A 72089-nucleotide genomic window follows, 5' to 3' on the forward strand; every position below is an offset into this window, starting at 1 on the left:
GTCCCACCCTCCAACCTCCAATGAAAGTGACCAGACACTTACACAGAATATAGAGCAGTAGAGCAAAGTCCTTCAGGCCACTAAGTCTGTGCTGATCCTGATACCATGTGAATATCTGCTTGTACAGGGTCCACATCTCTTCATTGTCTGCCTGTTCATGTGTCTGTCCAAATGGCTCTGGATCATAGCCATAGTTTGTCAAAATTTTAGATGCAATGCCGAATCAGTATTGCCAAAGCCTGAAGCCTGGACGTAGTCATACAAGTAATTCCATCTGTAGTTTTTTATAAAATTCAGCATGACTTCCTTACTTCTGGATTCTAGTAGTCTAATATTAAACTCAAGCATAATGTACACTTTGTTATGAGAAGTCTTCCCAACTTGCCCTGCCACCTATAAATTATAGTCCTGTACCTGACACTTTTATTATACTTGCAACAGGGGTAGCCGGTGCTTGGGAACATCACAGCATTTTTCAACTTGATGTTTTCCTTAAAGTCATAGCAGGCAGTTGTAAAAAAATATATCACCTTACCTTCAGCATCACTGGGTTATTAATTCTGCAAGCTCTAATTTATTGACTGAAGAGAATACCTTTGCCACAAATATCAGGTGAACTTCAAGAAGGATATTGCTTCCAATTCCTTCTTGTAAGGAAAAATATAACTGACCAAATTGTTCTCTGAAATATCACAAGAAATCCAGCAAAATGGGTTAAATAATCTGAAGAGCTGCTACTACATTAGGCAGCCACCTACTGGTAGATGTTCTACATGACAAGCAACATTACCGTCAAACAAAAATTAGGAAATTCACTGCACTCCGACTGGCAATTATAGAAAGGAAATGGTGTCATATATTCCATATACACAGACTTGTCAGTAAAAACAGTGAGATTATTTGTCTTGCCAACTATCCCATAAGTATATATTGGTGTTCACTTTTGCAAGGGATTTTGACGATTGGTTTTAAATATGCAATTAACACAAACCTGAATGAACTAAATCATCCACATCAATGAATAATTGTTTCAATTAACAGGCATTAAAAAAGACTTGAAAAAGAATTCCAACAGAATATTCATGACAGAAATTCAGCGGAAGTTGTGAGAGAAATGATTGCTCATTACCACTTACAAAATTTCACCAGGAGTTAAAAAAGTTTGAAAGTCATTGGATCAAGCACAGAAAAGGGGATGCAACTGCAAGTTTACACATTCCAAAAGATTCAAGTGAAAATAGAAAAATGGTATATTACAAATCAGTTAACAATTTATATATTGGAAGAGGGGTCACATTAAATAATAACAACCCAGAGTTAACAGCCAGAGTTAAAGTGAGGGACTTTCCTTTTAGTCTTAAAGATGGTTCCAAACAAAGATTCTGTGATCTCTGCAGCAAGGATTTCTGCCTTGAGGCTATTGGCCTGCAGTTCAATGTTATCATGGTGATCAACAGCTATTCATTTTAAAGAGTTCCCACCGAGAGTAAACCTAGAAGCAATCTTTATTTACCTTTTGAAACATATTTTTGCAGACTTCTGTATCAAAAGAGTTCTTACTTTAAAATTCATAAATTCCAAAAAAGTACTGAAATAAGCTACAATACAAATTTCATATATGTTTCTGTGGTCAGACAATTTGCCAAGAATTACTAATGGGTTAGTTTGTCTTTCTCACACTTCAAGATGGTGGCCCATCCAGTCACAGAGGCCTCTCCAGCTCTAGCAAATGGTGTTATTGTTCTCCCTTTACATCTTTCTTATGATAACAAGACACTGTTGGATATTACACATGCAATTTTTTATACTGAGGATATTTGAAACTGGACACCAGGCGGTTATTCAAAGGGAAGAGCAGCTGCATCTCTAAACGAACCAATCACAATGGAGTGAATTTCGACCATCAGAATAAGGAACACCCCCATAGGACATATGCTGACTTTGCACCAGAGGTGAGAACACATTAGACCTGGTTTATACCAACACAGGAAGCTGCTTCCCATTGGATTCTCTGAAGACTTACCCGTGGTGCTAATTCCTGCACACCAACCACTGATTAAATCTGTCAAACCAGTTTGAAGGGAGATAAAGACTTGGACAGAGGATAATCTCAGTGCTTCATGTAATGTCCTGGTTAAGATTTTTACTGTTGGGGGTCTCGTCATCATCGAGAATGGCAGCTTAAGTCACTAGCTCCTCCGGAAAAACGCGTATTAAGCCCCGTTAACCCATCAAATATAGTATTTTTCGAAAGTATTTGAACTGATAAAAGGGAAAAGAATGGAAATAAAAAAGCGTCACTGCGGAGTCTGCAGCCGAGAGGAGTGCAGCGAGCGGCTCTCCTACCCGACCACATGTTAGCAAGGCGGACGCTGGGTCTCGTTCAAGCGAAGCGGCAAATATGATCGAAATTTTGAAAGAAATCAGGGAGTTCCAGAAAGATATAAAACAGCAGCTACATGATATGAAGTCAGAGCTCGCCAATGTCAGTCAAAAAATAGTGGTGGCAGAGACTCGAATTGAGAAGCTGGAAGATCGCATTCAAAACATGGAACGGATACTAAGTAAGATGATAAAAATATTAAAACAAGAAGGTAAACTGCTTGACCTGGAGGGAAGATCACGGCAGAAAAATATCAGAATATACAATGTTCCCAAAGGAGCGGAGGGCTTGTCTATGACAGTTTGTCGGAAAGTTGCTGCGGGATGCGCTGGAGCTTCCCCGACTATGGAGCTGGAAATTGAGAAAGCGCATCGTGCGCTCATCCCGAAGCCTATCCGAGATAGAACAGATAAGCCACGCTCAATAATAATAAAATTCCTTTGATACAGTACCGAGGCAGAGATTCTACTAAGGGCCTGGGGTAAGAAGTGGGTGTTTTTAGACGATAAATTAATATATTTCAACCAAGATTACACCCCCCTGCGGTGCTACAGAAATGTAAAGAATACTCTGAAGTAAAGCAAATACTAAAACAAGAAAGGATTAGATTTCAAACTCCGTACCCTGCTAAACTTTGAGTGTTTTATCAAGATGGGATCCTACTGTATCAGACATTGGAAGAAGCAACTACAGACATGAAGGCCAGAGGGTTGCCCGTCAGCGTGATCAAACCGATGGAAAACCTGACAGAGGAATTATCCCACTCCGCTTGGGAAATAGTGCGAGAATCGAGAAGGCAGGAGACGGGAGGAGGCCGAGAGAAGTATATCAGGAAGAGACCGGGAGTTTTCCAAAGACAGCCCTCATCCCCTCCAGAACAGCCATAAGGTTTGGCTAACTTTAAAAATGTTGAGAAGCTGAATGGAAGCAAAAGTAGACGGTGATATTTCTATCTCGAGAAATACTTATTATAATGTGGATTTTATATTACTTAGCTGTTATTCTTTATTCGCTCACTTACTCCTTTTTCCCCACCAAAATGAGAATATATATGTGTGTGCATATATGTGTATGTATGTAATATATATGTGTATATATATGTGTGTGAGTGTGTGTGCATATATGTATATATAGGAGGGGTACACAGGGAAATCTTTTCTGTGTAATGGATTTGTTCACTGATTTTTATTAATACTGCAATGGGGGCCCTCAGCTCACAAGTAGGAGGGATTATCCCCTACAGCTAGACATTTCCTCTAGCTCAATGCAGGGTCATCTATCAGAGACCTCAGACTTGGAATCATACATTCATTGCCATTATTGTTATTATTTGCGTTTCTTGGTTCTTATTTGTTCAGGGAGTAGATCGATTAAGTTTTATTCTGCTAATTTCGATGATACGTTGACAGATAAATACAGATGGCTGACAAAGTAAAATTCATTTCTTTTAATGTCAATGGGCTATTAAATCCAATCAAATGTAACTGAATTTTATCCAAAATGAAAAAAGAACAAGCCCATGTAGTATATTTACAGGAAACTCATTGAAGTGATAATGAGCATAGAAAACTAAAGAGAATGGGCTTCACTAATTTGTTTTCTCCTCATATAAATCAGGACATAGGAGAGGAGTTGCTATTCTTCTCTCAAGTAAGCCAAATTTTGAAAAAGTATTCAAAATGGGAGATAAAGAGTGCAGATATATTCTGGTAAGGGGGAATATAGACAGAAATTCAGTTACTCTATTGAATATATACACACCCCTGGGAAGTGATATTGGTTTCTTTCAGAAAATTACTGATATTATGGTAGCTGTAACAGAAGGTCTCCTTATAAGTGGGGGATACTTAAATTTACAATTACAACCAAACTTAGACTCTTCCAATAGAAAAACCTATGAAGCAAAATCCTTACATAATAAAGTTAATACACTTTTTGAGGATGTTGGTTTAATTGATATATGGAGGAACCTTCTCCCCGACAGAAGGGATTACATTCATTATTCTGCTCCCCATTCTGTATATACAAGAATAGACTATTTCATAACATTTGGAAAAGACAAAGACAAAATAAACACCTGTGGAATTGGGACAATAGATGTAAGTGACCATGCACCTATATATTTATCTGTTGATTTTGACCTACAACTAAAGAATACTATTTGGAAACTAAATTCAAGTCTACTCAATGATCCATACTTTAAGGAACAAATTTTAAAAGAAATAGGTCTATACTTAGAATTTAATGATAATGGAGAGGTTTCACCTCCCATTTTATGGGATACTCTGAAGGCTGTCTTAAGAGGGAAAATTATAGTGATATCTTCGTATAAGAAAAAAATAAGGAATAAAACATTAGAGGAATTACAAAATAGGCTGAAGGAACTAGAGAAAAAACACATATTGAATTTGGCACATTAAGGGAAATTTTAAAAATTAATAATTAAATTAATAGTTTGGCTACTCAAGAAATCAGGAAAAATTTGATGTTTCTGAAACAGAGACATTATGAAAGTGGATCAAAGTCTATGAAAATACTGGCGTGGAAACTGAAAAAAAAAAGATAACAGAAAATACAATTCATAGAATTAGGGATCCAAGAACAAAAATGATTAAAAAAAAATAAGCTAAGTGAAATTCAAGAAGCTTTTGAAGTGTTTTACAAAACTCTATATTTCAAAGTTCCAGGGGGAAGCATAACCCAAATTGACACCTTCTTGAATTCTCTAGAGTTACCCACTTTAAGTGAAGAACAAAATAGAACGATGACTGCTGACATAACTGAAGTTGAATTAAAAGCTGCAATTAGTAGGCTTAAATTAAGCAAGTCACCAGGATCAGATGGGTAAACAGCAGAGTGGTACAAAGAATTTTAAAATGAGTTAATTCCAGTTTTACTCCCCACACTGAACTGGGCTCTAAAAAAGGCACAAATGCCACCCAGTTGGAAAGAAGCAATAATCTCAGCTATACCAAAAGAAGGCAAGGATAAAATGGAATGCTGGTCATTTGGACCAATATCCGTTCTTAACGTAGATTATAGATTATTTACCTCCATCATGGCCAAATGATTAGAGGAGTTTCTACTCATACTGATACGTAACGATCAGACAGGTTTTATACGACAACGCCAAACACAAGACAATATACGGAGGGCACTTCACGTTATAGATCATATACAAAAAAATAAAATTGAAACAATAGTGATAAGCGTGGACACTGAAAAGGCATTTGATTCCATTAATTGGAATTTTCTTTATAGAGTTTTACTTAGATTTGGTTTCCAAGACACAATTATTAAAACTATACAGACACTATATGACAACCCTACTGCTAGGATTAAAATCAATGGATATTTATCAAATAGTCTTACCCTAGAAAGGGGCACGAGACAGGGTTGTGCACAGTCACCGCTACTCTTTACATTATATCTGGAACCATTAGCTCAATACATCAGACAAAATGAAGGTATCAGGGGAATTACTATTAAAGGGACAGAGCATAAATTGGCTTGTTACGCAGATGACCTTTTGATCTATCTAGGGCAACCAACATACACTTTACCTAAATTGATGCAATCCTTTGAACAATATGGTCAATTATCAGGATATAAGATCAACATAGATAAAACACAATTACTTTCATATTACTTTAGCCCACCAAGAGAAATTGAAAGTAGATATCCCTGGGCATGGCAAACAGAGTTTTTCAAATATTTGGGCATCATTATGCCAAAAGATTTGGCAAAATTATCAGAATGTAATTATCAGCCTTTATATAAAAAAATTAAGGAAGATGTGGCAAGATGGAACCTGATTCCTTTTTTCAGTCTCAATTCAAGGATTGAGTCTATTAAAATGAATATACTGCCCAGACTGTTATATCTCATTCAGACCCTACCAATAGAGATTACCGTAGATGCCGGATTATAAGCCGCTACTTTTTTCCCACGCTTTGAACAGCTTTGAACACTGCGGCCTTTACTACGGTGCGGCTAATGCATGGTTTTTTTTTCATGCCGCCAAAAACATTTTGCCTCGTAACAGTAGACCAATAAAATTGATGAGTAGTTCACAGAGGTCCAATGAAATTGTACGATAAATCAAGCACACTTTCACAATTAAATTATTGTAAATCAGTCATTTGTACTCACCCTCATCAACATGGAAAACACTCGAAGAAAAGCATTGTGCTGCCTTTATGGCAGTTATTTAGTTTATAATATTTTTGCTTAGTAATTCATTTGTTAGTATTTTCTAGTTAAAGTTAGAAGTGTTTTAAGTATATTTGTTTTCTGTACTACATCCCAGGATACTATGACGTCACATCCGGTTTCGCCGCGTCTTGTGGGAAAATGCCGGTTTGCGATAAACGGGAAGGTGGGGGCGAGTGGCATTAGACCCGAGCGAAAACGCTGCTTTTAAGTTAAAGGCGATCAATAACTTTTCCTGGTAGGCTGCAGTATATATTTTTTTATCGGTCGTTAGGAGATATTGGAATGTTGTTCGTGCACTGTTCAGTAAAAAAGTATACGCAACGTAATTTGTGTGTTACCGATACGTATGTATATTTAAAAGTAGCCGTGTTACAGGCACAGTTCGAAAAAAAGCATTTGCAATATGTATTTATGTTACCATACGGATTTAATTAAAAGTTAAAAAATCCTCACGTGTAATATCTTTCTGTGTAAATATCTCATATTACAACGTGGGACACCTGTGGCTTAAAATCCGGTGCAGCTTGTACAAGTACAAAATTGATTTTCTTTCTAAAATTAGAGCCTGTGGCTTTTAATCAGGTGCGCTCTGTAGTGCGAAATCTACGGTAATCAAAATCAATTCAATGAATGGAACAAGATGCTCTCAAGGTATATTTGGCAGGGTAAAAGGCATAGAGTTCATCTCAAAACTTTGCAATTAGCAAAAGAAAAGGGGAGTTGGGATGAAATGCTTAAAGAGAAACACTTATTAGAAAAACAAGATTTTAATTGGTATTTACAGATGTGACAATATGTTAATAAGACGCTTAAAAATGTAACCAAGGCAAGTACATGCTTGATAGAACTATTTAGAAACGCATATAATTCAGATAATGGGTAGAATCATTTCAAGCATGTGTAAGGGGTTGTCAAATCTTAAAACACATTCGACTTCATACATTAAAACAAAATGAGAGAAGGAAGGAGGGATAATTATATCTGAGGAAGAACGGACAGTAATATGGAGGTATCAATGGAAGTGTACCAATTCACAGAAATGGAGGGAGTTTGGATGGAAAAACATGATAAGATATTTCATTACACCCTCTCAGAAATCCCATTATGATAGTAACCTCCCTGTGTGCTGGAGAAATTGTGGAAATCAAAATGCAAATCATTATCATATTTCTTGGGACTGCCCTGTTATCAAAGACTATTGGAGGGGGATACACAATGCTTTACAAGACATCTTTAAATGTGAAATACCCTTAGAGAGTAAGACCATATATTTTGGATATATACCTCAAGAATGGTTGAAAGGAGATAAATATTTAATGAATATACTGTTGGTGGCTGTTAAAAAGACTCTTACTAGGAAATGGTTATCACAGGACAGCCCAACTTTAAATGCATAGATGGAAATTGCAATGGCCATTTACAAAATGGAGAAGATAACAGCATCTGTTAATCATAAGCTGGAACAATTTGATTCATACTGGGAAAAATGGTTTAACTACATAATGCCTCATAGGCCTGATTTTCTTCTCACAAATCAATGAATATGTTGTAAAAAAAAGATCATTCCCTACTTGTACATAGTTTTTTTCCTTTTTCTTTCCACTCTTTTCCATAATTGTATACCTCAGATAAATACTTTGTGGAGATTTGTGACGTATATGATTATATGATATATACGTACAATGTCTGAAATACATCTTAAGGAAATGTTTGTTTGATGATGAACTTCAATAAAAAAACTAAATTACAAGAAAAAGATTTTTACTGCTATGCTACAGGAATTTCATTTTAGCAGTTCTGTAAGAGCAGTCTGTTCTGCTTTCAGCTTGTTTGGGTTTAAGCTCAGATAAGAGGCTTGTTATTCCACTTAGGAATGAACTGTCAGCCAATCAGGGTAGTGGAATTGGGAGAAGGTTCTGGAGAATGCTAGGTTGAAGGTCTTTGTTGGCAGGAGCTAGGAGAGGACAGGAGGGAAGATGTCTGAGGCACCCGTCCCTGTTGTACAAGGTGCTTTGTGCAGATGAGTGGCTCCAAGAAGCTAAAATCAATACTCCCGTGGGAGACCCGTTTGTTTGAGGTGAACTTTAAGAGACCTTTGAATGCTGGTGTGTTTTCACGCAGGTCAATGGTCTCGTGCGTGAGTGACAAACAAGTTCAAGACGAACTCCAACTTAAGTGCACATTTGACTATTTAAAAGTAACTCTTTTTGTTTTTCTCTTTCTTTCATTTAATAGCTGTTTGCTTTAATTAACTATATTAAATATCCTTTTTTATAAATTGTACGATCTGTTATTTCTAGCTGGGGACAGTATATCACACAGCATTCACACAAACCGGAGGTTGGGTGGGCAAGACATCCCAACCTCACGGATTCAGTGGGATCAAAGTTGTAAACATCCTAGACGCATGAAGCCAGGGAAAGGTGGAGTTTTTGCCGTGGCATCAAGTGGCTGTTAGTGAGGGGCTAACGAGCTGTTTCTAGAGACACCCAGTAAAAGGGGGTTTCATACAGAATGTTTTGAAAGTTCAAAGTTCAGAATTTAATATCGAACTCTATTTATGTAACCGTTTACAACACTGAGATTTATTTTGTTGCGGGGACACTGGATAAATCTAATAACGATGATAGAATCAATGAAAGACCACACTATCAGGGCAGGCAAGAAGTGTGCAAAAGGCAATAAATAAACTCTGCAAATACAAAATGGAAAATGAATGAGATAAAGAAACAGATGGATAGATGAATAAATAAATAAATAGGTAGATAGATAAATAAACAAACAAACAAGCAAACAAGCAATAAATATCAAGAACATAGATGAAGAGTCCATGAAAGTGAGTCCACGGTTGTGGGAACAATTCACTGATGGGGCAAGTGAAGATGAATGAAGTTATCCTCTTTAGTTCAAGAGCCTGATGCCTGAGGGGTAATAAATGTTCCTGACCTGGAGGTGGAAGTCCTGAGGCTCCTGTACCTTCCTCCTGATGGCAGCAATGAGAAGAGAGCATGACCTGGGTGGTGGGAGTCCCTGATGATGGATGCTGCTTTCCTGTAACAGTGCTCCGTGCAGATGTGCTCAGTGGTCGGGAGGACTTTACCCATGATGGACTAGGTCATATCCACTACTTTTTGTAGGATTTTCCATTACAGACAAGCAGTTACAAATCAGGCTGTGACGCAGCTAGTATCACACATCTATAGAAGATTGTCAAAGTTTTAGTTGTCATGCCGAGTCTTTGCAATCTCCTAAGGAAGTCGAGGCACTGCCATGCTTTCTTCATAATTACACTTACTCTCTGGGCCCAGGACGGATCCACTGAAATGATAGCACTAAGGAATTTAAAGTTGCTGACCCTCTCCACCTCTGATCCCCCAATTAGGACTGGCTTATGGACCTCTGGTTTCCTTCTCCTGAAGTCAATAATCATCTCCTTGGTCTTGGTGACATTGAGTAAGAGGTTGTTGTTGTAGCACCACTCAGTCAGATTTTAATACCCCCTTCTATATGCTGATACGTCACCATCTTTGATTTGCCTATGACAGTGGTGACATCAGCAAAGATAAACATGGCACTGGAGTTGTGCATAGCCATAGTCATCAGTGTAAAGCGAGTAGAGCAGGGAGCAAAGCACACAGCTTTGTGGAGCACTTGTGCATATGGAGATTATGGAGGAGATATTGTTACCAATCTGAACTGACTGGGTTTTGTAAGTGAGGAAAACGAGGATGCAATTGCACAGGAAGGTATTAAGGCCAAGATCTTGAAACTTATTGATTAGTTTTGAGGGGATGAGAGCATTGAATACCAAGCTGTAGTCAATAAGGAGCATCCTGATGTGTGTGCCTTTGCTGTCCAGATGTTCCAGGGTTGAGTGAAGAGCCAATGAAATGGCTTCTGCTGTGGACTTGTGCTGGTCGGTAAATTGGAGTGGATCCAAGTTGCTTCTCAGGCAGGAGTTGACACATTTCATCAGCAACCTCTCAAAAAGTGTCATCACTGTGGACGTAATTGCTACTGGACGATAGTTGTTGAGGCAGGTTACCATGGATTGGGTATGTATCATATTAAACCCCATCTTTCAGGTCAGAGAATAAGACAAGTCTGCGGTGAGCAAGAGTTGTGCTTCCCCGTGCCATCAGGAAGACAAAATGGGATTATTCTCAGAGAATTCACAGCCATTTCTGTGACACCAGAGACATAAGGCACATGAGATTCTAACAAACATCTTCAATATCTCTCTGGAGCAGTTCACTGTCCCCGCAGGCTTTAAGGTGACCACCATCATCCCGGTGCCCAAGAATACGACAGTAACCTGCCTCAGATTTTACCATCCATATCACCCAGGGGTGTCAAACTCAAATACACAGTGGGCCAAAATTAAAAAATCGGTACAAGTCGAGGGCCGGACTGGCTCAGCGTTTATTGCAAAACTTATTGAAATGAATTTATTACACATATTAACCTGGAACTAACAAAGCTTAGGTTATTGCCTACAAAAACAACATTGAACATTAAATAAATAAAAAATCAGTTGCATTTATTTCTTATGGCTTTATCTGCAGCTTTTCCGGAGTAATTTCTAATGAAAACATTTTTCCACAGGCCAACACTCTGTGATTCACACTAGTCTAAGCCAGATACTTGGCATCTCATCTTGGATGCAAGTTCATCAATGTTTGGAGTCAGGCTCTGAGCTGAGGAAATCCTCAGAATTGAGTGAAGGTGTTCATCAGAAAGACGACTCCTGTGTGATGTTTTGTTTATCTTCATCAAAGAGAACAGTTGTTCACACAGATATGTGCTGCCAAACATAGAGAGCATTTGAGCAGCTTGGGTACGCAGCTGGGGCATTGTGTCGGGAATGAAACGTAGAAACTGTGCAGCGCCCACCGAGTCATACTTTGCCTTGAGTGTGTCACTACATTGGAGTTCAATCAGCTCCATTTGTATGTTGGTTGGTGTGCTTTCCGCGTCAGCTGCAAATGGATTACTGAGCAGTTCAAACCTGCTTTTTTGGACTTCAAAGTCGGCAAATCGCCGTGTGAAGTCGGCACCAAGTATGCTAAGTTTTTCAGCAAACTTTGCACGTGGGAACACTGCGGTAGAAACCTGCTCTTTCGTAGTTTGGCAACACGGAAAATGGCTCAAGTTTTCTTGCTGCATCTGCGTCTCCCACAGGCGCAGCTTGGTTTTAAAAGCCCTCACTGCAGCGTACATGTCTGTGATCACACGACCCCGCCCCTGAAGCTGCAGGTTGAGCGCATGGAGATGGCTCATAATGTCACACAGAAACGCCATTTCACAAAGCAACTTTTTATCCCGGAGCTCTGTTGTGTCTTTCCCTTTGCTTTCCATGAACTGACAGATCTCCTCACGCAACTCGAAACATCTTTTCAGCACTTTTCCTTGGCTTAACCATTGCACCTCTGTGTGATAGGGCAAATCATTATATTCTAAACCCAACTCCTCCAGAAACGACTTGAACTCGCGGTGATTCAAACCTTTGGCTCTTATGAAGTTAACTGCTCGTGTTATGGTGCTCATTATATGTTCCGTTTTCAAGGCTTTGCCACACAACGATTCCTGGTGTATGATGCAGTGATAAGCTGTCAGCTCACCTGCGCCGTTTTCCTCCCGCATCTTCTCCCGGATCCTGCCCACCAATCCACTCTTTTGACAGCACATCGCGGGCGCTCCATCTGTCGTCAGTCCCACAAGTTTATCCCAAGGCAGCCTCATTATATTTACACATCTGGATACCTCTTCAAAGAGATCTTTTCCAGTAGTTGTGCCATGCATTGATCTTAATCCCAAAAGTTCCTCTGTTACACACAGACTTGAGTCCACTCCATGAATGAAAATTGACAATTGGGCAGTATCAGAAGTGTCCCTGCTCTCATCCACAGCAAGGGAATATGCGATGAAATCTCTTCCCTTCCCCACCAGCTGTTGTTGTAGATTGGTGGCAAGCTCACGTACCCGGTCAGCAACGGTGTTTCTGCTCAGGCTCACATTTGAAAATGCTTGCCTTTTATCTGGGCACACGACGTCGCAAACTTTCATCATGCAGTTTTTAACAAATTCTCCCTCAGTAAAGTGCTGGGCTGATTTAGCGATCTCTGCTGCCACAATAAAACTAGCCTTTACAGCAACCTCACTTTGTGTTTTGGCTTTTGTGAACATAGCCTGCTGTGACGCCAGACTTCTTTTCAACTTTTCTACCTTCTGGAGCTTCTGTTTCTTGTCCAGATGCTTGTATTTGTCGTGGTGTTTCATTTCATAGTGTCGTCTTACGTTATATTCTTTAATTACAGCCACACCGTCTCCGCACACAAGACAAACAGGTTTGTCCTTTATATCTGCGAACATATACTCTGCCTCCCACCTGCCTTGAAAACCCCTGTTTTCAAAGTCCACCTTTCGTTCAGCCATTTTTGGGGTGAGGGATAGCTGAAAGTTGACCACACGTGACTAGCACCATAAGGATGCTGATGAGAGAGTAAGGCAAGTGCGAGCAATGCACTGGCAGTGCATTGTGGGATTTGTAGTATTGGTGGTGCATGCAATATACCGGCGGGCCAGCTCTAATAGAAAAAAAATTTATTCATTAATGATATTCAGGAAATAAACCAGGGAAACCGAATAAACACTAAAAACCCTGAGAACCTGGTACCTGAATAAACTCAGCATTAGCCATATCATACGCCATAGGCGCTTCGATTACTGGGGCCAGCTTTAATAGTAATTAGATATTATCTCGCGGGCCAAAGATAATTCCACCGCGGGCCAGATTTGGCCCGCAGGCCTTGAGTTTGACATATATGATATAACCATATAACAATTACAGCATGGTATCAGGCCATCTCGGCCCTTCTAGTCCGTGCCGAACGCTTACTCTCCCCTAGTCCCACAAACCTGCACTCAGCCCATAACCCTCCATTCCTTTCTTGTCCATATACCTATCCAATTTTGCTTTAAATGACAATATTGAACCTGCATCTACTACTTCTATTGGAAGCTCGTTCCACATAGCTACCGATCTCTGAGTAAAGAAGTTCCCGCTTGTGTTACCCCTAAACTTTTGCCCCCTAACTCTCAACTCAAAGGCCTTACTGAAGTCCATATAAATGACATCCACTGCTTTACCCTCATCAACTTTCCGCGTAACCTCTTCAAAAAATTCAATAAGATTTGTCAAACATGATCTTCCACGCATAAATCCATGTTGACTGATCCTAATCAGACCCTGTCTATCCAGATAATTATATGTACCATCTCTAAGAACACTTTCCATTAATTTTCCCACCACTGACGTCAAACTTACAGGTCTATAATTGCTAGGTTTACTCTTAGAACCCTTTTTAAACAATGGAACAACATGAGCAATACGCCAATCCTCCGGCACCATTCCCATTTCAAATGACATTTGATATATTTCTGTCAGAGCCCCTGCTATTTCTACACTAACTTCCCTCAAGGACCTAGGGAAAATCCTGTCAGGACCTGGAGATTCATCCACTTTTATATTCCTTAACATCACCAGTACTTCCTCCTCCTTAATCATCATAGTTTCCATAACTTCCCTACTTGTTTCCCTTACCTTACACAATTCAATATCCTTCTCGTTAGTGAATACCAAAGAAAAGAAATTGTTCAAAATCTCCCCCATCTCTTTTGGCTCCGCACATAGCTGTCCACTCTGATTCTCAATTTTATCCCTCACTGTCCTTTTGCTATTAATATAACTGTAGAGACCCTTTGGATTTATTTTCACCTTACTTGCCAAAGCTACCTCGTATCTCCTTTTAGCTTTTCTAATTTCTTTCTTATGATTGTTTTTACATTCTTTATATTCCTCGAGCACCTCATTTACTCCATGCTGCTTATATTTATTGTAGATATCTTTCTTTTACCGAACCATGTTTCCAATATCCCTTGAAAACCAGGTTCCTTCAAACTTTTAAAATTTCCTTTCAACCTAACAGGAACATAAAGATTCTGTACCCTCAAAATTTCACCTTTAAATGACCTCCATTTCTCTATTACATCCTTTCCATAAAACAAATTGTCCCAATCCACTCCTTCTAAATCCTTTCATATCTCCTCAAAGTTACTCTTTGCCACCCCCAAGTTGTTACATACCCCGTAACTGGGTCACTTACGAGCAAAGGTAGAGAGGTCCGTTGAAGTCTGATGGTACTATTTTTAAAAGTTTTTATTTATAAAGGGGCACAAAAGTAAGGTTAATACAAACATTCAGATAATATATGTCGTCAATACTCAATCTAAAGCGCGGGTATAGTAATAATCATCAATAAGAAGTAGCTCTATCATTTTGTCTAGGGGTAAAAATATTGTCCGATGGAAATATAAAAGTCTCTCAAGTTCATGCAGGCATTAGCCTTTTGGGACCGCTGGGTTTCACTTGTTGGAGAGAGAGAGAGAGAGGTTTTGTGAGAAAAGAAACTTGCCCAGTCTTTTAGGACGCAAAACCGTTGAATCGGGAACGTTGGTTCCCCGTTGTTAGTTTGAAGTCCTTTTCGGTGTTATCAGCCACCCGCTCCCCAGGCCAGGGGGAACGGAACGCACGTGGCTTCCGAATAGCTTCCCGTTATCACGGGAGCGATGAGCGATGGTGTCTCCTACTGGTGCGTCGCTAGGGGACTGCCCCCTGCAGCCCCTCTTTTATCTTAACTTGCAGGGTTGTAGATGTCAATCAGGGTGGGGTGATGGAATCTCCAGCCCACATTGCCCGAGGGTGTGCACGTAGCCCAGTCCCCAATCCACAAAGGTGTCTCCAAGAAACAATGGCCAATGGCACGTTATTTTGCATCTCCGGGGGGGGGAACGAAGCATCCAGCATGTCGCTCTCCCATTTCCTGGTGGCACTGACATTAGAAATAATGAAGTGCTTTGACTTGCTGGGTATGGATCATATTAAACCCATCTTTCTGCTACATTGCATCCTTTCCAGTTCACTTTTCACTCCAATCAGTCCACTGATCTTGTCATAGCCTCTACACTCCACTCTGTCCTGTCCCACCTGGAAAATGGTGCCTCAAATGCCAGGATGCTCTAGATCCTGGAATTCTTGACAGTAAGGTCACAGTCAGTTCATGAGGGCAGAAACATCTCTAGCTTCATACGCTGAGCACCAGCACTCTCAGGGCTGTGTGTTCAGCCCGTTTCTGTCCACACTGTTGACACATGACTGATCAAACCAAATCATCAAGTTCACTGATGACACAACAGTGGTTGGCATCAACAATGATAACGAGACACGTACAGAGAGGAGGTAGAGTGGTTGGTGGAACGGTACGAGCACAGCAACTTGAGTCTCAACATGGACAAGACCAAATAAATGATTGTGCCATTTCGGAAGGTGCAGGCTGATCACTCCTCACTGTACATACACAGCTCCTCCGTGGAGAGAGTTAGGAGCTCCAAGATCTGGGAATGCTCATAATGGACAATCTCACCTGGCCCCTCAAGGCCTCCTGTCTGATCAAGAAAGGGCAACAGTATCTCCACATCATGAGGAGATTGAGGCAAGTGGGGCTCCCCACCATTTAACAAATTTTTACAGGAGCCCCATCCGGAATGTCCTGACCAGCTGAGCTGCATCACACATGGTACAGGAATTGCAAGAGATCTGACCGCAAGTCCCTACAAAGGATTGTGAGGACTGCTGAGAGGATCATCGGGGTCTCTCTATCACCCATCTGAAATATTTATCAGGAGTACTGCATATGCAGGGCCCTTAGCCTTGTCAATGATCCCTCCCATTCATCTAACAATCTCTCTGACCACTACCATCAGCCAGGTGATACCGTAGCATTAGGACAAGAACTGTTAGGATGGGAAACAGCTTCTTCCCCCAGACCATAAAACTACTGAACTCCCTGTCACCAACCAAGTCTCATCGCATATGAAGTGCCAGTTGCACTATACTGTTTTGTTAAATTTGTATCGGATATTCAACTTATTATTTGTTAATTGATTTGTCATAGTGTTACTTTATGTGCTGTGTGTGTGAGTTATATTTGCTGTGTTGTGCACGTTCATCCAGAGGAATGTTGTTTTGTTTGATAGTATGCAGGTATATGGTCGAGTCACAACAAACTGAACTTGAACTTGAACTCAAGTACCAAACCGAAGTCAGTGAAATTTCAGGATATTTTATGGTGATGACTTCATAAATATTTAAGGTTTACATTGGTTCTTGTGCCCTCAGTTTGATTGCATTGGGCAAGATGGCAGCTGATGAAGTTAAACTGGGTATTGACTGCTGTTTTTCAACGTTTGTTATTGGCTACACAGGCACTAAAGTCATAAACCGTGGAGAGATACCTTGCAGAGCACTGTTTTGTGCATTTTATGCAGTCCTGGGTAAGTCTGTTGTCGAGTGTAGTTGTTGTGTGTTTTTTTTTCTCTGTGTTGTTTTTTACACAGTTCAGCCTAGTTTTTGTGCGTTTGTACTATGTCATCTAACACCATGGTCCTGAAAAACGTTGTCTCATTTTTACTGTGTACTGTACCAGCAGTGATGGTTGAAATGACAATAAAAGTGACTTGACTTGACTAAGTTGTTTAGAAAACATGATCACAATATATGAATCCACAGTGCAAACATATAGAATGTAGCCAGGGGTAATACTTATAATCCAGTCTGTTTTGTCTGTTAATTTGAACAGTTGGCCCGTGAAGCTGTTCTGAACAAGTACGTGTCAACATTGGAACTTCCTAAATCAGGCGCCGATGTCAAAGCTGGAACCAAGTGCAGTGTTGCATGATGGGAACAACTAATCCTAAAGCCTGAAAGCACAACAGTGGCTATATTTCATTAGGAGTTTGATGAGATTTGGTATGTCACCAAAGACACTTGCAAATTTCTACAGATGTACCGTGGAGAGCAGTCTAACTGGCTGCATGGGACTGCACAGGATCGCAATCACCTGCAGAGAGTTGTATAATTAGTCAGCTCCATCATGGGTACTAGCCTCCATCTCAAGGAGCGATGCCTCATCAGGTGGCATCCATCCCCCAGGACATGCCCTGTTCTCATTGCGACCATCAGGAAGGAGGTACAAGAGCCTGAAGGCACACACTCAACAATTCAGGAACAGCTTCATCCCCTCTGCCATCCAATTTCTGAATGGACATTGAACCCCTGAAGAACATCTCATCACTTTTTATATTTTTATTTTTGCACTACTTATATTTACTGTAATTCATGTTTTTCCCTCCATTCTTCTGTATTCATTTGTACTGCTATTGCAAAGACAAAAAAATTCCCAAAAGATGCTGGTGATATTAAACCTGATTCTGATTCTGAGAGGGTGGCCACTTGAGGGAGCACTTTGAAAGCTTTCTTGAGTCCATCTCACAACAATATTATCTGCTGCAATTATTGCTGTGTTCCAGCTGCCCAGAGAATGAAAGGGTCTTTCAGTCATCGATAAAAGAAGGCATTGACAGCTGATAAAATTCCAATGAAGAATTAAAACATGACAGTGAAGAACTTCCGGTACAAATTCATAACATCTTTTGTTTCTGGGAAGGGAAGAACATGTTAGAGGGTTTTGCTTTTGTTGACAACATAACCTACTTCAAGATAGGAGATGTCTATTTGTGGCAACTGCAGAGGGGTTTCCCTCCTCTTTCCTGAAACACTGTACAATAAACACAGTAATCACTGTGTACCAGATTCATTATACAAGGAGAGTGCAGCACCAACAGGGAAGGCCTGTGAATGTTCATCCTGATAGGAGGATTGAGAAGGGAGTGAGCTCATGGAAGTGGTCCTAAAACTGATGGATTAAACTGGGAAAAATCAAAGAGCCAATTGCTGAATTTGAACACACAGCAGTGGTTGGCCTTATCAAGAACGATGACAAGACAGAGTATGGGGAGGAAGTGGAGCGGCTGATGGATTGGTGTGAGAAGAACAATCTAAGTCTGAATGTGGAGAATACAAAGGAAATGATTGTGGACTTCTGGAAGGTGCAGATGAACCATTGCCCTCTGCAGATACATTGCTCCTTTGTAGAGAGAGTTAGATGCACCAAGTTCCAGGGAGTTCACATTATGGAAGACCTCAATATCACTTAATATCACCTCCCTGAACAAGGAGATTGAGGCAAGCAAGGCTCTCAATCCACATCTGAACTACATTTTACAGGAGCACCATTGAGAGCTTCCTGACAAGATACATCTCCATCTGGAATAGGAGCTGTTGAGCATCGGACCGGAAGACCCTACAAAGGAATGTGAGAACAGCTGAGAGGGTCATAGGGGTCTCCCTACCATCAATTGGGTCATTTATCAGGAGCACCGTGTTTGTGGGTCCCTCAGCATTATGAAATCTCCCACCCATCCATCCAGCGTCCTCTCTGACTTTCTACCATCAGGTCGGAAACTACGATGCATAAAAACAACAATGATCAAGATGGGAAACAGTTTCATTCTTCATGCCATAAGGTTCTGAACACTTGGTCACTTCATATTCAAAGTGTCACTGGTTAATTGGTTCCAAACCTTACAATATTTTATATTAGTGCACTTCAGTTTGTTATTTATGTGTGATTCATGTGTAGATTTTATCCTTACCTTCATAAGTTATCGTGTGTTATGTGATTTACACCCTGGTTGGAAGAAAAGTTGTCTCGTTTCTATATACATTACATGGTTTTATATGTTGTATAGATGTCTGTAGTTAAATGCCAATAAACCTCACTTGAGGTAGCTAGGAAGTAGCTTAAGAATAGATTTAGGCAATTTAGAAGAAGACCTGAGAAAGCCTTGGCAAATAGATAAGGGAAAACTGTAGGTGAAGAATCAGAGGAATCGGGGGGGGGGGACCTTCACGAATACTTTGTTTCAGTATTCACCGGTGAGAAAACCCTGACAAATGTGAGGCTGATATGCTGGAATATGACAAAATTAGGAAAGAGGATGTGCTGGAACTTTTTTAAAACTTTAGGATAGATAAGTCCCTGAAGCCGAACGGGAAATGCCTCAGATTTCAGTTGCAAGTGAGGGAAGAGATTGCTTCACCTTTTTGATGTTCTTTGCATTTCCTTTGGCCACAGGAGTTAAACCAAATGTTCTGAAGGTGGTAAACGTTATTCCTTTGTTCAAGAACGGTACTAGGAATAACACTAGGAATTACAGACCAGTGAGGCAATTGTGGTCAAACTATTGGAGAGGATTCTTAGAGACAGGGTTTACAAGTGCAACACTCTCACTGGGCCTCGTACACCAACTTGGCTCGTTAGTAACTCTGCTAACAGCCACGTGACTCAGTGGAGAGAAGGCCGCCTTTCATAAGCAATACACGACTAGCAATGGTGATTGCTGTACTCATGGTGCTGAATTCTCATCTCCCACCACAAGTAGAACTTTCCTTCTTGGATTTCTCCACCTCGAGAGGCACTCCTTGCAATAGGGTTCCCTTCGGATGGGATCCTCCAGGCATCTTCCCTGGTGGTCTTCTCTCTGTACCTCCCACCAGAAGAGACCTCAAACCAGATTGCTGTCCTTCCGAAAACTCTCCTCGCCCAGCTCTCAGGAGTGCTCCTTGCCATCCCACTCCTGATTGGCTGACACAACACTCCTAAGTTGGACAATAGGACTACTTGTCTTTAGCTGATCTACAATTCTCTTAACTTGAGGACACACTGATTTTATAGAAAACTGCAAAAATAAAATACCTCACAGCATAACAGTAGAAATCTTAAACACGGCATTCCATTTCCCCACCCCACCACCAAAAAAGTCATGTCCTCATGTCTTTAAAATTTAATAAATCATTATCAATAACACAATATTCAAATAAATGTTGTGATTTCTGTAAATGGCAGTAACAGATCTCACTACTGGGATGGATACAACACTGTTTATCCCGTGCATCAGATGCCGGCCTGTCTGGGGGCTTCTTGACTCTCTGAGAACTTATCTTTTCTTCAGCTTCCTCAGCCTCAGGCACTTCTTGTGACGGTTCCTGTTCACTCATGGTTGCCTGACCCTATCTATCACTCTGACACAGGTCCCCACCCCCTGACTGAATTCAGCTTCATCCTCAATCATATTGGAGCCCATTTTGCCCTCACTGTCAATTATCATGTTGGCCTGTCCACTGGTAGAAATATCTTCATCAAATCTTGGTGAGTTTGCAAATAAGTCGTATATGATTGGCCAGCTGGTGGTGTAATGGCATCAGTGCCAGACTTCAGAGTGAAGGCTCCTGAGTTCAAATCCAGCCGGCTCATTGGACGCTTTCCACTCGTGCTGGGTTGAGCATCGAAGTAGAAACGTGGACTCATAGAAATAAGAAAGCCTGCTAAAACAAATGCCATCACGTCCTGATGACTCCACTCAGAGTTAAGGGCTTTTTTCTTCTTCTTCTTCTTCATACAATACTCCCATTTCCTCATCCTCTGAGACTGTATTGTATTCCGTGCTCGGTCCCTTTCCAGGTCTTTCCACTGGAATCACACTGTTGTCAGCAGTTTGCCATTCTGTTCTCCTTCTGTGCAGAGTTCTCCTACCAGGTGTAGTTCTGTGTCAGACTCCGGGTCAACACGTACTTCATGCCCTAAGGGAAGAAGGTGATTCTGATGGAGAATTTTGACAGGACCATTCCCATCTTCTGGTTTCACTTGGAAACTGGTAAATTGGCATCTGGCTCTCCACTACGTAAGGTGTGGACACCCAACGGTCGGCCAATGCATGCATACCTGGTAGCTCCAAATTTCTTATTAACACTCTATCTCCAGGCATCAGTTCAGTGAAACTAATCTTTTGATCATATCTCCTCTTGTTTCCTTGGTAACAGAAACCACTGCTAGATAATAAGCTCTTTGCAGTTATTTCTTCATGCCAGACACATACTTTGAGTTACTTTTTCTGCAGTAAGTCTTCACAGTTGGCTCCAAAACAGATATACACAGGTAATCTCGTTTCACGTCTGAACATCAAATAGTGTGGCAAGCAGTCAGTAGCTTCATTCTGTGTACAGTTGTAGCGGTGTACCAAATGCTCTATATGCTGACTCCACTTGTTCTTTTTGTTGGCATCCAGAGTTTCAAGCGTGTCTAACAATGTCCCGTTGAAACTTTTAGGCTGAGGATGACCCTGAGGGAGATACGGCGTGGTCCTTGACTTCTCAGCTCCCAGCATGCTCAGTAACCCATGTAGGAGCTGACTCACAAAAATCCCTTCCCTGATCACTGTGTACTATTCCTGGGAGGCCGTAAACAACAAAATACTTTGCCCAGAACATTTTGGCAACTGTGGCTGCTCTCTGATCCTTTGTGGGGGAGCCTTGAGCATTTCAGGTGTGGTGATCCAAGACATTTCCAACATTACTGGAATCAGTCTCTGTGGAGAGGTGATCCAAACATACTAACTAAAGTGGTCCCATGCTTTGTAAATGAGGTAATGGAGCAACTCTCGTAGGCAGTATCTTCCTCCAAACGCATCAGATGCACGACTTACAGTATTCTTCAACCTCAGGTTTCATTCGGGCCAATAGCACCAGTCTCGTACCAATCCATGGCTCTTGGCCAACCCCAGATAACCTGAATAATCATGAAGTCACTTTAGTACAATACTCTGGTACTTCTCAGGCAACACCAACTGGGAACGCCGAGGCCTGTCTGGAGGAGACATGACCCTGTATAAAACTTTCTTCCTCAACTCCAGTTTGTCCCATTCTCTCGTCAGTAAGGGTATTGCAGGGTGTTTTGTCTTCTCACCTTGGGCCATATCCCCTTTCACAACAGATGACCAAATAGCACCGATACAAGGGACATCTCGGGCTCTGCCATTTCTGCAGGACTCAAGGCAGGCAACTGCTTCATATCCAGAGTGATCAAGTTGCAATATGCTTGTGGAATGACATGACTAGAAGCTCCCAAATGATCCACAGCTCTACCATGCCAAATTCCTGCCTCTTATTTCCCCTCTGTGGAAAACGAGTGCATTGCTTTAACACCAAGGGAGGAATGCCCTTCCTCTCTCTGTCCATTTCTGGCACCTCATTCGAATGTCAGGGCAACGCGTATGTATCAATGTTCTGACTCCATGCCAATATTTAAGGCTGAAATCATCAGCAGACAATGCCACCAACCAGTGAAAACCTGTGGTATCTAACTTTGTCGAGATTAGGCTATAAATCAGTGGATTATTGTTAGTCCTCACCTCAAACGTGGCACCATATCGATAGTCACTAAACTTAGTTACCACGGCCCATTTCAATGACAGGAACTCTAATATATGTGTTGGATACTTTCGATCGAAGGGTGACAGACTCCAGCTGATGAGAGCCAGAGGTCTCACCCCTTTCCCTTGGTCCTGATATAGAATACTGTCGAAGCCTCACAGCTGGTGTCTGTATACAGTACAGATGGCAACTGGGGTTTGCAAAGACCAGCACAGCTGTGTCAGTCAGCAACTCTTTCAGCAGCTGAGAGACCTCTTAACATTCTGCAACCCATCTTCCCCTGAAAGGCTCCAAATGGCTAAGATCAACCTTGCCTTCTTTTCTTCTCATTCTCCTCCCTTTCTTCCCCGAGGGTGGGTAACCACACATAAACTGATTTTTCTGCCTAGTCCCACTGACCTGTACCTGGCCCATATCCCTCCATACACTTCTCATCCATGTACCTGTCCAAGTTTTTCTAAAATGTTAAAAGTGAGCCCGCATTTACCACTTCATCTGGCAGCTCATTGCACACTCCCACCACTCTCTGTGTGAAGAAGCCCCCCCCCAATGTTCCCTTTAAACTTTTCCCCCTTCACCCTTAACCCATATCCTCTGGGATTTTTTCCTCTAGCCTCAATGGAAAAAGCCTGCTTGCATTCACTCTATCTATACCCATCATAATTTTATACATCTCTATCAAATCTCCCCTCATTCTTCTATGCTCCAGGGAATAAAGTCCTAACCCATTCAACCTTTCTCTGTAACTCAGTTTCTCAAGTCCCAGCAACATCCTTGTAAACCTTCTCTGCACTCTTTCAACCTTATTAATATCCTTCCTGTAACTAGGTGACCAAAAACGCACACAATACTCCAAATTCTGCCTCAACAATGTCTTAGACAACCTCACCATAACATTCCAACTCTTAAAGTCAATACTTTGATTTATAAATGCCAAGGTGTCTAAAGCTCTCTCTACTACACTATCTACCTGTGACGCCACTTTTAGGGAATTATGTATCTATATTCCCAGATCCCGCTGTTCTACTGCACTCCTCAGTGTCCTACAATTTACCTTGTATGTTCTACCTTATTTTGTCCTTCCAGAGTGTAATACCTCACAGTTGTCTGCATTAATCTCCATCTACCATTTCTCAGCCCATTTTTCCAGCTGGTCCAAATCCCTCTGTAAGCTTTGAAAACCTTCCTCGCTGTCCACTACACCTCCAATCATCAGCAAATTTGCTGATCCAATTTACTACATTATCATCCAGATCATTGATATAGATGACAAATAACAATGGACCCAGCACTGATCCCAGTGGCACACCACTATTTACAGGCCTCCACTCAGAGAAGCAATCCTCCACTACTACTCTCTGGCCTTTCCCATTGAGCCAATGTCTAATCCAAGTTACTACCGCTCCATGTATACCTAGCGAATGAATCTTCCTAACTAACCTCCCATGCAGACCCTTGTCAAAGGCCTTACTGAAGTCCATGTAGACAACAGTCACTGCCTTCTTTTCATCCACTTTCCTGGTAACCTCCTTAAAAAACTTCAATAGATTTGTTAAACATGACCTACCACACACAAAGCCATATTGACTCTCCCTAGTAAGTTCCTGACTATCCAAATACTTGTAGATTCTATCTCTATGTACTCCTTCCAATAATTTACCTACTACCGACATCAAACTTACCGGCCTATAATTTCCCGGATTACTTTTAGAGCCTTTTTTAAACAACAGAACAACACGAGCTATCCTCCAATCCTCCGGCACCTCACCCATGAATACCGACATTTTAAATATATCTGCCAGGGCCCCTGCAATTTGAACATGTCTCCTTCAAGGTCCGAGGGAATACTCTGTCAAGTCCTGGGGATTTATCTACTCTGATTTGCCTCAAGACAGCAAGCACCTCCTCCTCTTTAATCTGTATAGGTTCCATGACCTCACTACTTGTTTGCCTTATTTCCATTGACTCCATGACAGTTTCCTTAGTAAATACAAATGCAAAAAAACCATTTAAAATGTCCCCCATTTCTTTTGGTTCCATACATAGCCAACCACTCTGATCTTCAAGAGGACAATTTTATCCATTACTATCCTTTTGCTCTTAACATACCTGTAGAAGCTCTTAGGATTATCCTTCACCTTGACTGCCAAAGCAACCTCATGTCTTCTTTTAGCCCTCCTGATTTCTTTCTTAAATATTTCCTTGCACTTTTTATACTCCTCAAGCACCTTCTTTGCTCCTTGTTGCCTATACCTGTCATACATCTCTCTCTTCTTCTTTATCAGATTTCCAATATCCCTCAAAAACCAAGGTTCCTTATTCTTGTTCACTTTGCCTTTAATCCTGATTGGAACATACAAATGCTGCACTCTCAAAATTTCTCCTTTGGAGGCCTCCCACTTACCAATCACATCCTTGCCAGAGAACAACCTGTTCCAATCTACGCTTTTTAGATCTTTTCTCATTTCTTCAGATTTGGCCTTTTTCCAGTTTAGAACCTTAACCCAAGGACGAGATCTATCATTATCCATGATCCAGTTAAAACTAATGGTGTTGTGATCACTGGAACCAAAGTGTTCCCCTACACACACTTCCGTCACTTGTCCTAACACATTTCCTAATAGGAGATCTAATATTGCATCCTCTCTAGTGCGTACCTCTTGTTACGCCTGTGGCCCCCTCCTTTTTGAGAATCGCAGGATCGCTATTGATTCGGGTCAGGAGACCCAGGAAATGAGAGAGAGACACGCAGATTCTTCAATGTTTGGAATGTGTCCTGGGCCTCCGAGAGACAAAGCCACGGATAACGGCCATTATCCCTTGGAGACGGAATTGTGTATTGAGTGCTGTACGATTCATCGAAGCCCCCAGGCAATGAACAGAGGGGGGGTTGGTGGAGGGATTGCATCATCCCAACCTGATTGACATCTGAGACCCTGTGAGTCAGGATAAAAGAGGGTCTGGGGAACAGCCCCTTTAGACGCACCAGAAGAAAAGCTAGAACTCCTGGAACAGCGTAATAGCGAAAGCCGGTGGAAAAGCCCACGTGCGTCCTTTTCCATTTGCCTCGGAATTGGTGGGTCTTGCTACGGAAGAACGGCTTTAGCTAACACAAAGGAGCACTCAGCCCCCACCGACTCTCGAAGGATTGACATTATAAAAGGAATGGGCAAGTTTAAACACTCTCTCTTGACTCCAACCAAAGGCTACAGCCTGCAGCTTGAATGAACTAAAGTGACTTTTATATTTCCATCGGACAATACATTATCCACTAGACAATGATAGAGCTATTTCTTATTGATTATTATTATACCCACGCTTTTAGATTTAGTATTGGCGACGTATATTATCTGTATGTTTGCATTGATATTATTTTTGTGTATTTTTATCAATAAATACTGTTAAAAATAGTACCATCAGACTTCAACGGACCTCTCTATCTTTGCTGGTAAGTGACCCAGTTACGGGGTACGTAACACTCTATATATTCATTTAGAAAACTTTCCTGAACGCATTTTATAAACTCTAAGCTGTCTAGACCTTCAACAGTATGGGAGTCCCAATCAATATGTGGAAAATTAAAATCCCCTACTGTCACACATTTATGTTTCCTGCAGTTGTCTGCTATCTCTCTGCAGATTTGCTCCTCCTATTGTCGCTGACTATTGGGTGGTCTATAATACAACCCCATTAATGTGGTCATACCTTTCCTGTTTCTCAGCTCCACCCATATGGCCTTGGTAGACAAGTCCTCTATTCTGTCCTGACGGAGCACTGCTGTAACATTTTCCCTGACTAGCAATGCCACTTCCACCACCTCCCCCAACCTTCATCCCTCTGCCTCTATCACATCTGAAACATCGGAACCCTGGAACATTAAGCTGCCAGTCCTGCCCCTCCTGTAGCCAGGTTTCACTAATGGCTATAATGTCATAATTCCATGTGTCAGTCCACACCCTCAGCTCATCTGCCTTCCCCACAATTCTCCTCACATTGAAATAGACACATCTCAGAAGATTTTTACCAGCACACACAACCCTTCTATTTGCGACTTTGCATGAATCTAATTTAAAACCTCCCCAATAGCACCAACAATCCTCCCTGCAAGGATATTGGTCCCCATGTAGTTCAGGTGTAACCCGTCTCTCTTGTACAGGTCCCACCTGCCCCAGAAGAGGTCCCAATGATCCTGAAATCTGAAACACTACCCCCTACACCACTTCCTCAGCCATGTGTTCATCCTCCAGAGCATCCTACACTTTCCCTCACTGGCACGTGGCACAGGTAGCAATCCTGAGATTACTGCCCTCGAGGTCCTGCTTTTTAACTTCCTACCAAGCTCTCTATACTCATTCTTCAGAACCTCCTCACTCTTTCTTCCTACATCGTTGGTACCGATGTGTACCATGACATCTGGCTGCTCACCCTCCCACTTCAGAATGCAGTGCACACGATCAGAGACATCCCTGTCCCTGGCACACGGGAGGCAACAGATCATCTGGTAGTCTCTGTCACGACCACAGAACCTCCTGTCTGTACCTCGAACTATCGAGTCCTCTATCACTACCACTCTCCTCTTCTTCCACCCTCCCTTCTGGTTCACTGCAGAACCAGACTCAGTGCCAGAGATCCAGCTGCAGCAGCTTGTCCCAGGTAAGTCATCCCCCAACAGTATCCAAATCGGTATATTTGTTGTTGAGGGGAATGGCCACAGGGGAACCCTGCTCTGCGTGCCCTTTCCCTTTCCCTCGCCTGACAGTGAGCTGCAGCTGGATGCACTTCTATCTGGATGAGCTGTTGCCTGATGACTCCGACATCCAGAGTCAGGAAGTGCTTTGAGAGGTTAGTTATACTAGACATTAACTCCAGCCTCCCAGACAAACTTGATGCTGCCATTCACTACTTCTGAAAAGTGACTCTAGTGAATGCAATCTCCTGGAGAATCTGGACAGGAAATACAACTAGGTTTGACTATTATTTATTGTTTACAGCTCCATCTTCAATGCTATAAATCCAAGCAAACTCATCTCCAAATTCCTCGATCTGGGACTCAGCACCTCCCTTTGCATCTGGATCCTTGACTTCCTGACCAACAAACTGGAACCAGTAGGGTAGGCTCAACACCTTCATCATGATTATTCTCATTTCACAAGACTGTGTCCTCAGACCCCTACTTGCACAGGGTCCTCAGGTCCCCGTACACTCAAACTCTGTGACCAGGTTCTGCTCTACCTCCACCATGGTGGCCCCTATCTCAAATGATGATGAACTCGGATACAGGAAGGAGACTGAGAGCTTAGTAACACGCTGTCATGACAACAATCTTTTCCTCAATTCAGCAGAGCAAAAGAGCTGGTCATTGACAGGAAGGAGGGTTTTGATCAGCTGCTATCTTCATCAACAATGCTGAGGTTGAGAAGGTTGAGACCTGCAAGTTCCTAGAAGTGAACATCACCCGTTCTGGAGCAACAGCTATACACCATGACCAAAAAGCTCATGAATACCTCTACTTCCTCAGGAGGTGACAGAAATTTGGTAGCTACCCTTTGAACCTTGCCTATTTTTATTGATGCAGCATAGAAAGCATTCTGTCTTGATGCGTTATGGCAGCTGCACTGCTCATGGCCACAAGGAACTGCAGAAAGTTGTGGAGTCAGCTCAGCTCATCCAGACAGGATAGTTGAATGCTCCTCTTGTGGGATGTCAGAAGGCAGGGAGACTACCAGTGTCCACCTGCAGATGCTAACAATCCACGTGAAAGAGTTGGAGATGGAACACTGGATCATTTGGAAGGCTGAAGGGGTTATAGATAGGATATATGGAGAGATAGTTATACCCAAGGTGCAGGACACAGGAAAACGGGTGACAGTCAGGAAGGGGTAAAGGGGTTTGAACAACCAGTTAAACAGTCCTGTGGACATCCCCCTCAACAACAGGTATACCACTATTTGTTTACTGTTCGGGGGATGACCCAACAAGGGAAGTCACAGTGTCAGATCTCTGGCACTGAGTCTGCCTCTGTGACTCAGAAGGGAAGGTGGGGAGAAGGGACAAACTGTGGTGATAGGGGATTCGTTAGTTAGGGGAACGGACAGGAGATTCAGTGGATGAGAATTAGATTCCCAGATGGAATGTGGCCTCCCAGGTGCGAGGGTCCGAAATATCTCGGATCAAGTCCTCCACATTCTTAAACAGGAGGGTGAACAGCCAGAGGTCATGGTCCATGTAGGTACCAATGACCTGGGTAGGACAAATGATGAAGGTCTGCATCGGGAACTAGGTGCTAATTTAAAGGTCAGGATCTCCAGGGCCGTGATCTCAGGATTACTACCTGTGCCACGTGCTAGTGAGGCCAGAACTAGGAAGATTATCCAGTTTAACACATGGCTAAGGAGTTGGTGCAGGAGGGATGGCATAAGGTTTTTGGATCATTGGGCTCTCTTCCAGGGAGGGTGGGACCTGTACAGAAGGGATGGTTTACACCTGTACTGAAGGGTGACTAATATCCTAGTGGGAAGGTTTGTTGATGCTGCACAGTGGGGTTTAAACTAGAGTTGCAGGGGGATGGAACCAGAGTGCCAGAATAGTTAGTGGAGAGGTTGTGGATGCAGATATCGGTAAGACCTCAGACAGAGTCGGAAATCAAAGATTGAGCAGGGTGTGACCAGTGTCCTGAGCTGTGTATATTTCAATGCAAGACGTATCATAGGAAAGGCAGATGAGCTCAGGGCCTGGATCAACACATGGAATTATGCTGTTGCAGCCATTAGTGATACTTGGTTGTAGGAGAGGCAGGAATGGCATCTCAATATTCCAGGGTTCCGTTGTTTTAGATGTGAGGATTGGGTCAGGCTGTTTTCAGGCAAAGGTGTATTTGGAAAGTGAGAGGCCTTCAAAAACAAAATTGAGAGAAACAAAAGCTTGTCTGTGCCTGTCAGAATAAAATGTAATGATAATAAGTGTAGGGATCCTTGGTTTTCAAGAGATGTTGAGGCCCTGGTTTTGAGAAAAAAAGGAGGTGCATAGCAGGTATAGGCAAGTAGGAACACATGAGGTGCTCATGGAGAACAAGAAATGCAAGGGAACACTTGTGTGGAATGAGCTATCAGCATCAGTGGTGCATGAGAGCTCCATTTCAACGTTTCAGAGAAGATTGGATAAGTACATGGATGGTAGGGGTATGGAGGACTATGGTCGCAGTTCAGCTCAGTGGGACTAGGTAGCTTAAATGGTTTCTGCATGGACTAGATCAGCTGAGGGCCTTGTTTCTGTGTTGTACTTCCCTACGACTCTACAACTCTACCACAACAACTAGACTCTCCTCCATGGACTCTCCATAATTCTCACAACCTCAGTAAACCAGCCAACATAATTAAAGTTCCCATCAGGCAGAGGTTTAATAAGGCTGATAGCATGTAGCACCAGGCTCAAGGACATTTTCTACCCTGATGATATAAGGCTATTAAATGTTTCTCCAGTACAAGGAGACAAACTCTTAACCTCACAGTCTAGTCTATTACGATCTTGCACCTTCTATCTTTACCTACACTGCCTTTCCCTGTAATTGTTTCACTTTATTCTGCACTCTGTTCTTGCTTTACCATGTTCTATCGCAATGCCGTGTGTAATGATTTGATCTGTATGAACAGTATGCAGTACAAGCTTTCACTGCACCTCAGTACATTTGACAACAATAAACCAATCCAAATCCAATTAAATGAACAGTCTGACTGTCAGATGTTAACAGGATTATGAATATTTTAGGTGAGGTAGCAAGAAATGAGTGACAATTTCCTCCTGACACAAATAGAGACAGATAAATGAATTTGAATTACCATTGTACAATTCAGCATGCATTGTTTTGTTATTATAGAATCATGAAATCCAGTAAGTAGGTTCCAAAAATAAGATACTTGCAGCTTAATCAATTTTCAAAAAGCACCTCAAGGCTAAAATTCATCCATTTTTTCTTGTGTTGTGCTAATTCTAAATGCAGAATGATGAATAAAGATCATAATTCATTTTCAGACTTTGGTTCTTTGATACGACTTTCCTTTTAATGCCAAATCACCATGTCCTGTGTCTTTCATTCTCATTTCCCAATCACGTCTCACCCTGAAACTCATCTATTTCTCAAACACTCTTTCTACATCTCAGATCTTCATTTATCTTTCTGACCTCTGTTTTAGAGTGGCACACTCCCTTCCTTATTCCCTCCCTCCCACAGTTCTTCAACTCTCAATCATGTTAATTATCCCAATTTGATTTCATTCAACATGGCTTTACAATTCTACCGCCAGGACTTAAGAACTTTTTAAAAGCTATTATTAATGCTTTTTGAGACGGTGATTTAGATGCATATCATATTTTTTTACTGAGTTAAGTATTGTATGTAATTAGTTTTGCTACAACAAGTGTATGGGACATTGGAAAAAAGTTGAATTTCCCCATGGGGATGAATAAAGTATCTATCTATCTATCTATCTATGCAGCTTCCCTGCAGTGGCTGCCTTCAAAGTGTGCAACCTACAACTGGGGTTTCTTAGACTTTTTCGACCATTCTACCATGCCCTTCCGCCCATGAAGTTGCTACAACCTCTATAAAGCTACTCCACCATCAATCTGTGATATTTTAATGCAAATCCTAATGATCTCACAATCTGATTGCCTCCACTATCGACATCTCTATGGTGCAAAGCAAGTCACTGCTGCTAGTCTAAAATGTCACCTACATGTGGTTCAGTTCACTTTCATAACTTACATCAGTGGACAGGGATTTCACAAGGCAAGGAATTTGATAATTATTGTTTTTTATTGCACTTTGCTGTAACATTTTATGCAAAACAGAAAAGGTAAGGATAGAGGCAAGCCGGCCCTCTAGGCCAATTAACTGAGCATCAGTGTGAGTAAAGCAGAGTGAAGCAGGATTGTGATAACTCAGTACAGCTCTTCAGCATTCTTCAGTGGGTAACAAATTGTATCCCGAATCCAATCAATGTATCTCTTTGTTAGTAAAGTGTACACTGCAGGATATTGGCAGTCTATTGTGCCAAAGGACACAATCCCAGTATACATTTTGTCGCATATCAAAGGGCCGCCTGAATCACCCTGGAAGAGAGAGAAAAAGATGAAGGTGACAATTGAACAGAATTAGCTAAAGTGACAGACTGTAAACTGTCAGTTTGACATCACATCACAATTCATTATCCGTGCCCAGCTGTACCCAGAGGAGGTGTGAGTTTACTTTAGGAGCAAATGTAGGTAACTGGACTCACAAAGAGTCTTTTCGTGGAATGTTTCCCATGGCCTGGATTGAGTTTATTCCTAAATTAGCCATTGTGTAGAAAACCGTCAGCCATCTGCAATCTGTACTTCAGTTTGACTTCAAATTCTGGTGGAATGTGGAAGTTCAGAATGAAACAGATGTCAAATGCTGGTGTAGCTGTCCCTCCGCTCTGCCACTCAACTCTCCACTGAACCCAGCTCGTGCATCTGGCCAGATTCACTTTGTACCCGACCCCCTGCTTTTAAGCAAGACTAGCTGACACAAGAACAGTAACCTCCTTCACTGAATGGAGTTACTGATCTGTGAAATAACTAAATAACGGGTAATGGTCCATTAAATTTACTTTATTTTAACCTTTTTTATTTATTTGCTATTATGTTCAGTTGCCTTTAAACAATTTTTATTAAATATGCTTGTATAGTTTTTAATCATCTCTGACATTTTTCAGTGTGAGCTGTTGAAGGCTGTCAGGATATTCATGGAGGCAAATCCTCAGGATCCAATTCCTGATTCTGCTCAGCGTCCCGAGCCTGGCCTGTCTCACAGGACACCTCATGGGTACAGAGTGTCAGACAGACTGATCCACTCTGTCCCCAACTGGATGTTAGGATCGGACAGAGAACTAGATCTAGCATGATCCTTATTTTCAAATTGACACGATTTAGAATAAATTCTCTTTACATTTTAGACATGTCAATACGTTACATTCCTCCAGATTGACTCTGTTATCTTGCATCTGCACACTTCATCATCACACTGACGGTAGACAAAGTTTATTGGTAGAGAAATCATAGTAAGTTATGTTGACATCTAAATTCAGGGCTTAGATATGAGATGCGAGAAAATGGTTCCTCCATAATCAACACATACATATTTACTTACCTGATTATTATTTTTTTAATCTACCTGGGGATGTGGACATTGCCTGTAAGTGTAGCATTTATGGCCTAAACTTGTTTCCCTTAGCTTCCCTAATGTAACGCTGGACCACATTCTGAAGACTTTTTAATGCAACTGAGTAGCCCTTCAGAAAGCAGTTAAGAGTCAGTAACACTGAGGAAGGGTGGAAAGTTTCAATCTATAGAAGGCACCGGTGAATCACTGGGGTTTTTATACTTAATCCAATATGCATACTTACTTGACATGCATTTACACTGCCTTTGCTGTCACCAACGCAGATCATGTTCCTAGTTATTTTAGGATGCTGATCGTAATAACACATGCCGTTGCATTCTCCGCGATCAATTACCTTGACGTTCACCTCTTGAAGTGTGTCAGAGTAATTTTTTATTTTTGTTTTTCCCCATCCTGCCACGGTGCACATTGTTCCAGATTTCATGTCGGTGATTCCTCCTTTGGGAAGGTTGAGCACATTCACATACTGGTTGATTTCTGCATCAGTCTCGAGCTGTTGACACAAAAACATTGAATTCACATATTTCTGATCCAAAAAGTGAAAAATATCTTGAATGATCTCTTTACTCCTGAAGAGATTTGTTAGTTTATCTATTTAAATTTTTTGTTTTCCAGAATTCTTTCTTATTTTCAGATGATCAAAGGGACAGAGACTCAATTAAAAGTGACCAATAAAATTAAATACCAATTACAATTCGTATGATGGAATCGATAATTTGTCATGAAAATTGTGATGTGGATGATGGTCATAAAGCACTAATTCTACTGTGAAGGTTCTTTACTATCTAACTCTTTCTTTGTTAATGATGAAACTCCAATAAGTCAGACTTAGCAGCTGTCACACTTTTAATTAAAGTTTATATTTAATTTAGTTTAAAGACACAACACAGTAATAGGCCCTTCCAGCCCAATGAACCCAGCCCCCCAATTATACCCATGTGCCAAATTAACTTATTAACCCTTTGTATGTCAAGGACAAGGTTAACTGTGATATTACCCAGGCTTAGACAGCTCAAGTTCAATTTATTGTCATTCAATCGTACACATGTATTCAGCCAAACAAAACAACTTTCCTCCTGACCAAGGTCACAACACAGTACATATACTGTACCTCATACACATAACACATGAAGTAATATGACCACAATTAAATTAACAAATAATAAGTTGCACAGTTAAAAAGTAAAGAGTACGAGCTACTGGCGCTTCATAACTGATGAGACCTGGGTGGTGGCAGGGAGTTGAGTCATGTTACAGCCTAGGGGAAGAAGCTGTTTCTCATCCTCACAGTTCTTGTCGTATTTCTATAGAACCACCTGCCTGACGGAAGGGAATCAAGGAGACTGTTGGACGGATGGGAGGGATCATTGCCAATACTAATATTCTCCACAATCAATAATTCTCATCTCAGTCACAAAAGCCATTCAACAGTTGTTGTTCAGTAAAGTAAACATTGCTAATAAGCAAATTAACTACTTTAAACTGCTTAAGAATGAGAAAAAAATGCATACTTGCAGCAGCATGATATCATCTTTCATAGTCAGGTTGTTGAATTTTGTAATGGGAATCTGTTTGATGATGCGCAGTCTTTGTTGACTTCTCTCAATCTTTGAACAAACATGGGCTCCAAGAACTGCTAGAAGATCCTGGCCTGATGCAATTGTTCTGTTACCAATCGATAATAAAGATAATTAATTACACTTTGCTTAAAAAATAGTTTACAGAAATTCATCAGGCAGGCAACAAACAAATAGTAAACTTCATGGAAATCTACAATTCAGCAACATTATATTTGGTAGTTAATGTGCAGATTCCAAAAGCCAATCGGTGTTCAAGCAAGGGCCAAGACTATACTCCTGATTGAAATTGTTTCAAAGTGTTCATCAGACAAGCTCATTGTAAATTACTCCTTGCAGACATGGTCAAGAGATTCAGTTGTTGTTCAGACTAAATATCAGAATGTGTAAGAAATGTGATCTAAGTGAATTTGACCGTGGAATGGTTGTTGGTGCCAGACAGGATGGTTTGAGTATCTGCTGGTCTCCTGGGATTTTCGGGTGAAACATTCTCTAACTTTTACAGAGAATGGTGTGATAAAGAAGAAAAAGCATCCAGTGAGTAGAAGTTCTGTCGGCAAAAACACTTTGTTGGGGAGAGAGGGAAGATGAGAATGGCCAGACTGGTTCAAACAGACAGGAAGTCAACAGTAACTCAAATAACCACGTGTTACAACAGTGGTGTTCAGAAGAGCATCTCTGAACTCACAGTATGTCAAACCTTGAAGTAGACGGGCTACAGCAGGAGAAGACCATGAACAGACACTCAGTGGCCACTTTTTTTAGCTATAGAAGGTACCTAATAATGTGCCCACTAAGTATATATCTGACCATTCAAACTGACACTTGCTAATAAAAATAAATGCCAATAATACGGTGATACACATATTAATGACGATGTGACAACAGTGCAAAAGGAATTATTTTATGAAAGCTAGGATTGGGAGCTAAGCACTTGTATGTTAATCACAAAATATCTTTTTCACTCATACACCACACAGCTTACTTTTCACAGTGTGCTGCAGTTAGTACCCAGTTTGGTCTGATCAAAGCACCTCCGCAATAGGGAGCAAACGAACCGTTCCTGAAATCTATTTGGAGAGATGCCATATAAGGTTTTGAATGTGGTTTGACTTCATGACCTCCAATAATTTTAGCTCCGGGATCTGCAATATATAGAAGATACTGACATTTTATTTCACATACATGATTATTCACACACAGGTTGTGAACATCACTGACAATGCCAGCAATTATTAGCCATCTCTAATTACCGTTGACAGGGATAACCCTAGAGTAGTTGTACCATGGCCTTGCACAGCAATTCGATTGTACAAGAGTGTAAGAATGTGCAGAGAGTAATGGACTCAGCTCAATATGGCACTGGATTGATTGCTGTAGAAAGCGGGGGGTGGGGGGAGGTAAAGATATGATTAGTGGTAGGTTTCCTTTACAGATGGTGTACATTGCGGAGGATAATGTGTCGGATGCAGAGGTTGATGGGCGAGATGGGCGAGTAGGCAAGGACAAGAGGGACTCTATCACTATTACTGCAGAGGAAAGATGGGGTGAGTGTAGATGTACAGGAAATGGAGGAGATTCGGGTGAGGGGAGCATCAATAGTAGAGGGAGAGAAACCCAAAACCGCATCCTGGGAATAGATGTGTCAAAGGTGTTAGAGGGAATTTGGGGATTAGCACATTTTCATTTAACAAATGACAAGTTCATTGGCCGGTTCATTGGCTATATTTAAGAGGAAGTTAGATATGGCCCTTGTGGCTAAAGGGATCAGGGGGTATGGAGAGAAAGCAGGTACAGGGTTCTGAGTTGGATGATCAGCCATGCTCATACTTAATGGCGGTGCACGCTCGAAGGGCCGAATGGCCTACTCCTGCACCTATTTTCTATGTTTCTATGTGTCCGTATCTGATTATGCATTGTGGATTTAATTTGGACTGTATCTCTGAACAATGGGTTCATAAAAGACATGAACCCCAGACTAGACAATGTTGATAAAAATTAATTAAAATCAGATGTCTGTGGTGTGCATGTAAATCGGGAGGTGTGAAGTTTGTGTGTAGTTTCAAAGGAAATATTGTCCATACATTGTAACTATAAAGTTCTCCTTTGATGTTGAGCACATAAAATATTGAGCCCCATGTTGGGCCTGGAGATCTTTCAACCAAAAGCGTCTCCGAATGATGCCTGCTGCACCTTGTTTTGTCGAATAAGGAAGCTGGAATGAGGAATGTGATTGCACTGCAGTTGGCCAGCAGGGGAAAGTCCAACAGGCATACAAACGAAGCTACATTCTGAAGACTATTGTTCAAATTTCTGGGACAATCTCTCTGCTTAGCATTTTGTGGGTAGCAAATAGTGATGATAGGGTAGACGTAGATTTTTTTTGTAGATGTAGATCCACATAAAATAATTGGGGGTGGGGGATGGGTGGAGTTCTGAGCAGGGCATTTTTCTGCCGTATTTGAGTAAATCCTCCTTTAGGTTGATGTAAATTTACTTTTGTCCAGGAGGATCAAGATGAGAGTATGCTAGAGCGATTTCTGGGTTTAACAAAAATGACTTTGGCTACCAGTCTTCACATCTGAATATGTATTGTGGATTTAATTTGGAGTGCAGCTCAGATCAATGGGTTGCTAAAAAAGCTGTGAATCCCAGACCAGACAATGCTGATTAAAGTTCATTTTGATGTCTGATGTGGCTGCCAATCAGGAGGTGTGAAGTTTGTGCATAGTCTCAAAGAAAGCATTGTCCATCTATTGTAAGCATGGAGTTATTCTTTGATGTTTAGCACATAAAATATCGAGCCCTATGTTGAGCCTGGAGACCTTTCGACCAGAAGTGTCTTGTCACGTACCCTGTGACCGGGTTACCAAACCAGCAGAAATGGAATAATACGTTGGAGTCTGGTAGTACTGTAACTAAAAGTGTTTATTAGTAAACTAAGTGATACAGTACAATAAAATACAAATATACATATAAAACAGGTTAGCAATGATATATACAGAAGTGTGGAAATATAAATCAAAACCAAGCTCTTTCAAAGTCTAGGGGTAAATGAATAGTCTTAGGATGATGCAGAGTTCAGTTCAGTTCAGTTTAAGTCGAGGTAGTTGCTGTGGTACTGTTAGAGAGAGAGAGAACGAGCGAGAGGTGAGCAGTTGCAGCGGGCAAACCTTCCGCAGTCTTCTTGTTCTGTTGTGCTGTTGCAGTCACCAACTGTGACCCCTCTGTTCCCGGCCAGACCGTTCTTCAGTGGTGAGCCTGTCACCCAGGCGAGGGTGGACACACACACAAGCCCCCACCGGTCTGCCTTCACACACTGTGAGCCTCTGATCGATTCCCCCAAATCGATCCTCCAAACCCCCACCTTCCAGTGTGTGCACAATGCTCTTTCAGTGTCCCGTGGCGTGTCTCCTTGTGTCTCAGCACACCTGCCTTTTATCTCTCCTGATGGGGTACCAGCCATCCATCAACTGTCCATGTCCATCAAACTGGGCCATGTCTTGCTGTCTCAGCAGGAATGTTAAAGAGCAAAGAAGAGTGTCCTTGTAGCAAAGGGAAATAATCAGTGAAGAAGCCATGATTCTAAATTATGTCTCTCTCTCTCTCTCTCTCTCCCCCTCTCTCCCTCTCCCTCTCTCCCTCTCCCCCTCTCCCTCTCTCTCTCATCTGTGTAGGATGCCTCCGCCCCTCTTCTTCTCTCTCTCTCTCTCTCTCATTAGCAGCACAAACAGTGTCCAAAAGCCAGACTCATTCACCCGACATTTTAAAGTGGTTGTCCACAGAAAATATGAACCCTAGGGGTACATAACAGTCTCCATATCATGCCTGCTGTAGCTTGTTTTGTCGAATAAAGAAGCTGCTCTGTATCTACCAGTACTTTCTACGGTGGCTTCATTCATGCTCCTACAGAAGACAAAAAAACTGAGAAAAGGGAATAGCATTTTACAGGAGATAAATTGGGAACAGGTATAGTCGAGATAACCCTGGAAATCAGAAGGTTTGTAAAAGATGACAGCTAACAGTCTGGGGTCAGAAGGATCGAACAAGAAGAGGGAGGTGTCAGAGGAGGACCAAGTGAATTTAAGGGACAGCTGAAAGTTAGAGGCAAATTAATAAAATTGACAAGCATACTAATGTTGCCCGATGTAGCACCAATGCTGTTGTCAATGTAGCGCAGGAAGAGTTGGGGAATATAACCTGTGAAGGCTTCACACATAGACTAATTTTCATAGATGACAAAGAGGCAGGCATAACTTGGGCCCATGCGAGTGCCCATGGCCACCACTCGGAAGTCAACCCACAAGAATTAATTTGCTTCTCATTAATCTTCAACATAAACGTACTTAGTTAAAAATTAAATATTGTGAAGTAGATTTACAGGAAAAGTTCATAGTAGTACGAGGAGACACAAGAAACAGCAGATGCCACGGGCTGGAGAAACAATAAGCCAACACTTCTACAATTTCCTTCCCTCCATAGATGCTGCTTGACATGTTGCTCATTGAAATTTTGTAACCATATTTTATATAGTTGTCCTCTCCAAATGAGAAATAAAATCAATGAAGTAGAGATCTATTGGCATATATAGAAGATAAATATTAATGTAGCTAAAACAGAAAATGTACAGTACTTACCATAAACTATGCTTATAATGTGCATCATAAATTAACTATAATTAAAATAAATGCTTTCATGAATAGAAAGTATTTAAGTATTCCTTATTTTGCTACTTACATGCTGGAGCTAGGAAGACGACAATTAACAAAACAAGTGGATTGTACAGTGAAAGATTCATCGTTGTTTCTTCTGTGATAACACCAAAGTTATTGAATTTATAATGAACTTAGAGGGAAGTGGTTTAGTTATTTCAGTGTCCCACCAACACCCTAAACCACTAACGAATGTAAAGATTTGAAATCTATTGTTCCGAATCAACATCAGTTATGGAAAGTCACATGACAGGGTCAAAGTGAATCTGAAATTTTCAAGAAACATTATGGGTTTCAGGGAGGGATTGCTTTTAATTTTGATGTCTATCTCTTAACATTTATTGAAATGCTGTATCCTGATAACATGTAGAACATATTTATTCAGATCCTGTCTGAATACATGCTACATGATACCTTAAAAGACCAATTAAATTTGAGAAATGTCATTTGAATATGCTACTTTTTTGCATTTACTTCCAAATGTTGACAATCCAAGGCCAAATGATATTATTACACTGGATTAATATAGATGGCATCCTTTTATTCACAGATTTGTGAAGATTGTAAAGAGCAGATGGAAATAAAATATCACCCAGATGGTAGTTGGGGATATGGTTGTTGGAATGAAAGGGCCAATAGCACCAGACAACAAAGATTTTGCTTCCTGAAGACTATCTTATGGATTTTGGGCTGCAGATCATGAAAATCACCATGAAATATGCCTAACAGGCAGTATTTCTTGAAATCACCTGTATTTGTTATTTCTGTTCAAAGGTTTCAAAGGTACATTTAATGTCAGAGAAATGTATACAATATACATCCTGAAATGCTTTTTCTTCACAGCCATTCACAAAAAGAGGAATGCCTCAAAGAATGAACAACAGTCACATGTTAGAACCCCAAAGTCCCCCCCACTCCCCTCCCTCCCGCACATAAGCGGCAGAAAGCAACAATACCACTCCCCCACCGGCAAAAAAAGCATCGCCACCCACCACCGAGCACTCAAGTGTGAGCAAAGCAACAGTAAAGACACAGACTTGCAGTTACCCCAAAGACTTCGCATTTCACCCGGTATTCGACATACCACAGGCTCTCTCTCTCCCTAGTAAGGGAGAAAGCGCTGTCTCTGTTTTCACAGTGAGTGGGGAGACATAACAAACAGCTTGCTGGTGTACGATGTTAAAAATCCGTTACGTTGCTTTTATTTCGAGCTCTGTGTCCAAAGATCCGGGCACACAGCCATAGATATCCCGACTTCCCCAAAACGACACGGGTATCCTGCCGTGACACCGACCTTCGATCCACCCGTCTCCAGAGCCCCGAGATCCTAGGCCTCCAAAACTGAGCAGACGTCTAGACCGAGCACTTGGCGTGCCGAACAACAACGACCAGTAATAAAACTCCAAATGTGGGTCCCAATCCCACAAAGAACCGTAGTTAGCGTTAACTCCAGGTCAGGGTCTTCAAAAGAACTCGGAAAGGGAAAAATAAAGATATTAAACAGTTGTTTCTGAGGATGCAAGCAAAGGAGTTGCCATTTAGTGCCATCATCACTCCACTCCTCTCTGTCTTCATTATTCAAGACAAAATAACTGATGTCAAGATTAAGAAAGCTGTATTTGTTGGTCAACAATTTTAACAGGCATTCAATGACAGGTAACTTGAAGAACTTCAACATTTCAGCCACTCTTTGCCTTCTGTGGGCAAGCCAATGATGGATCCACAAAGCAATGTCTCCTTAGATCCCATGCCTCCTTATTTTCTCAATAAGTCTTGCATGGGGTACCGTATCAAATGCCTTGCTAAAATCCATATACACTACATCTACAGCTCTACCTTCATCAATGTGTTTAATAACATCCTCAAAAAATTCAATCAGGCTTGTAAGGTACGACCTGTATTTCACAAAGCCATGCTGACTGTTCCTAATCATATTATGGCTTTTAAAATATTGATATATCCTGCTTCTCAGGATCTTCTCCATCAACTTACCAACCACTGAAGTAAGACTCACTGGCTTATAATTTCCTAGGCTATCCCAGGAAATAGCACATCCTCTACCTTAATATCTGCATGCGCAAGCTTTTCAGTCTGCTGCAAGTCATCCCTACAATTGACAAGATCCTTTTCCGTAGTGAATACTGAAGCAAAGTATTCATTAACTACCTCTGCTAAGTCCTCCGGTTCCATAAACAATTTCCCGCTGTCACACTTGATTGGTCCAACTCTCTCACGTCTTATCCTCTTGCTCTTCACATACTTGTAGACTGGTTGTAGACATACTCTTCACATGCCTTGGGGTTTTCCTTAATCTTGTCCGCCAGGGCCTTCAATGGGTCCTTCTGGCTCTCCTAGTTTCATTCTTAAGCTCCTTCCTGCTAGCCTTATAATCTTCTAGATTCCTAGTTTTTTTTAACCTTCCGTAAGCTCTTCTTCTTGACTAGATTTACAACAGCCTTTGTGTACCACGGTTCCTGTACCTTACCACCCTTTCCATGACTCATTGGAATGTACCTATGCAGAACCCCACGCAAATATCCCCTGAACATTTGCCACATTTCATCCGTATGTTTCTCTGAGACAGCTTCTAGTCTTTATCATTGATTGGTTGAATTAATGCTATTGAGATGATTATTTTACTTAAATTTTTATATCTTTTTCAAGCAGTACCAATCTTTATTTCCAAATCCTTTTTTGATACTATTGACTCTAAAATTCTTCTTACATATGGCAGAATAAAAATCCTCGGTTAAGTAAAAAATATTGACAGAAATCTAAAAAGCATGGCGGGTTGGCACTGCCAAATTTAAGATTTTATTATGGGGCAATTAATATTTGATATTTAATATTTTGGACAGGGTGTGAATATAATTGTAAGTCTACAATGGGTTAACCTTGAATGTAATTCTGTACAAGGGTTTTCAATGGTTTCCAATTTAGGGACTTCGCTTCCCTTTTTTCTTTCCAAATTGAACAAACAAATGGTTAATCCAATAATTAAATATACACTACGAATACGGTTTCAGTTTGTAAATTTTTTGGCTTGAATGAATTTGTTCCATCAAATCCTATTACATCTATTTTTTCCACCCTCTGTTATGGATCAAGCCTTTTCGGTATGGAAAATAAAGAATATAATATGTTTTCGTGATTTATTTTTGGATAAATGTTTCATGTCTTTTGACAGTTGTCTAATAAATATAATTTGCCCAGATCCCATTTTTTAAGATATTTACAGTTAAGAGATTTTTTGAATACTATGTTATCTACTTTTCTGATTTCATATCCAACTGATACCACAGAAAAATTTTTTAAGCTTAAACCCTTATCAAATGGGTTTAATAGCAACCATTTATGATATGATTATGAAAATACAGTCAGGTATATCTGATAAAATTAAGAATGGATGGGAGAAGGAACTTCAACTCTCCTTATCTATAGAGAAATGGGGGGAAATTTTTCGATTAGTTAACTTTTCTTCTCTTCATGCTAAACATACGTTGATTCAATTTAAAGTGGTACATAGGGCCCATATGTCAAAAGATAAATTAGCTCGGTTTTATTCTCATATAAGTCCGATCTGTGATAGATGTCATTCTGAGAGAGCTTCTTTGACTCATATGTTTTGGTCTTGTCCTCTTAGAAAAATAAAAAAGATATTTTTGATACTATTTCTACAGTTTTGCATATTGATTTACAACCTCATCCTATCACTGCAATTTTTTGTCTAACAATGATGGATTTACCCTCTTCAGCTTGTTGGATGATTGCATTTGCTACTTTAATGGCTAGAAGATCTATTTTATTGAATTGCAAAGAGATTAATCCTCCGACTATATCTCAGTGGTTTTCCCAAACCATATCTTGTTCAAACTTAGAAAAAATTAGAAGTGGTACTTTTGATCCCTTGGTTAAATTTGAAGAAATTGGAGGACATTTATTCAATATTTTCATAGAATGTAATCTGACCTTTTCTTATTCCTTTGTATTAACCTTAAATATAGGTAGAGAAGCGGAATTGATGACATTAATGATTGTATCCAATGTAATAAAATCAGCCCAGCTTTGTTTGGTTTAGTTTAGTTTTGATTAGTTTAGTTTACTTTGTTTTTGATTATTAATTTGGTTTTTTAGGGTTTTTTTGGGGGGTTTTTAATCTTTTTATTTCTGTATAGCAAGGACATATATACAAACATGTGGATGGTGCAGGGGCAGAAATGGCTACTTCGAGTGCCAGGCTTTAGATGTTTCAGAAAGGATAGGGAGGGAAGCAAAAGAGGTGGGGGCGTGGCACTGTTGATCAGAGATAGTGTCACAGCTGCAGAAAAGGAGGAACTCTTAGTTCTGTATAACTAAGAGTTTGGGAGGTCAACTATATTGGTGCTACTTACAGCTTTTATCAACATGTGTTAATTACCAACAATGTAATCCCACTCTCTTTGTACTATTATGACTGCTATGTATACATGTTTAAAACTTAATAAAAAGATTGAGAAAGTTCCTGCCTTATAGCCTCATATTTCCACTTACTCCAATTAATCGTTTCCTTAACTTGTCTGTTCCTACCCCTCTCCAATGCTATGGTAAAGGAAATAGAATTGTGATCACCATCTCCAAAATGCTCTCCCACTGAGAGACCAGGCACCTGACCAGGTGCATTTCCCGATACCAGATCAAATACAGCCTCTTGTGGGCTTATCTACAGATTGTGTCAAGAAACCTTCCTGAACACACTTAACAAGCTCTACCCCATCTAAGCCCCTTATTCTAGGGAGATGCCAATCAATATTTGGGAAATTAAAATCTCCCACCACAACAACCCTGTTACTATCACACCTTTCCAGAATCTGTCTCCCTATCTGCTCCTCGATGTCCTTGTTATTATTGGGTGGTCTATAAAAAGCACCCAGTAGGTTTATTGATACCTTCCTATTTCAAACTTCTACCCACAGAGACTCCGAAAACAACCCCTCATGACTTCCTCCTTTTCTGCAGCTGTGACACTATCTCTGATCAACAGTGCCACGCCCCCACCTCTTTTGCTTCCCTCCCTATCCTTTCTGAAACATCTAAAGCCTGGCACTCGAAGTAGCCATTTCTGCCCCTGCACCATCCACATGTTTGTAATGGCCACAACATCATAGCTCCGAGTGCTGATCCACGCTCTAAGCTCATCCACTTTAACACTTTATTTAACACTCCTCGCATTAAAATAGGCACATCTCAAAACATCGGTCTGAGCACATCCCTTCTCTATCACCTTGTGGTGAACTAGATATACCTGTCTGGGCTGCTCCTGTGGCTCCTCCCACAGACCCCTGCTGACTGCTCCTGTGGCTCCTCCCACAGACCCTGCTGACTGCTCCTGTGGCTCCTCCCACAGACCCCTGTATAAAGGCGACTGTGACCCGTTGCTCTGCCTCATTCCCCAGGATGTAGTGTTGTTCATTCTTCCAGTCAATAAAAGCCGATACCTCGCTTCCTACGTCTCAGCGTGAGTTATTGATGGTGCATCACACCTGCCTATCCTCCCTTTCGCACTGTCTCCAAGCTTTCTCTATTTGTGAGCCAATCACCTCCTCTTCTGTCACTTCAGTTTGGTTCCCACCTCCCAGCCATTCTAGTTTAAACTCTCCCCAATAGCCTCAGCAAACCATCCCGCCAGGATGTTGGGCCCCCTCGGATTCAAGTGCAACCCATGCTTTTGTACAGGTCCCAGTGATTCGGAAATCTGAATCTCTGACCCCTGCTCCAATCCCTCAGCCACGCAGTTATCCTCCACCTGTGTCACATGGCACAGGCAATAATCCCGAGATTACTACCTTCGAGGTCCTTCCTGCTTCTCAACTTCTTTCCTAACTCCCTGTAGTCTGTTTTCAGGATCTCCTCCCTTTTCCTGCCCATGTCATTGGTACCAATATGTACCTCGACCTCTGGCTGTTCTCCATCCCACTTCAAGATATCGTGGATGTGATCAGAAACATCATGGATCCTGGCACGTGAGAGGCAAACTACCAGCTGCGTTTCTTTTCTGCGTCCATAGAATCACCTCTCTGACCCCCTGACTATAGAGTCCCCTATCACAGCTGCCATCCTCTTCCTTTCCCTACCCTTCTGAGCCAGATTCTGTGCCAGAGGTGCAACCACTGTTGCTTCCCCCAGGTAGGCCGTCTGCCCCAACTGTATTCAAACAGGAGTACTTATTCTTAAGGGGAACAGCCACTGGGGTACTCTCTAGCATCTGCCTCTTGCCTTTCTCCCTCCTGACTGTTACCCACTTCTCAGTGTCTTGGAGTCCTGGGGTGACTACCTGCCTATAGCTCTTCACTATCACATCCTCACTCTCCCTGACCAGATGAAAGTCATCGAGCTGCAACTCCAGTTCCATATTATGGTCCCTAAGGAGCTGCACTCAATGCACCTGGTGCAGATGTGGTCATCCGGGAGGCTGGGAGTCTCCAGGACCTCCCACATCTGACACCGAGCACGGAAAACTGGCCTCACACACATACTCTGTCTGTATTCTAAACAGATAAACTACCTCGCCTTGACCCCTTATCACTGGAGCCATGTTGAGCCAAAACCTTCCTTCTCTATCTGCCTCTACTCCATCGCCCGCTCCTCCGACACCCGCTTTGTAAAGCTGTCTTTTTTTTAAACTGTTCCCGCTGTTCTCACTGGCCGACCTCCATGTGCTTGCGCAGTCATGCCCCGTTCAAACCACTGAAGAAATAGCCGTCACCTTTTAAACTCCGCTCGCTTTTTAACTCTTCCCGCTGTTCTCACTAGTTGACCACCACAATGCTTGCACAGTCGTGCGCCATTCAAACCACTGAACCCATGGATTATGCAGAACGTAAATATTGAGTGTATAAGGAATATTGATTGGATAATCCAGGGAGGGACAACCTAGTCTTCCTAAAAATGCTGATGGAAGACCTGAGCTCAGCCCACCAGGAAGGTTTAGATTTTGGGATAACAGTGGGGTCGGCCTACTCTGTGATAGTTTTGTGGGCCTGTGAGATAGACCGAAGAAAGTGCAAGAGAAATTGTAAAGCAGCTGTAGTAGATGCAGCTACTGTGATGTGTTCTGTTTGCCGGCGGCCAGCTCACGGAGCATGGAACTGTTCGAGTAGATGTGGGAGGGTAAAGGAGTTCATATGCTACAGATGTGACTGATACGGACATACATGGTTGAAGGCAGTGTCCAAAAAAGAGGAAAGAGGAACAAGTGAATGTCACAGCAGACACACAATCTCTCACCCCATCAGCACCCACTGTGACCAAACTGACCGTCCATCAGATCGTAGAATGGTGAAGACACTGCCTGGGTCAGTAAAAGATGTGGCGATGGCCCCCACTGCCTGCACTGGTGACCTGCGGATGTTCGGGTGTAGTGAAGGAACTAAAACACCTGGGGATACTCAGAGAGACTGCAGCAACTACTAACTCGACTACATGGCCAGTAAGCAAACCCGATTGATCATATGCATAAACAAAAGACAATCTCGCTCTTTAAAAAACCTCGCTGAGATTGCATCCCATTGTGGCAAGACCTGCAACAATCCTGAATAGCTTGTCTCCACAACATACAGATTTTTTCAGTCCTGGAATTGGTAATGGATTTTGCAGGCTCCCCTTGACACCTGAGTCTCAAGAACGATTTGCCTCCACCCTGGGTGGGCAGCAGTATACATGGACCAGACTCCACCAGGGTTTCCACAATAGCCCAGCCATTTGTCCATAAGGTCGTGGCACAGAAAAGCTCTATCTAATGCCGTACGGATCGACCAGCTTAGACAATTTGCAGATGATCTACTAATTGCTTCGGAAGATGAAGCAGGTCATTTAGAGGCAATAGCCAGTGTTTTAGAGATACTGCAAGACAACGGGGGTTTAAAATCAGTTCACACAAGGCTCAGATAGGAAGCCATACAGTACCTAGGCTACACCATTTCCCAGGGTCAGATGACAGAGACTCAGCAAACAGACTCTTGCCCCACCCAGTAAACATTAAGGGAGTGAGGAAAGTAACGGGTCTATTTAATTACTGTCGTAATTTCATTCTAGGGATCTCAGCACTACAGCACCTGATCTAGGCCTTGATTAAAGGAGGGAAGCCCCCTCTGGAGGAAGTGAGTTGGGAGCCAGGGCTTTTACAGATATCAGGAAAGCCCTGGTCTCTGCACCTGAGTGAGTATTACCCGATGTGGCTCGCCCCTTTCACCTGTACTGCAGCAACGAGGGAGGGCACTTCGACACAGTTGTGCTGCAGGTCCATGGGGATACAAGAAGGCCAGAGGCCTATTATTCAAACAGACACCCATTGCAGAAAGACTTCCCTGCTGCCTAGGAACTGCAGACTGCACCACGTGGTCAGTGCAAGTAAATGAACCAGTTGTAGTGGTGGGACAACTCAGACTACACACACCCCATACCCCATAGAGCTCCTGAAGATGGGGGGAGGCAGAGAGCAGTCACAGATAGCAGAGGGCCAGGTATTCGGCATGGACACCTAATACAAAAACTGCTGGAAGCAGTGAGTCTGCCAGCAGAGGTGGCAGTCATCAAAGTGAAAGCTGACCAGAAAGGGGAGAGTCAGGAGCAGAAAGGAATCGAGTGGGCAGACATCACTGAGAAGAAGGAACAACAGCCAATTGAAACTGCAAGCCTGCAGGAAGATATGACAGAAGCCGGTTTAGTCTGTTACGTACCCCATAACTGGATCACTTACCAGCAAAGATAGAGAGGTCCGCTGAAGTCTGATGGTACCATTTTTAAACGTGTTTATTTATAAAGGGGCACAAAAGTAAGGTTAATCCAAACATTCAGATAACATACGTCGTCAATACTCAATCTAAAGCGCAGGTATAATAATAATCAATAAGAAATAAGCTCTATCGTTGTCTAGGGGTAATGTATATATTGTCCGCTGTATATCTAAAAGTCTCTTGCGGTCACTGCAGTTCCACCAGCTGCCGTCTTTTGGGGTGTCACGGTGGTGCACTTTGTTGGAGAGAGAGAGATAGAGATTGAATGGAACAGTTACCCGGCGGGTTTTTCCAACCTTTATGAGTTTGATCTGTCGGAGTCTCGTTGGGGAATGGCCGCTCACTTGTGGCCTCTCCTGTAGCTAAGTCGTTCTTCCGTGGTGAGGTTGCCAATCCCAGGCAAGGAAAAGACGCACACGAACCCCCCCACCAGCTGTCGCTATTAAACGCTGTCACAGGATTTCTAGCGTGTCTTCTGGTGCGTCTGGGGTGCCGTCTTTACAACCCCTCTTTTATCTGAACTCACGGGGTCTCAGATGTCAATCAGGTTGGGATGATGCAATCTCTCTCCATCTCTCCACCCACGTTGCCCTGAGGGTATACACGTAGTACAGGTCCCAATTCACAAAGGTGTCTCCACGAGACAATGACCACAGTCGCCAGCTTTTGCCTCGCCGTGAAACGAGGGACACCGCACGTATCTCTCTCTTCTCTTGGGTCATTGACCCCCCCTTCACTAGGGCTCTTGCGATTCTCACAACGGAGGGGGCAGGGGTCATAACAAGTCAAATTCTATAAAGAGGTGGAGGCAGAAGGGAAGGAGACATGGAGGAGAAAGGGTGCAAAAGGAGGGACCAGAGAGGAGCTGGGCACACGGGGAGGAAGGATTCGTGGTACTACCATGTGTTAGGGAGATACAACTGGAATTATATCATGGGGTGATGCATCAGGGAAGGCAGAGCATGATTACCACCCTGTGGCAGGACTGGTGGTGGCCAGGGATGGGCGAGCTGTTGAGAAATTCTGCCACCATTGTTTCAAATTTGCCCTGCATAACTCTGGTAAGGGCATAAATCTACAGCTGGCAGATCAGTCACAGCCAAAGGGACCCTGGGGAAGCATCCAGATTGACTTCTTGGGACCCCGACCCAAAAGCAGGGGGAATAGCTACAGTCTAGTAATTCCCGATCACTTCACCCGGTGGGTAGTGGCTTTCCCAACAAGGATGGATTCTACCACATGGATTCCAGTTCAGGAAATCCTCCCAAGGTGGGGAACCCCAGTCCAGCTGGACTCGGATCAGGGAGCACATTTCACAGGGAAAGTGATGAAGGAAATATGCCAACTGTTAGGGGTGGATGAGACCACAGATGGTACTTTTAACAAGTAACACTTGTGTCTGTGTGCAGACTCAGCGAGGCAGCCACTGGAAACACAGGACTGTGGTTAAACCACCTTCCTGTTGCTCAAATGTACAGAGAACCTAAGAGATGAACATCAGCCAGCCACACCAGACCTGACCATAGTTGATGGAAACACACTCACAGGAAACACAAAGGCAGAAGACACAGACAGTGCGACAGAAACCTGTAATTAGCATGCTAAAGTGAAATTGTGACAGTTCTACATAGAACATAGAAATTTACAGCACATTACAGGCCCTCAGCCCACAATGTTGTACTGACCATATAACCTACTCTAGATACTGCCTAGAATTTCGGTAGCTCATAGCCCTCTATTTCTCTAAGCTCCATCTACTTATCTGAGAGGATTTTAAAAGACACTATTGTATCCAATTCCACCACTGCCACCAGCAGTGCATTCCACACACCCACCACTCTCTGTGTGGAAAAACTTACCCCTGACATCCCCTTCGTACCTATTTCCAAGCACCTCAAAAAACGATGCCCCACCGCGTTAACTATTTCAGCCCTGGGAAAAAGCCTCTGGCTATCCACATGATCAATGCCCCTCATCATCTTATACACCTCTATCAGGTCACCTCTCATCCTCCGTCACTCTAAGGAGAAAAGGCCAACTACACTCAACCTACTCTCATAACCTATTCCCTCCATCCTTGTAAATCTCCTTTGCACTCTCTCTCTATAGTGTCCACATCCTTCCTGTAGTGAGGTGACCAGAACTGAACACAATACTCCAAGTGGGATCTGACCAAGGTCTTATATAGCTGTAACATTACCTCACGGCTCTTGAGCTCAATCCCATGGTTGATAATGGCAAACATACCATACACCTTCTGAACAACACTGACAACCTGTTCAGCAGCTTTGAGTGTCCTATCGACATGGACCCCAGGATCTCTCAGATCCTCCACACTGCCAAGAGTCTTGTCATTAATGCTAACTTCTGCCATTATATTTGTCCTACCAAAATGAACCACCTCACACTTATCTGGGCTAAACTCTACCTGCCACTTCTCAACCCAGTTTTGCATCCTATCAATCTCCCGCTATAACCTCTGACAGCCCTCCACACTATCCACAGCACCCCCAACCCTATGTCATCAGCAAATTTACTAACCTATCCCTCCACTTCCTCATCCAGGTCATTTATAAAAATCATGAAGAGAAAGGGTCCCAGAACAGATCCCTGAGGCACACCACTGGTCACCGGCCTCCATGCAGAATATGACCCATCTACAACCACTCTTTGCCTTCTGTGGGCAAGCCAGTTCTGAATCCACAAAGCAATGTCCCCTTGGATCCCATGCCTCTTTACTTTTTCAATAAGCCTTGCATGGGGTACCTTATCAAATGCCTTGCTGAAATCCATCTACACTACATCTACGGCTCTACCTTCATCAATGTTTTTAGTCACATCCTCCAAAAATGCAATCAGGCCTGTAAGGCACATCCTTCCTTTGACAAGGCTATGCTGACTATTCCTAAGCATATTAAACCTCTCCAAATGTTCATCAACTTACCAACCACTGAAGTAAGACTCACTTGTTTATAATTTCCTGGGCTATCCCGACTCCCTTTCTTGAATAAGGGAATAACATCCCCAACCCTCCAATCCTCCAGAACCTCTCCCGTCCTCACTGATGATGCAAAGATCATCGCCAGAGGCTCAGCAATCTCCTCCCTCACTTCCCACCTTAGCGTGGCATACATCCCATCAGGTCCCAGTGCCTTATCCAACTTGATACTTTCCAAAAGCTCCAGCACATCCTCTTCCTTAATATCTACATTCTCAAGCATTTCAGTCTGCTGCCAGTCATTCCTACAATCGCCGAGATCCTTTTCTGTAGCGAATACTGAAGCAAAGTATTCATTAAGTACCTCTGCTATCTCCTCCGATTCCATACACACTTTTCCACTGTCACACTTGTCTGGTCCTATTCTCTCATGTCTTATCCTCTTGCTCTTCACATGCTTGTAGAATGCATTGGGGTTTTCCTTAATGTCCACCAAGGCCTTCTCATGTCCCCTACTGGCTTTCCTAATTTCAATCTTAAACTTCTTCCTGCTAACCTGATAATCTTCTAGATTCCTGTCATTACCTAGTTCTTTTAGTGTTTCATAAGCTCTTCTTTTCTTCTTGACTAGATTTACAACAGCGTTTGTGCACCACGGTTCCTGTACCCTATCATCCTTTCCATGTCTCATTGGAATGTATCTATGCAGAACCCCACACAAATATCCCCGGCACATTTGCCACATTTCTTCCATACATTTCCCTGAGAACATCTGTTCCTAATTTATGCTTCCAAGCTCCTGCCTGATAGCCTCATATTTCCCCTTACTCCAATTAGACGTTTCCCTAACTTGTCTGTTCCTATCCCTCTCCAATGCTATGGTAAAGGAAATAGAACTCTGATCACTACCTCCAAAATACTCTCCCACTCAGAGACCTGATACCTGACCAGGTTCATTTCCCAATACACCCTATCTTCATTATATGCATCTTTAGACAATGCCAATTCACAGTTATGCGTCGAACCTATTTCTAACAACTTCTTATATGAGCCCAAAACTCAGTTGTGTGAGGCTGTTGGGACGAGAAGCACTGCTTTCCCGCCAACACAAGTCCCGTGCGCACGTCTCACAGTCTCTCTCCCACCAGTCTCCAAATGGTTTAGGCAGCATGTGGATGTGCGATGTTGCGCTCTTAAACTTTTGTTGTTATTACCTACAATGCACTGATTTTGTGCTTGAAATATTTATCTATGCCTCCTAAGCGTCCTATGTCAAGTCCTGGGCCATCAGCCAAGCGGCAGAGAACGACTCTAAAACTTGAAAAAAAGTTGGGAACTATAAACAGGGCGACGTCAGGTGAAGGTAACACAGCTCTGGGACGCTACCTCGACCTGGATGAGTCATGATCAGAAAGATAAAGAAAAATGCTGAGAAAATATAAACTGCAGCGATTGATTCATCACAAGTGTCTTCAAAGATTGTTATCAAAGTGCATAACCTGATTATGACAAAAATGGAGAAAATGTTGAGTTTGTACATTGAGCATGAAATAAAGAAAAAAACAACACTCAGTTCCAATCATCTTCATGTGAAAGCTTTGGCAATTTCATTTTTAAATCTTTTTTATTAATTATTATTGAAGATTAACAAAAAATAACAAGTCAATATGTCATTATGTACAACAACGAATTAAAATAGCAAATAATTGATTAACAAAGCTAAGCAATATATCATTAATAAGAAGAAAAAATAAAGTGTGGTCACCTTTGTTCAGAGGCTAGTGAGGAAGTGTCAAGTGATATTATTAGCTTTAATGCAAGTAGGGGATGGTTTTCTAAGTTTGTTAATTGTCACAGGCTTCACAACTTACCTGGGTGTGGTGAGCAAGCTAGTGCTGACCACGAAGCTGCTGAACGTTGCCCTTTGCAGTTGCGGACTCTGATAGCTGAGTTAGGCATCACAACAAAGCAGGTGTTTAATGCAGACGAGACCGGGCTTGGACTCGGACTGGGAACAACAGAACACAGAGCCAGGACCCCTCCTTGGGGACAGGACATAGGGCCAGGACTCATACACGGAACACAGAGCCAGGACCCCTCCTTGGGAACAGGATGTAGGGCCTAAGCTTTATACAGAGTCAGGACCCCTCCTTGGGGACGGGGCATAGGGCCGGGACTCATACACAGACACTAAACACAGGGACAGAAAGAGACAGAGATAGATAGTTCCTTCTGTTGGCGTGGCAAGGCTCCGGTCTCACTCCGGTGGCTGAACTTAACGGTGATCGAGGCGAGGACACAGGCGAGGTTGCAGGCAAGGCTTCAGGCGTGGGTTGCAGAAAGAAAGGGAAGAGAAGGGACCAGTCCAGCCGCAGGGTAACGGCAAAGACAGCCTGACTTACCCCACAGAGGCAAGGACAGGGAGGGACAGATCCAACTGCAGGGTAACAACAAAGACAGCCTGACTTACCACACAGAGGCGAGGACAGAATACTGACAAGTTGAACCACAGAAGCAAGGACATGATAATAACAAGACGAACCAGCAATCATACACAAACCCAGGGCCACTTATATTTCAGCCCCAATATGAGAATCAGGTGCCTGTGATTAAGCCCAAATGAAACAAGGGATAACCGGAAGACCCGGAGTCTGGTGTCCACGGACCGGACCATGAACCAGAACGTGGACTTTACGGACAGGACCATGACAGTACCTGCCCCCCACCCTCTGTGGGAGCCTCTGGGTGACCTAACAAGCTCTCCATTCTAAGGACGACCAGGGCAGGTGGGGGGTATTCAATCAGGAGGTAACCCAGGATGACGAGAGTTAGACGACAGTGTCTGCTTTTCTGGGTCCAAGTATGGCTGGTTCATTCTGTCATAAGGTGGGCATTGGGAACAGACCCAGATGCAAGACACAGACACTGAAGTACTAGGGAAAGTGGGACCTGGTGTGTCAGAAAGCGAGGGAAGTGGGGGAGACACAACGCTGGACAAGACTAGGATACCGGGCCCGGGCTAGGACTAGACTAGGAAAGTAGAACCTGGATGGGGAACTAGGAACTAGGAACCTGGACAAGGACTCCGAGCCAGAGACTGTACAGGGACCCGGAACCTGGGTCTTGACTCGGGCTCGGACTCCGGATCCAGGCGAGGACTGGACGTGGGGGCAGGGTGCGGGACTCCAGGGTTGGACAAGAACATGAAGCTCAGATTTTGTCTTGATCGAGGGAGAGCAGGAACGCAGAGCCTAGGTCGAGGGAGAGCAAAGCAGAAGCGGGAAGAGGCGTAGCTGGACACAGACACTGGCCCTGGACAAGACTAGGACTCAGGGCCTGGGCTACAAATTGGACTTGGACACGGACTGGAACCTCCCCTCAGAGCCTTGGTCACAGACTGGAAACCTCCACAGAGCCTTGGACTTGAGCACAGGAATGCAGAACACAGAGCCAGGACCCCTCCTTGGGGACAGGACGTAGGGCCGGGACTCATACACAGAACACAGAGCCGGAACCCCTCCTTGGGGACAGGACATAGGGCCGGGACTCATACACAGAACACAGAGTCAGGACCCCTCCTTGGGGACAGGACATAGGGCCGGGACTCATACACAGAACACAGAGTCAGGACCCCTCCTTGGGGACAGGACATAGGGCCGGGACTCATACACAGAACACAGAGCCGGGACCCCTCCTTGGGGACAGGACATAGGGCCGGGACTCATACACAGAACACAGAGTCAGGACCCCTCCTTGGGGACAGGACATAGGGCCGGGACTCATACACAGAACACAGAGCCGGGACCCCTCCTTGGGGACAGGACATAGGGCCGGGACTCATACACGGAACACAGAGCCAGGACCCCTCCTTGGGGACAGGACATAGGGCCGGGACTCATACACAGAACACAGAGTCAGGACCCCTCCTTGGGGACAGGACATAGGGCCGGGACTCATACACAGAACACAGAGTCAGGACCCCTCCTTGGGGACAGGACATAGGGCCGGGACTCATACACAGAACACAGAGTCAGGACCCCTCCTTGGGGACAGGACGTAGGGCCGGGATTCATACACAGAACACAGAGCCAGGACCCCTCCTTGGGGACAGGACATAGGGCCGGGACTCATACACGGAACACAGAGCCGGAACCCCTCCTTGGGGACAGGACATAGGGCCGGGACTCATACACAGAACACAGAGTCAGGACCCCTCCTTGGGGACAGGACATAGGGCCGGGACTCATACACAGAACACAGAGTCAGGACCCCTCCTTGGGGACAGGACATAGGGCCGGGACTCATACACAGAACACAGAGCCGGGACCCCTCCTTGGGGACAGGACATAGGGCCGGGACTCATACACAGAACACAGAGTCAGGACCCCTCCTTGGGGACAGGACATAGGGCCGGGACTCATACACAGAACACAGAGCCGGGACCCCTCCTTGGGGACAGGACATAGGGCCGGGACTCATACACGGAACACAGAGCCAGGACCCCTCCTTGGGGACAGGACATAGGGCCGGGACTCATACACAGAACACAGAGTCAGGACCCCTCCTTGGGGACAGGACATAGGGCCGGGACTCATACACAGAACACAGAGTCAGGACCCCTCCTTGGGGACAGGACATAGGGCCGGGACTCATACACAGAACACAGAGTCAGGACCCCTCCTTGGGGACAGGACGTAGGGCTGGGATTCATACACAGAACACAGAGCCAGGACCCCTCCTTGGGGACAGGACATAGGGCCGGGACTCATACACGGAACACAGAGCCGGAACCCCTCCTTGGGGACAGGACATAGGGCCGGGACTCATACACAGAACACAGAGTCGGGACACCTCCTTGGGGACAGGACATAGGGCCGGGACTCATACACGGAACACAGAGCCGGGACCCCTCCTTGGGGACAGGACGTAGGGCCGGGACTCATACACGGAACACAGAGCCGGGACCCCTCCTTGGGGACAGGACGTAGGGCCGGGATTCGTACACAGAACACAGAGCCGGGACCCCTCCTTGGGGACAGGACGTAGGGCCGGGACTCATACACGGAACACAGAGCCGGGACCCCTCCTTGGGGACAGGACGTAGGGCCGGGATTCGTACACAGAACACAGAGCCGGGACCCCTCCTTGGGGACAGGACATAGGGCCGGGACTCGTACACAGAACACAGAGTCAGGACCCCTCCTTGGGGACAGGACATAGGGCCGGGACTCATACACGGAACACAGAGCCGGGACCCCTCCTTGGGGACAGGACGTAGGGCTGGGATTCATACACAGAACACAGAGCCGGGACCCCTCCTTGGGGACAGGACATAGGGCCGGGACTCATACACAGAACACAGAGTCAGGACCCCTCCTTGGGGACAAGACATAGGGCCAGGACTCATACATGGACACTAAACACAGGGACACAAAGAGACAGAGATAGATAGATCCTTCTGTTGGAGTGGCAAGGCTCCGGTCTCACTCTGGTGGCTGAACTAGACAGTGACACAGGTGAGGTTGCAGGCAAGGCTCAGGCGTGGCTAGCAGAAAGAAGGGGAAGGGAACAGTCCAGCCTCAGGGTAACAGCAAAGACGGCCTGGGTTACCAAACAGAGATGAGGACAGGATACTGACAAGACAAACCAGCAACCCAGGGCCACTTATATTCCAGTCCCAATATGAGAATCAGATGCCTGTGATTAAGCCCAAATGAAACAAGGGACAGTCAGAAAACCCGGAGTCTGGTGTCCATGGACTGGACCATGAACCGGAACATGGACTTTACGGACCAAACCATGACAGAAACCTTCTTGAACACACTTAACAAACTTCACCCCATCTAAACCCCTCACTCTAGGAAGATGCCAATCAATATTTGGGAAATTAAAATCTCCCATCACAACAACCTTGTTATTATTACTCCTTTGCAGAATGTGCCTCCCTTTCTGCTCCTCGATAATTCTGTTACTATTGGGTGGTCTATAAATAAACACCCAGTAGAGTTATTGACCCCTTCCTAATCCTAACTTCCACGCCTCCACCTCTTTTGCCTCCCTCCCTATCCTTTCTGAAACATCTAAACACTGGCACTTGAAGTAGCCATTCCTGCCCCTGCACCATCCAAGTGTCTGCAATGGCCACAACTTCATAGCTTCAAGTTCTGATCCACGCTCGAAGCTCATCCGCTTTATTCATGATACTCCTCGCATTAAAATAGACACATCTCAAACCATCATTCTGAGTACGTCTCTTCTCTATCACCTGCCCATCCTCCCTTTCACACTGTCTGCAAGCTTTCTCTATTTGTGAGCCAACCTCAACATTATGCTGAAGGCAACTATCATTTTACGATAACTTTAGCAACATAAACTCTCTAGCTGCCAGGATGGGATTCAGACTCACGCCTCCAATCAATAACAAACTCTATGAGTTGTAGTCCACCAATTGAAATGCTGGTTACTATATTTTTTTTAATTGATTTTTTATGCATTTCTATAAACAACTACAAGCAAAAACCCCAATAGCAAAATGAAGATTAATACAGTGCAAAATAAACATATCATTTAAATATTTCAAAATTGTAAGGAAATAGCACCCAGAATAAAATCATTTAAAGATAGTATCCTCCCCTCCCTCCCATGGGAAAAAAAACTCCAGGCCAACCATTACAAGACGTAAAAAGCATTGATCGGAGCATTCAAACCCCCAAAATTGTAAATCTAAATAAAAACAAAGAATAATAATACCTACTGCCAAAACTAAAATGAAACTTCAAGCAAAAAAAAAACCACAGAACTTACAGAAAGAAAAAACAAGCTGCAAGTAAGGGATTAAAGAAAATAAACTTAATCTAAAGAGGAGTTGTGAAAGTATTCAAGAAAAGGTCCCCACACCTTTTGAAACTTTATGTCCGAGTTGAGAAGTGAGTAGTGAATTTTTTCAAGGTCTAAGCAGGACATAATATCATTAAGCCATTGGGCATGGGTGGGTGGGGCAACATCTCTCCACCTAAGAAGAATTAAGCGTCTAGCCAAAAGAGAGGCAAAAGATAATGTGCGACGTTTAGTCAGATTCAAATGTATATCTGCCTCACCCAAGGTACCAAAAAGAGCAATCAGAGGATTAGGTTCTAAGTGGCAATTAAGAATATAGGATAAAGTTTAAAAAACTTCTCTTCAAAATTTCTCTAGACTAGGACAGGCCCAGTACATATGGACAAGAGGAGCCTCGCCACCTTTACACTTGTCACAAACAGGACTAATGTCAGGATAAAATTGGGACAATTTAGTTTTGGACATGTGGGTCCTATGTACAACCTTAAACTGTAAAAGACAGTGGTGAGCACATAGAGAGGTTGAATTAACTGACTTGAGAAATGAGTCCCAAACCGCATCAGATAAAGAAATATTTAAATCATGCTCCCAAGCAGTTCTAATTTGATCAAAGGGGGCACGCCTTAGGGTCACTAATTTATCACGAATAAAAGATACTAAGCCTTTGCCCAATGGATTAATAGAACAAAACAGGTCCATAAAGTTTTTCTCAGGCATCACAGGAAAATTGGATAATAAAGGATTAGTGAAATGTCTAATTTGAAGGTATCTGAAGAAGTAGATTGAACTTTGCAGAAATTTGTTGGAAAGTTGCAAAACGATTATCAATGAAAAGATCTTCAAAATGCCTAATGCCCTTTCTATACCAATCATGAAATGTTGAATCTTGCATAGAATGTAAGAAAAGATGATTACGCAAGATAGGACTAGAAAGAGAGAAACCATGAAGACCATTAAATTTTCTAAACTGGGCCCATATTCTCAGAGTATTTCTAATAAGAGGATTAACAATTAATCCAGGCAAGCGACAAGGGAGTGCAGATCCAAGCAATGCAGGAATAGAGAGATCCTTAGTGGACTTCAACTCCATTGCCACCCATTTAGGTCAATCAGACTGGTTATTAAAAAAAGCACCAAAATGTAAGACAGCGAATTTTAGCTGCCCAATAGTATAAACAGAAGTTGGGAAAAGCCATACCACCTTCTATATAGCTACTATATATCTTTACTGCTGTGGTAGATCAGGTCAGGGTATTGAAGTATTAAAACTTTATATTATTAAAGGATGAAAAGTATCTTTAAAGTGCTTAAATACAGTGGAGCCATTTCACTCATCCAGACTATCATTTTGTTGACAGCTGCCTTCACCTTAGCACAGTCAAACATAGCATGTTTAACATTTCTATTTCAAAAAGCATCACAAGATATTGCTAATAAACAAATCACTATTATTATTATACATTATATTTTGTATATATATTATATTTTTTATATTCAGGGATGAGGTGGAAGTGTTAACACGCTGTGTTTGAATTTGAAGACTTAACGTGATATGGGATGAAAATCTATGGGTCATAATTCTACAGTTTTGCTCGTGAGGATGTGGACTGTGTATCCTGGAGCAGAACTTTCATTCTGTTGGAAATATTGGTGACTCTGCCACAATACCAAATGTCTCCCAGCAGTGTAACAGATGAAACCCTATGTGACAGGAAATGTGGTAAGCCAGCCCTCCTCATCTTTCCTGATCTATGTGGAGTTGTTAAAATTCTTGCTGCAGCTTGGTTGTCCCGTTCCTTTCTTCCATTTTCGAGCTGGATAGGCTCCTACTTGTTTCCATTCATTCACTGAGGTCAGAGCATCGGGGAGGGTTTAGATAGGAAGTAGACACATTTTTCAAAAGATCAAGGAATTGAGAGCTATGACCGTTTGACCAAAGAGAGGAGGTGAAACCTGTGGAAGATCACTCATAATGACATTAACTGGTAGGGCAGGCAGGTTTGATGGGCTGAATGTCTGGCTCCGGCTTCCATTTGCTTAAATTCTTATGATCTGTTGTACTGTGCAACCTCTGAAGTGCCTGAAGAATATATCCTCGGGGCTGTCTTTAATTTTGATCCACACACCACCCTTTGCATGCAACAATTAAAACAAACGGTTCAGATATATGTATTACCTCACTACCACCCCAGCTGAACCCTCCGGTATCCCTAAATTTCTCAAAGAGTCCATACAATAGTCAGTAGAGGGTAAATGGAAATTTATTTGATGAGGTGTGTGTGTGTGTGTGTGTGTGTGTGTGTGTGTGTGTGTGTGTGTGTGTGTGTGTGTGTGTGTGTGTGTGTGTGTGTGTGTGTGTGTGTGTGTGTGTGTGTGTGTGTGTGTGTGTGTGTGTGTGTGAGATGAAGAAAAGTGAGGGAGATGCTGAGAAAGAGAGAAAGAAAGGGAAATGAAGAAAGGGGAGGGAGATGAAGAGACAGAGAGATGGAGAGAGAGAGAGAGAGAAAGTTGCAGTTTGTTACCACTGCAACCATTTATTAACAGTTACGACTGATTCTTGCATTCAGAATATAAAAGTCTCCTCTGTTCAAGTAAAAGAGAATTTCAATTTTATTTTCCATAGTCTCCATAGATAGAACTAAACATTTTCATAAAGGTTTATACATGCTAAGCTAAACCAGGAAAAGCTGCAGGTTGGGATAATGACTTGCATTGCCAGTGGAGTATGTTTTATTCCATCATGCTGACCGTCTCCTTTGCTTTGTTCAGAAAGAATATGTGTACGACTTTCCGATCAGATTATCAGAAAATCCAAGGCTCGGATGATTTGTGAACCCAATCCAGTGGGAGGTAATGACAACTGGGGGGTATTAAAGGGTCTAAAGTTTAAAGGGGAGAGTTTAAAGGAGATTTACGAGGGCAGTCTTTTTCAATATCACAGTATATGCCTGGAACACTCTTCCAGGGAGGTGATGGAAGTAGATATTATAGCAATGTTTCAGAGCCATTTGGACAGACACATGAACAGGCAAACAATTAAGAGATGTGTATCATGTGCAAGCAAATGTACAGTGTAAATTGGCACCTTGATCAGCACAGACTTAGTGGCCTGAGAACTTTGCTATTCTGCTCTATATTCGGTGCAAGGATCATGGTAATGAGAAAATTGTAGAAAGACATTGACTTTTAAAGGGGATCTGGGAGAAACATATTAGATAGCATGAAGATCAGAAAACTGTGAAAAGATAACGGAGTGGCAGATGGTGATGCAGGAACAATTGATATCATTCAGGACTGGTATGAAAAGCATTTCTGCACATTTTATGAGATCATGCAAATAGTACTGGAACTGTGCTAAGGAGTGGGCAGCTATCAACAAAATGATAGTCTGGATGACTAAAATGGCTTCACTCTATTTAAGTAATTTATAATCAGATTTAAAAGATATTTTTCATCCTTTAATAATATAAAGTTTCAAAACTTCTATACCCAGACCTTGCTTACCACAGTTGTAAGGATATAGTAGCTAGCATTTCAGTTTGTTGGACTACAATTCATAGAGTTTATTATTGATTGGAGGCATTAGTCTGAATCCCATTCTGGCAGCTAGAGAGTTTACGTTGCTAAAGTTATCGTAAAATGACAGTTGCCTTCAGCTCGGGTGATCATAAAGTTGTCAAATTGCCATCAGAAACCATTCTGGTTCACTCATGTCCTTCAAGCAAAAGTGATCTGGCATCATTACCTGTTTGGACCTGCTTGGGAGTCCAGGCCACTGACAGGGTTGATTTGTAATTGCCTCTTGAGGTGGGCTGGGTAAGAGGGCAATTAGGAATGGACAATAAATCCCAGTTTTTCAAATGATAGTCACACTCTGTCCATCTCACTTAATCCATTTATCAGTTTACCCAACTTTATTATATTATTTCTAATCTTTCTAAATTCATCGGGCTACATAGGTTTTTGGAATGATAGCAAGGAGGTACTTGCAAGAGTCTTTCATGTTTCAAGGATTGAAGATGTTCCAAAGTGTTTCATAGTATTGCTCAGACACCAACTGAACTCTGCTGTTCTTCTCTGAATAGGGCCATTGTCAATTTTATGTCTACTAGAGAAGCTAATAAGAGTCTTCGTTTAACATCTCTTTTAAAAGTTGACACCATCAACAAAAGAACCTCTCATTTCTATTGCTCTGGACTATTGGCCTGGTTTACTGACCTCAGGTTGATTTACCAGTGTGTGAGAATGATTATATGAACTGGATTTGATCAGAACAGAGCCTCGTCCTTTCCAGAAGGGTACAATTTCCAGGATCTGTTGCCGGACAATCGTCAGAAACAGGAATCCTGAAGAAAATACACTGATAGTTATCCAGTCCATCAGTCCAATTGCACTGGAAACAATGTGGTTGCCCAGAAAATTTTCAACAATTCTTCAATGCCTTCCATGCATTTTTCTCCAGTGCTATTAGGAATTCTTCAAATTGCCTATCCTTGTGTGCATGTTAAAGTTGTTGACCAACAAAAGCAGCTTCTTTAATCTTGACATCAGTTATTCTGTCTTGAATAATGAATAGAAATAACAAATATAGATGATTTCAAGAAAAGCTGCATATTAGGGAAATTTCATGGTGATTTTCATGATCTGCAGCCCAAAATCCATAAGATACCCCCAGAAGCATTTAGGAAGCAAAATCTTTGATGTCTGGCCCTTTCATTCCAAAAAATGTATCCCCATCTACCATCTTGGTCATGCATATTGTCATCTGCTCTTTCCAATCTTCACAAATCTATGAACAAATGGATGCCATCTATATTATTCCAGTTTAATGATATCATTTGGATTTGGATTGTCAATATTTGAAAGTAAATGAAATAAAGTGGTATATTCAAATGATGCTTCTCAAATTTAATGATCTTTAAAGACATCATTTGGTATGCATTCACATAGGATCTAAATAAATATATCCTGCATGTTATCAGGATACAGCATTTCAATGAAATGTAAAGAGATAGGCATCAGAATTAAAAGCAATCCCTTTCTGAAACCCATAGTGTTGGTTGAAAATTTCTGATTCGCTTTGACCCTGCCATGTGACTTTCCATAACTGCTGTTGGGTCAGAACAGTAGATTTGCAAATCTTCACGTTCATTATTGGTTTAGGGTGTTAGTGGGACACTGAGAAACCACTTCCCTCTAGTTCATGATAAATTCAATAACTTTGGTGTTATCATAATAACAATATAAATAAGTCAGTTCTAAAATCTGCAATCAGATCATCGCAAACTCCATGTTGTCAACCATGTCTGCATCAGAAACCAGAAAATGAAATGTGATTTTGTACGATCGTGAAATATACTTAACATGCCAGCGAGGTAGAGAGTGACAACCCTTTGTGCAGTTTAAATTCCTTTCTGCGTGAGTAGCAAAAGATGTGTGCACACTCACACGTACACCCATCAGGCTGGAGGAACAACACCTTATATTCTGTCCGGGTAGCCTCCGACCTGATGGCACAAACATTGATTTCTCAAATTTCTTTTAATGCCCCTCCCCTTCACCATTCCACATCCCCTTTCCCCCGCTCACCTTACCTCCTTGCCTGCTCATCGCCTCCTGCTGGTGCTCCTCGCCCCTTTTCTTTCTTCCATGGCCTTCTGTCCTCTCCAATTAGATTCCCCCTTCTCTGTCCTTGTTCCTCCAGCACCAAACAACTTTCCTGCACTTCACTTCATCCCTTCCCTTATCAGTTTCACTGATCACCTTGTGTTTCTCTCTCCCCTCCCCTCACCTTTTACATCTACTCATCTTTTTCCTTCAGTCCTGCCGAACGGCCTCAGATCGAAACACGTCTGCACTTTTTTCCATAGATGCTGCCCGGCCTGCTGAGTTCCTCCAGCATTTTGTGTGTATTGGTGTATTGCTCAAATTGTATACATAATTGTTTGGTATACGTGTATGTACAGTCAGATGTACAATCAGATCAATGTGTATCGATCAATCTGATGGCCTGGTGAAAGAAGCCTGTTGGTCCTGGATTTTATGCTGTGGTACTGTTTGCCTGATGGAAGGAGCTGAAACAGTTGATGGTTGGGGTGACTGGAGTCTCTCATGATCCTCCAGGCCCTTTTTATGCACCTGCTGGTGTAATATCCTGAATAACGGAAAGTTCCCGTACACCTTTGCGTTGGGCTCTCCGCACCACTCTCTGCAGTGCCCTGCAACTGAGGGTAGTACAGTTCCCATCCCAGGCGGTGACACAGCCAGTCAGGATGCTCTCGATGGTGCCTCTGTAGAAAGTTCTGAGGATTTGAGGACTCATGCTGAAACTCTTTAGCCTTCTGAGGTGAACGTGATGTTGTTGTGCTTTTTTCACCACACAGCTGGTATGTACATTCCAGGTGAGATCCTCGCTGATGTGTACACCGAGGAACTTGAAACTACTCACCCTCTTGACTACAGTCCCATTGATGCCGATAGGGGCTGGTCCAGGGATGGCCAACCTATGGCGCATTGGATGATTAGAAGTGACGCATTGCACCCCAGTGAGAATAATAAAAAAGTAAGCCTACTTATGTAAAATGTATTAACCAAAAATCGAGTTGTAGAGAAATACCTACAACAGGAATTGAAGTAGCTTAGAGCTAGAAATGGATTTTACTGAGAATAAATCTAAAACTTAGCAATTATTTTTAGCGATTTTATTATTTCATGCACATCATTTGCCGAATGTTATCTTCTTTCACGTTAATCTGTTTTCAATTTTTTAAAAATGTTCAATCAGTCAAACTAGGAAAGAAGGGCTTTTGTTCTGCAGTCGTTCCGTAACTGATCAATACACGTTTGATACTTGATTGATCCTGAGGCGCCAGACGTCTTCACCAGTGGTGCGTCGCAGGTATTTGTCAGTCAGTTTACAACTGACTCTCGTGCGCTACGGAGTTGTGCTTTGTTCGTCCTTTGTGAACATTTTCAGTTTTGTACTTTATCGAAAATTAAGCCTTGTTTTTACATTCAGTTACCCATCACAGTGCAAAAGAAAATGAGCAAAAGAAAAGCAGAAAGAGATATTAACCAGGAATTCAATGAATTCAATGAGATAGCAGCTGCTGTTTACCTGTTGCTTCAGTAGGCGAATTGGAGCAGATCCAAGTCACCATTCAGACAGGAGTGGATATGCTTCAACACCAAACTCCCAAAACACTTCAACACTGTGGATGTAAGTGTCACTGGCAATAGTCATTCAGACAGGTTGACACCCTCTTCCTGGGCACTGGTATGATTAAAGCCGGCTTGAAACAGTCGCTGAGGTTGAGAAGGTTGAGACCTTCAAGTTGCTCTGAGAGAACATCACCTATCCTAGGCCAACAGATATACACCATGGCTCATGAACACCTCTACTTCCTCAGGAGGCACAAGAAATTTGGTAGGTACCCTTTGAGTCTTGCCTATTTTTATTGATGCAGCAAAGAAACATCCTGGCTTGGTGCATTATGACCACAAGGAACTGCAGGAAGTGGCAGAGACAGCTCAGCTCATCCAGACAGGATAGTTGAATGCTCCTCTTGTGGGATACAAGAAGGCAGGGAGCCCACCAGTCTCCCTGACCACTACAACTGTGAGAAGTGCATCCACCTGCAGCTTCTGATAATCCATGTTAAGGAGTTGGAGATGGCACTGAATGATCTCCAGATTATTCGGGAGGCTGAAGGGGTGATAGATAAGACATATAGAGAGTTCATTGCACCCAAGGTGCATGACACAGGAAACTGGGTGACATTCAGGAAGGGAAAAGGTGTTAAACAGCCAGTGCAGAGTACCCCTCTGGCCATCCTCCTCAACAGCAGGTATGTTACTTTGGATAATTTTGAGTGTGTTCCGCCCAAGGTCTCCCAAATCCCTTTCAATCTCAGATTTTTGGATTTTCTACCCATTTAGAAACTGGTCTGCAGATTTATTTCTACTACCAAAGCACATGACCATGCATTTTCCAACATGGTATTTCATTTGCCAATTTTCTGCCCATTCTCCTAATCTTTCTAAGTCATTCTGCAGTTTACCTGTTTCCTCAACACTACCTAACCCATTTCCAAACTTCATATCATTTGCAAGCTTGACAACAAAGCCACTGACATCATTGATATATCGTATAGAAAGACAAGGTCCCAACACTGACTCCTCGGAACGCCACTAGTCACTGGCAGCCTACTCGCAGAAAAGGATCCTTTTCTTCACACTCATTGTATCCTACCGATCTGTCATAAGGGGACAGGAGGCTGGACCCAAGTGCAGAACACAGGCACTGAAATACTAGGGGCAGGACGGGAACAACTAAACGATAAACAAGATGTGGTGACCGTGGTATGCGTGAGGGACGTGATGTTCAAGGTGATTCTGGGGTTCCGAGAGAGTCTTAGAGTTCAGGCAGGCAAGGCAGAATCCCAGAGTTCAGGCAAGGCAGGATCCTGGAGTTCAGGCAAGGCAGGATCTTGGAGTTCACTGGGCAGGCCACATAACTCCTAGGCAGGGCCCGAACCTCCCAGGCAGGAACACGGGGGCCTGGGCAGGTCACAGGGCACCTGGGTAGGTTGCAGGGCACAACCCATCAGCAGCAAGGGATAAAAAGGGGTAGAGTCCTCCACCGGGCAACGGCAGTCCGACCAGGCTTGCCCGACAGAGGCCAGGGATAGGAAGAGAACTAGGTCCAGGGTGACTGCCAGTCTTACTTGAAGAACTCATCTTTAACAAGGGGAACTCCAAGTCAGGGCAACCAGAGGAACAGGATAGACAGGACAACCCTCAACTCCACTCAGTCACAGAGCCCCCCTATATACACCGCCAGCCAATGGGCATCAGGTGCACCTCCTTGAGTCCAAACAAGCCACGATGATCCACAAGTGTGACTACTTGGGCTAAAGGGTGAAAGGAGGGTCAGCTACAAGACCCGGAGAGTCCGGAGACTGCGGACTGGATCAAGAACCAGTATGCGGGCTCCGGACCGGACCATAACACGATCAGTCAATGCTCAACTATGCCAGTAACTTCCCTGTAATACCATGGGTCTTAACTTGGTAAGCAGTCTCATGAGTGGCACCTTGGCAAAGGCCATCTGAAAGTCCAAATATACAACATCCACTGCATCCCCTTCATCTATCCTACTTGTAATTTCCTCAAAGAATTCCAACAGGTTCATCAGGCAGGATTTTCTCTTAAAGAAACCATGCTGACTTTGTTCTATCTTGTCCTGTGTCACCAAGTACTTCATAACCTCATCCTTAACAATTGACTCCAACATCTTCCCAACCACTGAGGTCAGGCTAACTGGTCAACAATTTCCTTTCTGCTGCCTTCCTCCTTTCTTAAAGAGTGGAGTCACATTTGCAACTTTCCAGTCCTCCAGAACCATGCTCGAGACCAATAATTTTTGAAAGATCATTACGGATGCCTCCCCAATCTCTAACTCTACCTCTTTCAGAACCCTAGGGTGCAGTTCATCTGGTCTGGATGTCTGATGTAACCTTAGCTATTTCAGCTTTTTGAGCACCTTCTCCCTTGTGATAGTAAATGCACTCACTTCTCTTCCCTCATACCCTTCAACATCTGGAACACTGCTGGTGTCTTCACTCAGTAAAAACTGATGCAAAATACTCAAATAGTTCACCTGCCACCTTTCCATCCATCAATACTATTTCTCCAGCCTCACTTTCTAACAGTCCTATATCCACACTCATCTTTATTTTATGTTTTGTATACATGAAAAATTGTTACTGTCCACTTTGATATTGTTTGCTAGCTTGCTTTCATATTCCATCTTTTCCCTTCTAATGATTCTCTTAGTTGCTCTTCGTAGGTTTTTAAAATCTCCCCAATCCTGTATTCCTGTTAATTTTTGCTTTGTTGTTTGCCTTCTCCTTTGTTTTTACTTTGTTTTTCCACCCCCTCTGCCTACTTTCCAATCCCTCCAACACAACGTATAACCCTGGACATTCAGCACCCAACTACAATCATCCTTTTAGCCACGATTCAGTGATGGCCACATCATCATACCTGACAATCTGTAATAGTGCAACAAGATCAGCTGCCTTATTTCTTATATTCTGTGCATTGAGATATGCTTTTACATGGGTAAAAGCCCAACAATAACTTGAACACTAGGAGCAACTAAATGACCAAATAACCTGCCAACCTGGACATTAGTGGAATGTAGATTTATAGGAAAGATGTCAACAACAAAGAGAAAGTACAGAGAAGATTTACTAGAATGTTACCTGGGTTTCAGCACCTAAGCTAAAGAGAAAGGTTGAACAAGTTACATCTTTATTCTTTGGAGCGTCAAAGGTTGAGGGGGGACTTGATAGATGTATTTAAAATTATGAGGGGGATAGATAGAGTTGACGTGGATAGGCTTTTTCCACTGAGAGTAGGGGAGATTCAAACAAGAGGACGTGAGTTGAGAGTTAGAGGGCATATGTTTAGGGGTAACACGAGGGGGAATTTCATTACTCAGAGAGTGGTAGCTGTGTGGAATGAACTTCCAGTAGAAGTGATAGAGGCAGGTTTGGTATTGTTATTTAAAGTAAAATTGGATAGGTATATGGGCAGGGAAGGAATGGAGTATTATGGGCTGAGTGTGGGCCAGTGGGACTAGGTGAGCGTAAGTGTTCCGCACGGACTAGAAGGGCCAAGATGGCCTGTTTCCGTGCTGTAGTTGTTGCATGGTTATACGGTTATAGAAGGATATTGGAGGATCCACAGAAAACAGACGATCACAGGGTGACCATGCAAACTCCACACAGACAGCTGAGACACCATGATTGAACACAGCTTGCTGGATCTGTTAGGTGGCAGCACTATCAACTGCACCTCAGTGATTTCATTTTATCAGGGAAATACCATTAGTCCCAGTCTGCACTTTCTCCATACACTGATTAACATTTCCCTTCAGCTGGAAAGAAAATGATCATTCAAAGGTGACTATGCAATCAGAGACCATCACATTTTCAATCCTTCAAGCCTTTTACCATCCACTGTAAATCAGTATTCTTTGGTTACTGATCCTTCTGTCACCATTTCTTGCTTTTTAATACCCACATCAAACTTCCACTTAATCATCTCTTTGATAAGTTTCTTTAGACTCTCTCTGATATCACTTCATTTAACCTCTTCAACACTATTCACAGTTTAAATTCCAAACTAAATTTATTATCAAAGTACATAGATGTCACCATATACAACCCTGAGATTGATTTTCTTGTAGCAATACTCGATAAATCCACAATAGAATAATAACCATAATAAAATTGATGAAAGTCCACACCAACTTATGTTTTTAACTAGTGCTCAAAAGACAACAAACTGTGCAGATACAAAAAGAATGAATGAATGAATAAACAAAATAAATAAATAGATAGATAGATAGATAAATAGGTAGGTAGATAAATAAATAAATAAGCAAACAATAAATATTGAGAACAGGAGATGAAGAGTCCTTGAAAGTGAGTCCAGAGGCTGTGGTAACAGTTCAGTGATGGGGCAAGTGAAGTTGAGTGTAATTATCCCCTCTGGTTCAAGAGCCTGATGGTTGAGGGTGAATAATAACTGTTCCTGAACCTGGTGGTGTGAGTCCTGAGGCCTCTGTACCTTCTTCCTGATGGCAACAGCAAGCAAACAGCATGACCTGGGTGGTGGGGGTCTCTGATGGTGGATGCTGCTTTCCTGTGTCAACGCTCCATGTATACTGTATGTGGTCAATGATGGGGAGGGCTTTACCCGTGATGGACGGGGCTGTATCCACTACTTTTTATAGGATTTTCCTTTCCAGGGCATTGGTCTTTTCATACCAGACTGTGCTGCAGCCAGTTAATATACTCTCCACCACACACCTATAGGAAGTTTATCAAAAGTTTAGATGCCATGCCAAATCAGTATTGCCAAAGCCTTGCTATCATTCCTAAATTGTGATCCTATAAAGAACATAATTATACAAATAATTCCATCTGTAGTTTTTTAAATAAAATTCAGCATGACTTCCTTACTTCTGTATTCTATTAGTCTAATATTAAACTCAAGCATACTGTACACTTTGTTATGAGAAGTCTTCCCAACTTGCCCTGCCACCTATAAATTATAGTCCTGTACCTGACACTTTTATTATACTTGCAACAGGGGCAGCCGGTGCTTGGGAACATCACAGCATTTTTCAGCTTGATGTTTACCTTTAAGTCATAGCATGCAGTTGTAAAAAATATATCATCTTTCCTTCATCATCACTGGGTTATAATTCTGAAAGCTCTTATTTATTGACTGTAGGGAATACCTTTGCCACAAAGATCAGGTGTACTTCAAGAAGGATATTTCCTCCAATTCCTTCTAGTAAGGAAAAATATAACTGGCCAAATTGTTCTCTAAAATATCATAAGAAATCCAGCAAAAATGGGTTAAATAATCTGAAGAGCCGCTACTACATTAGGCAGCCACCTACTGGTAGATGTTCTACATGACAAGCAACATTACCGTCAAACAAAAATTGGGAAATTCACTGCACTCTGACAGGCAATTATAGAATGGAAATTGTGTCATATATTCAATATGCACAAACTTGTTAGTAAGAACGGTGAAATCATTTGTTCTGCTACTTATTCCATAAATATATATTGGTGTTCAATTTTGCAAGGGATTTTGACGATTGGATTTAAATATGCAGATAATACAAACTTGAATGAACTAAATCATCCACATCAATAAATAATTTTCTTATTTAACAGGCATCAAAAAGACTTGAAAAAGAATTCCAGCAGAATATTTATGACAGAAATTCAGTGGAAGTAGTGAGAGAAATGGTTGCTGTTTACCGCTTACAAAATTTCACGAGGAGTTAAAAAAGTTTGAAAGTCATTGGATCAAGCACAGAAAAGGGGATCCAACTGCAAGTTTACACATTCCAAAAGTTTCAAGTGAAAATAGAAAAATGGTATATGACAAATCAGCTAACAATTTATATAATGGAAAAGGGTCACATTAAAGAATAATAACCCGGAGTTAACAGCCAGAGTTCAATTGAAGGAGTTTCCTTTTAGTCTTAAAGAAGGTTCCAAAAAAAGATTCTGTGATCTCTGCAGCAAGGATTTCTGCCTTGAGGCTATTGGCCTGCAGTTCAAAATTACCATGGTGATCAACAGCTACTCATTTTAAAGAGTTCCCACAGATAGAAAACCTAGAAGCAATTTTTATTTAGCTTTCAAAACATAATTTTGCAGACTTCTGTATCAAAATTAGAACAAACCGATTATAAGGAAAAATCATATTTCAATCAAGAGTTTTTACTTTAAAATTCATAAATTCCAAAAAGGTACTAATAAGCTACAATATAAATTTCATATATGCTTCTGTGTCTGACAATTTGCCAAGAATTACTAATGGGTCAGTTTGTCTTTCTCACACTTCGAGATGGTGGCCCATCCAGTCACAGAGGCCTCTCCAGTTCTAGTAAATGGTGTCATTGTTCTCCCTTTACATCTTTCTTATGATAACAAGACACTGTTGGATATTACACATGCAATTTTTTATACTGAGGCAAGACATCCCAACCTTACGGATTTAGTGGGATCAAAGTTGTATACATCTTAGGTGTATGATACAAGGGAAAGGTGCAGTTTTCGACACAGAATCCAGTGGCTGTTAGTGAGGGGCTAACGAGCTGTTTCTAGAGACACCCAGTAAAAGGGGGTTTCATACAGAATGTTTTGAAGGTTCAAAGTCCAAAATTCAATATCGAACTCATTTATGTCACTGTTTACAACCCTGAGATTAATTTTCTCGTGGGGACACACGATAAATCTAATAACGATGATAGAATCAATGAAAGACCACACTAACAGGGCAGGCAAGCAGTGTGCAAAGGGCAATAAATAAACTCTGCAAATACAAAATGGAAAATGAATGAGATAAAGAAACAGATGGATAGATGAATAAATAAATCAATAAATAAATAAATAAATAAATAAATAAATAGGTAGGTAGATAAACAAACAAACAAGCATACAAGCAATAAATATCAAGAACATAGATGAAGAGTCCATGAAAGTGAGTCCACGGTTGTGGGAACAGTTCACTGATGGTGCAAATGAAGATGAATGAAGTTATCCTCTTTAGCTCAAGAGCCTGATGCTTGAGGGGTAATAAATGTTCCTGTCCTGGAGGTGGAAGTCCTGAGGCTCCTGTACCTTCC

The 72089-nt window shown here is 42.4% G+C and overlaps 2 protein-coding genes across 4 annotated transcripts; both read right to left on the minus strand.

Moving 5' to 3' along the window:
* Positions 1 to 11024: 11024 nt before the first annotated feature.
* Positions 11025 to 13033, minus strand: LOC140737478 (general transcription factor II-I repeat domain-containing protein 2A-like). The gene has a single exon (XM_073063937.1). It carries the CDS (start codon positions 13031 to 13033, stop codon positions 11225 to 11227), a length of 1809 nt encoding a protein of 602 aa, XP_072920038.1. The 3' UTR covers positions 11025 to 11224.
* Positions 13034 to 31619: 18586 nt separating this feature from the next.
* On the minus strand, positions 31620 to 52992 carry LOC140737778 (granzyme K-like). Of its 3 annotated transcripts, none has more exons than XM_073064413.1 (5): positions 52897 to 52992; positions 35590 to 35749; positions 34539 to 34692; positions 33362 to 33520; positions 31620 to 31934 (listed from the first exon to the last, which is right to left on the minus strand). In XM_073064413.1, the coding sequence occupies exons 1-5, from the start codon at positions 52982 to 52984 to the stop codon at positions 31764 to 31766; spliced, it is 732 nt and encodes a 243-aa protein (XP_072920514.1). In that variant the 5' UTR covers positions 52985 to 52992; the 3' UTR covers positions 31620 to 31763. The 3 variants fall into 3 exon arrangements, with proteins under 3 accessions (XP_072920514.1, XP_072920512.1, XP_072920513.1); XM_073064411.1 differs by having other exon boundaries at positions 33251 to 33520; XM_073064412.1 differs by lacking the exon at positions 52897 to 52992 and adding an exon at positions 39342 to 39444 and having other exon boundaries at positions 33251 to 33520.
* Between the last annotated feature and the right edge of the window lie 19097 nt (positions 52993 to 72089).

Source organism: Hemitrygon akajei, chromosome 13 (assembly GCF_048418815.1).
Source record: "Hemitrygon akajei chromosome 13, sHemAka1.3, whole genome shotgun sequence".
Lineage (NCBI taxonomy): Eukaryota > Metazoa > Chordata > Chondrichthyes > Myliobatiformes > Dasyatidae > Hemitrygon > Hemitrygon akajei.

Bases quoted from the DNA above. Each gene is read 5' to 3' on its own strand.
- LOC140737478 (XM_073063937.1), bottom strand. From the start codon at position 13,033: ATGGCTGAACGAAAGGTGGACTTTGAAAACAGGGGTTTTCAAGGCAGG.
- LOC140737778 (XM_073064411.1), bottom strand. From the start codon at position 52,984: ATGCCTAACTCAGCTATCAGAGTCCGCAACTGCAAAGGGCAACGTTCA. The intron at 34,693-35,589 runs GTAAGCTGTGTG...GATTGGTAACAG, and splicing joins ACTGCAGCACACTGTGAAAA to AACAATTGCATCAGGCCAGG. The intron at 33,521-34,538 runs GTATGCATTTTT...TTGTGTCAACAG, and splicing joins ATGATATCATGCTGCTGCAA to CTCGAGACTGATGCAGAAAT.